Source organism: Oryctolagus cuniculus, chromosome 1 (assembly GCF_964237555.1).
Source record: "Oryctolagus cuniculus chromosome 1, mOryCun1.1, whole genome shotgun sequence".
Taxonomy (NCBI): Eukaryota; Metazoa; Chordata; class Mammalia; order Lagomorpha; family Leporidae; genus Oryctolagus; species Oryctolagus cuniculus.
Window position 1 is genome coordinate 156,998,596 of NC_091432.1, and position 72,089 is coordinate 157,070,684.

Consider the following 72,089-nt stretch of genomic DNA (forward strand, 5'->3'; position numbering starts at 1 on the left):
AAAGAGAGGTGAGGTCTTTTTTCAGGACTTAAGATTAAGTGAAAAGTTTGTAGACATGACAACAAAAGGTCAGTCTATAAAAGGAAAAAAATAAATAGGACCTCATTAATATTTAGAACTTTTGCTCTTCAAAAGACTATTAAGAAGATGAAAAGACAAGATATAGATTTAGAGAAAATATTTTTAAACCACAAAGCTGACAAAAGACTAATAGCTAGACTACACAAAGAATACTTAAAACAGCAATAAACATAGACAATGCTAAAATACCAAACGGTGACAACACCAAATGCTGGCAAGAGGTTGCATCAACTAGAAATAGCCAACATGGTTGTAGGCTGGGTGCCCATGATGATAATGAAATTAGGATGTTGTCACACTCATTCACATCATGTACCTGGTACCATGACTCTTCTGGGATTTCCAGAACAGGGACATGAAAACGGGTAATACTCTAGCCCACACCAAACCCTGTCTCCTTTGAATGCCCAGTTAAGCCCTATCCAGGAAACTCCCTCTATCCTATAAAAGTAGGAGACCCTGAGTCCCTGAAGTTTGTTAATTGTCTCACCCTCCCATGAGGTTTCTGGCACACCCTTCTGAGTGTGCAACTTCTCTTGGGTACTTTCCTTTTGCCTTTAAATAAGTTGTGCTTTCCTGCCCACTATTATCCACATTTCCTCCTTGAATTCTTTCTCACGTGGAGATAAAAAAAACAGATCAAGTCCGCCCAGGACCTCTCCCACAACACTTAGATGAAAGAATAAGAAGTCCATTTTCAAACTATATATAGTAAAATAGTCTATAGATAAATAATTGTTAATTTTTTAAAAGACACACACATATACACATACAGAGAAAAATAGGCAGACAAAACTCTCATCCACTGTTCAGTCCCCAGACGTCCGCAATGGCTAGAGTTGGGCCAGGCCAAAGTTGATAGCTGGGAACACAAACTCAGGTCACTCACATGGGTGGCAGACACTAAATTAATTGAGCCATCACCTGCTACTTCCCAGAGTGTTTATTAGCAGAAAGCTGGAATCAAGATTGGAGCCAGGCCTCAAATGTGTATTCTGATATGGGAACTTAACTGCTGGCCTAATGCTTGCTCCTCTATAATAATTTCTTTCTTTCTTTCTTTCTTTCTTTCTTTTTTTTTTTTTTTTTTGACAGGCAGAGTGGACAGTGAGAGAGAGAGACAGAGAGAAAGGTCTTCCTTTGCCGTTGGGTCACCCTCCAATGGCCGCTGCGGCCGGCGTGCTGCAGCCGGCACACAGCGCTGATCCGATGGCAGGAGCCAGGTACTTCTCCTGGTCTCCCATGGGGTGCAGGGCCCAAGTATTTGGGCCATCCTCCACTGCACTCCCTGGCCACAGCAGAGAGCTGGCCTGGAAGAGGGGCAACCAGGACAGAATCCAGCACCCCAATCGGGATTAGAACCCGGTGTGCCGGCGCCGCAAGGCGGAGGATCAGCCTAGTGAGCCGCGGCGCCGGCCCCTCTATAATAATTTCTTTAATTGAACATGCAAAGTTTATCTCATTAAGTAATTTTATTTTAGGATTTCGATTCCTATCCCTTGAATTCCAATTAAACCACTGGATTACACATGAAACAAAAAGCAATAAATTCTGGTAAGGATGTGGGGGGAAAAGTACCCTAATACACTATTGGTGGGAATGTAAACTAGTACAACCATTATGAAAGACAGTATGGAGATTCCTCAGAAATCTGAAGATCAATCCACCATCATCATATGACCCAGACACCCCACTCCTAGGAATTTACCCAAATGAAATGAAATTAGCATATGAAAGAGTTATCTGTTTATTACACTCAATTCACAACAGTTAAGATATGGAATCCACTCAGAGGTCCATCAATTGATGACTGAGTAAAGAAAATGTGGTATATATACTCTATGGAATACTATTTAGCCATAAAAAAGAATGAAATCCTATCTTTTGCAATAAAATGAATACAACTGGAAACCATTATGCTTAGTGAAATAAGCCAGTCCCAAAAGGACAGATATCATATGTTTTCTCTGATATGTGACAGTAAATATAGAATACAAAAAAAAATTGCACACCAAGTGTTTTATAACATCATTTTATTTTAAGCTACACAACTGTTTTCTCAGGCAATGTTACTAGAACAACTTCTTTATGAGATTTTATCATCAGGGTAAACATATTTTCTAAAAAAAACAAGCTTATCTCTATTACACAGAGTTGTGATAAAAATGATTTATAGGCTATATTTTTCAGAAAGATACCTGCCTATGTTATACAATGAAAAGATATGAATAGAAAGTCTTCTGATCATAATATTTCAGACCCTCAAAGGTATGGTTAGTTTCCTCCACAAAGAGCCACCAGGATCTTTTCATAGTCTCCTTTGGTTTCATCCTGTTGATGCAAAGATGGAGGACAATGAATGTGCAAGCCCAGATTGTAATCAATACAAGATTGCCGTAACTATAAAACAAATATTATATTTGTAGATTTAATTGTAGATAAGATCACATGTTGTAGCATAGCAATGATATGTGATCTTTGATATAAATACTGTTTATTTAATTAAATAATATATGGAGCAGATAACTGAAATATCTGGATTGTTGTACATAAAAGTATAGCTTTTAAGTTTCAGATTATAAATTTCCCTGAATTAAGTATGCTTTATAATAGAGCAAATATTTCACTTCTCAGTCTTTTGGGAAAGATCAAGTGTATATTAGAGCAAATATTTTTAAGGAATGAGAATAATATAAAATAATATAATATTACACAGAATTGAATAATTATAACACAACACAATCTTATATCATATATGAGAAAACTTTTGATCCACTTACCAGAAAGAGAATTTTAAACCTACAATATTTTCATTTTTTCTTATTTTTTTCTTATATTTTTCTTATTTTTTGTTATCTAATACAAGTAGTAAAGTGAATTTAAATACTTATCTACTTATCTATATTTTAATGTTTAAAACCTTTTTTTCTCTTATTTTTCAATATTCTAATGAACTAACCTGAACATATATTTTAAACATTCTTCATGTTACAACATTAAGAAATACCTTAAATAATAACTTGCTAACCCTCTTACCATTGTCCTTTACAAAATAAATTATGATGTCCACTTATACTAGCAAAAGCTCTAAAACTATGTTGGTGGTTAAATTTATTCATGGGAAACTATCCATTTCCATTATTATGGTTGAGCAATGTACCTGGCTTTCCAATAGACAAATCACTAGTAGGGTGTAGTTTGTTTCACTTTTAAAGTATTCCCCTTCATATATTGAATCAATCTTACATATGACATTTACAAATACAGGAATTCAGCTCTTTGAAGATGTCTCAAAACAGAACTTTGATTTGTGACAGTGACATTATGAAAACAACAGCTTACCAGGATGGCTTGGCAAAGAGACACACCATACTTCTTCTGATAGAATGCTTTGATATCATTCATGTCGACTTCAGAACGGGAAACCATGATCCTGATTAATGCCTTATGGCGAGTTCCAGCACCCTGTGCAACACAAATGGTGGCAAGTGTCTCTCACACCAGAAACATTTTCCTTAAAGAACGTGATTTCAGAGTGAAGCTCCTTCATACTTTTCCATATAATTTCTATAAGAAAACTAACTCCACATGAGTACACACACATACACACCCACACAAGCACACACACAGTATACAAGTAGGTAATGAAATGATGAGAAACTGCTACATTACTAGTAGGTACAGAGAGCTTTCACAATCTCCTATTGTTCTCCCATCATCCAGTTTTTCTTGTCTAAAATAACTCATAATTACTTAAAAATGAAGTGAACTTCTGAAATTGTAAAGCTGATCTCAGTTCATCTATTAAAACACTTGGGTAGTCCTCTGTTACTCTTAGGATAAGCACTAATTTTTCATCAAGACTTACAATGTCCTGCCTAATTCTACAATATCGTCCACTGTGCCCCATCACTCTAATTGCAACTTTACCTAGAAAGGGTATGCTACCTTGTACCTTCAGACTTGTGTTTATGTTGTTTTTATGTTATTGTACCAACCTTGCTGTTCATCCCTACTCATATTTTAGGTCTTAGATTAACTGAAGGGAAGATGACATCAATTTTCAAAGACTAGGACACATGTTCCTCTTTGTTCTCCCACAGTATCAGGGATTTATCATTACCCATCTAAATATCACATTAGGCAACAATTGTACTGCTTTGTAACACTATATCTCATTTCATAGGGATTCCTTAGTTTGAGTGCTTAGACCTTTCTCTCTCTCTCTCTCTCTCTCTCTCTCTCTCTCTCTGAAAGTCTCCTTCTGCAAGTGCAAAAGAAAACAAAAACAATTTTATGACTTCATTTGGTCTACATGCTATACTATACCATACAAGTTAGTTAGATGGTTAAGTGAAATAGTTGAATGATATTTCTCAAATATGTCTTATATCTTAATAACATTTTCTACTTCTGTAATTATGGAATGACATTTTAAACAGTCTGTGGGATGAAAGATAGCATCATAAAAAAGGACAAGTGAAACTTAGGAAGTGAACATTATGAAACTCACAACCCAAGTAGAAACAGTTTACTAAAATCACACGCTAATAGAGAAAGTATGTCACCGTGGCTTTTGTGATGAGGGATTTAAGTCATGTCAGCTATAAACTGTTATCAAGCTCACTCGACACTCTCACCTACTAAAAAATGCACCAAATACAAAAGAAATTTATTCTAATAGGTGGCATATTACCTCCTACATCCAATGGGACAAGGATTCCCTTTGATGGGAAGGGATTAAATGTGTGGTTTTCAAACGCAATAAGCATCTCTCTGCATACAGTAATAAGTAGAATGGTACCTTCATGGCCTGATAGAGCTTCTCAGCAAAGAAAGCTGGTTTGCATGTGGCACACTGCACTGTAAGAAAAGCACATTCTAGTTTATGCATTTACCACAAAAGAAGAAATTTGCATATGAAAGAAACATGAAAGACAGCTTTGCCAAGCACTGCTCCTCAACTCCCCCCTCCTAACATGGGACATATGGCTAAGTGGAGAATATTTGTGATGCTGGGTATGGTTTTGAGTATCCTTTCCCCTGACAACTATCATTTACTGCCTATAATGTTAAATCCATCCAAAAAGCAAATTCAATCATTACAGCTGTTTTGAATTTATTCTCCTTTGAAATAGGAGCACTAGTAGGTATGAAAGGCCATACAAACCAATAAATTTTCCTTATGTTTTAATAAGAACACTTTTATTAAACTTTATTTTTATTAAACTTTAATTAAACTTTTATTTATTAAAAGTACTCTGGAGTAGAATAGCTTTAAATATGATAGTACTCAAATAAAATGCCAGCACATTTTTATATCTTGCTACTCAAAGTGGGATATAGGTACCAGCAGCACTAGTATCAGCTGTGTACTTGTTAGAAATGCAGAATCCAAGCTCAGCACAGAGCTATTCAACCAGAATCTGCATTTGGACAGTTCCCCAGGGATTCACACCCATTATAATGATCGAGAAATCCCATGTGACAACATAGGTCCCCCACTTGATGAATAACCTAGGAGATCTTAAAAATATATAGGTTTTCAAAAGTCAGCTCAGACCTATTGAGTCAGACTCTCCTGGACTTGCCCAAGATCATACAACCAAAAAGTGACAGACCAGGTCTTGAATGTACACTTACCTATTCCAAATCCCATACTGTTAATGGTCATTCTGAATTCCCTGTGTTGTGCCTAGCTTGGCGTGTTCTTGGCATAAGCAGGTACAGAGTAAATGCAATCTACTTCGCCATAGTTTTATAAGAGGAATAGCACCGTATGCTGTTATTAAGAACGTCATAGTTAGAAAGCTCTTCCAGGCCCAGCACTACATACCGATGGCTGTGAGGCATTTCTCAATGTCACCTTTCAGCTCCAGGTCCAGAACTTTGTTCATGTCGTGCTGGCTGTACTTGCTGTATTTCTGAAACACTGAATATTACATTTAAACTAACAGATGTACAACACATGGTATTCTTTAGCAAACTTTACAAAAAGCACAGCAACTGATTTAAAGAATTCCCTGTGGATCAAGCTTGCTTGATCCACACTTTTTAAAGATATTTATACAACTCAGCATAATATGAATACTTTATCCTCTCCTAGGAATGTAACTAACCTGGACAGATGAGTGCTTCTGCATATTTCAAGGGAATGTTTGTCAGTTTTGACAGTTATTAAAAGTGGCAGGTAATTGACAACCATAATGGTTATTACTACGGCAATGCTAAGTGCCTCAGCACTTATATAAAGAACTGTGCAGTAAATTTCTTTTAACATTAGAAATCAGTGTGCTAATATAAGATAATGAACTTTAAGTGACCATCATGGCTTTCCCTTTGCCTTGGCTTCCAGGAGGCTCAGAGTTAAATCATGTGTTCAAAGCCCACAATTTGTTTTTGTTTTTTTTCTTGTTTTGCTAGAGCCCTTACATAGATTTTTCTTCATTATAATTCCATGTATTGTGCTGTACATTTGTCTTTTATCACACCTATGCCACACCTACTGTTTTGGGCAAACACAATTTAATCACCCAAAATGTGTTTCCAATAATATCAGATGGTAGATGTACAAAGTTGGACACACACAGACAAACAGCAGTAATAGATCAGGGGCTCCATACTCATTCATTTCAGGAGTGACACTGAGTAACATTTTCCCCCTTCCTTTCTCTTATTAGTCTCCAACATATAAAATTGCACCCTCTGTAAGTAGGTCCCTGAACTGTTTTTCTTTTTTTTTCTCTCGTTACCTCTGCGAAGATGGGGATAGCTTCTGGTGGTGAGAATGGTAGTGAACACATTCACATCCGTCCCCTTCCTCCTTTCTCCTGCTTCGTATAAAGCCTGTCAAGAAACAAAAGTACATACTTGACTATCCGCACAAGGATGTGAGATCTCCTCCAAGTTCCTCTAGGCAGCTGCTTTGGGCACGATATGATCAGAATAGCAACATTAAGACTGCATGCTCCTTAAAGACAGGGTCCTTATTTTGTCAAGTATCTTCCATGGTATCTCTCAAGGCACCTTTTAAATACTAGACACTGAGTATATGTTTGCAGAATAAATATTTGCTGAACTACATTGCTTTAAGATTATTTTCTACATAAGGATACCTCCAAGGGATTTTATACAAAGAGTTTTTTTTTTTCACTCTTTCTTGTTCAGAGTAATTAATGGTAAACAATACTTACAAATCAATAATTCAACCAGTAGCTAGATCTTTTATTTTGACATCAGAATTTCTGGATTCAGATTCTGATTCTACAATTTAAAAGCTGTGCAATCTTGGGAAATAATTTAAACTTACTAAACTACAGATTGTTCTCTTTTATACATGGAAAAGATCATTTCTGGTCTATTGTCATAAGCGTGCTCTTCTAACTTTGAAATGTTAATTATTGTCATCCTCCTGGGTCACACTAATCCATGAAACCTTTATAAATACACATATAAGAGCCCTGATAGTCTTAAAATGGAAAGCAAATTCAGAAATGTCACAAGCAGATAAAAACAGTTTTTTATTATGAGCAATTATGCAAATGTTAACTTTTGTTTTTATTTTCAGTTTAATAATAAAATGATTCAAAATTCTGATGGCTATAAAAGTTATTTTGGACTTTTCAAGAAAACTGATCTGTGCGCATTTATTCAACAACAAGTTAATTAGTGCCTAGTATGTGCAAGATAATATGCTGGTACAGTGCAGGGGATGGGGGGGACAAATGAGAGTGTATCCCTACTGACTCACCGAGATGGACCCGTTTAGAGAACCTCATTCCATGAAGAAAGCATAATACAGATAATGCTTGTGTGTTTCTTCAAAACAGTAAAAATTCTAGGCCTGAAAATAGGATTATTTTTTCTAATATTGCCAATGAACTGATCTCTCTTTTATATAAATATATATCTTTACTTAAATGACATTTAATATTGTATTTGAAGGCTATAAGTATGGTATCATAACTTATTCTACACTATTTAATATCCCTGAAATAATATTTTGACACTATACATCTATAAAGCATTTCAATGAATATGGTTGATAGAACACTATCTGTGTTTACTCCTTCCTTCCACTTCACTTAAGAAATATGACTTTCCCCTTTCTAATACTTGATAAAATGAAAATTGAGGGTTTTCTCAGCAAAACAACTCCTGGGGTGGCAAATCAACTGTTATTGTTGTCTTTCAATCCTCTCTGGCTTTATGAATAATGCAATTTATTGACAGCATAAAGACTGTGTTTTCCTCTCCTGGGCTACAGGAAGCTGTGCCTCATTTAGAAAATGAACACTAGGGTGTGACTGGACTCTGAAAGGATCAGAGATTTGCTTTCATATGGATGGCATCAAATGATGACACCACATAATAGCAAGATCAACTCCAGAAAATATTTTCTGAGCACTCGCTTACCCTGGCATCCGTATCAGCCAAGTCTTCGTTCACACCAAAATCTTCAGAACGGTCACCCTGAAAAATATTCCATCCTATTGTAAGCTCTTTTGTAGCAGGTAATCACACGGTTTCCTTCAATCAGATAAATAATACTAGTTGAGGGAAAGAGAGTCAGAATGAAGTCTTGTCACTGGACGAACTCGAGGGACAATACGGTAAGTGAAATAAGCCAGACAGAGAGTGACAAATACCACACTTCTGTGTGGCATGTAAAAAAATTGAACTCATAGACGTAGAGAGTAAATTGATGGTTACACTTAAAAGGACTAAAAGAATAAAAATCTTAGATTAATCCATGATTTTGCTATTCATTAAAGAAGAGGCATTTCCTGAGGGTTTTGAGTAATACCTTAGCAAGGGAAAGCAGCGCTTTCTGAAAATCTCCAGACGTATCGGAGGCAATGTCTTTGGCCAGATCTCTCTTCAGTTCTGAGAAATAAGAAAGTAGATTTTGCAGTATACTACCAATAGTACAGTATAATAATAACAATAACATCTGACATCTCTATATAGTCACTCACAATTTACAAAGCCACAGTGTTCATTGACTCATGGAACACATTTCAAAATATTATATTTTTGTGAAACTAGAGATATTAGGAATGCACATTCGGTCTAGTGGTTAAGATATTCTCATCCCTTATCAGTGTGCCTGGATTCAATTCCTGACTCTGCTCCTGATTCTAGTTTCCTGCTAATGCACACCCTGAGTGGTAGCAGGTGATGGCTCAAGTAATTAGGTCCCTGCAGCCCACCTGTGATGTCTGGGTTGCGTTCCCCGCTTCTAGTTTTGGCCTAGTCCAGCCTTTACAATTAGGAACATTTGGGGAGTAAACCCCAGCTGATAGGAGCTCTCTTTGTGTTTGTCTCTATTTCTCTCTCTATCTGTGTATCTCTTTCTGCTTCTCAAATTACTTACTTGCTTAATTAATTAATTAAAAATAGAGAAATTAGAGCAGGTGAAATTTTGGATCATCAAATTTATTTCCTATAGGGCAATGAAGACAATTTGTATAAAACTGTGAATGAAAGCCTATAGTCATAAAACCTTTACTAATAAGAACGTGTACATTATCAATTATTTCTAAAATAAAACATAACAGAATTTAAGCAACAGGATGAATAGAACACTTGTTTAAAAGAATGAGACAGTTATTTGCTTGGGCATAAATTACGTATTTACTTTAAAAATTATAAATGTTTTATTGTGTAACATACTTTAATGATACACAGACATGTAAGCAGTGTTTGTATGCATTTATATATAAAACTATCTAAACACCCTTTCTTAACTGTATAAAATAATGCTTTAACTGAAAAAAATTAACCAAAATTATTAATTGACTAGAAACAGGGCAATTTAATGAGCTATCACTGGACTGTATATTGCTATGATATAGAAATATGGATATTCACTTTTATAAACTGTATTTTATCAAACAAACTCATAGTATTGCCCCTATTGATAAGTATCATAGAACTATGATAAACAATGGCAATGAGTCAAAAATGATAGAAAATGAGGTTAAAAGCTTCCTTTTTTTTCTTTATAAGTTGTTCTGACAACAAGATGTGAGAGTATTCTATTCCCTGTGCCTAGCATGAGGATCAAGCAGAAGGATCCTCTATTGTGCCACGAGTTTGGTCGGGGCAGCAAAAGTGCAGAGGCTCAGAGGAACTGTAGAAAAAGAAAACAGTAAGACTTGCAGACACTCTCTTTTCAGTGCTGGGCATGTCATTTAAATAAGATGTTTCATTAAGTAGATAAAATGAGCCATGACACACCCTTCACCCCACAGATCTAACTAGAGGTAAAGAGGAAGTGAATCATTCATGTTCATTATGATAAAAGGGAGTTTTCCAACAGATAATTACAAGCACCTAGCTACTTGTTTTGTTTTGTTTTTAACCTTTTCAAAGACCAGTGTAGGAGATTTTGTTTGGTGGTTCTTGTTGCTGGCATATTTTTTTTAGAATAAAAGCCAACAGAATACCTTTATGAAATAATTTCAGAATAACAGAACACACTTCTAGAAAGTTCTTTAAAGGCAATGTGATGAATTGAAGTATGTGACTATTTGTCCTAGAGGAACATTTCCTATTAAAGAGCAAGCTTGATGTGGGTTGAGACACTGGCTCCCTTGTCAGCACCCTAGCAACTTGAATACTGACTAGTAAAAGTGTATGTATTCTGCAGACATGTGCCAAACACTAATGAAATACTTCAACACGTTGAGTTCTCAGAGTCTGCATTCACAATTGAGCTTAGCAGTCACACTGAGCTTAAAGAAAGGATATCAGATTTTCTTTCTAACTAGAGCAATTGGATGGTTGAACATGACAACGTACCCTCTCTGTAGACTCTGTTAATTTCTCTAATTTCTTTGTTATTTCTTGAGGCCAAAATTTCAATCAGAGTGTCTTCATCAGTTCCAAGGCCCTGAATTGGAAAAGATGAAAGAAAGAATTGTAGAAAAATCTCCATTCAAGATGATCAACAAGTTGTCTCCCAAAATTTGTTGAATCTGTCATTTAGTATATTTCACCCACAACATTCAATAATTTTAATAAGCTACATTTATTATATTGCTCTCAAACAAAATTGTTTTACAGTCAATATTTGGGATAAAGATGTGATATTGCAGGTATTACGGGGTGAATATTTGGCACGGTGAGTAAGCCACCAATTGAGTTACCCACATCCCATATTACAGTGCCTGCTTCAGAGTCCCAGCTCTGCTCTCAGTTCCAGCCTCCTGCTAATGCAGTCCTTTGGGAGAGGCAGATGATGGCCCAATGGGGTGCCCAGATTGCATGGGATACCCAGATTGCATGCCCAGTGCCTGGCTTCAGATAGGCCCAGCCAGCTGTAGTTATTGTGGACTTTTGGCGAGTGAACCAGTAGATGTGAGCTCTCTGTTTCTCTGTCTCATTTGCTCTGTTTCAAGTAATTTTTTTAAAAAAAGTTGTTTAAAAGCAGGCATTTGATTCATAAGTGACATTTCAAAGAGCGTATCGTGCCAATTTTTTCCCATGTATATAATAATTATTTTAATTTTCAATTTATTCATTCAGTGAATTTCCCTTTTTAAAGACACTGGGTTAGAGCTTGAAAATTGCATTAAGGAGCATAAGCAGACTTAACCCAGACATTTTCTTGAGGAAGAGTTTTGCTCAAATTGGGTGATTTACCTTCATGGCAGCACGCAGTTCATCAGCATCAAACTGGGCTGGGGTTTTTAGCAGAGCCAGCACAACTTCCTCAAGGTGACCTGTAAGGGCCTTCTTCAAAACTTCATCTAGAGGCTGTAAAAACGAGCAGATTCAGACCATCTCATGAGTACTGTGCTAGGTTATAAAACAGCGTGGTATGACCTGGTCTTTCGGACCTCTTACTACTGATCCCTAAACTCAACCATCTTTTGGTGCTTCTCCCTTCATGCATGTAAAAGTATATCAGATATTTAGGAATATTATCTTAATCTTCAATCCAGAGGGATTAGAAAGAAATTTATTGAATTCATTGATAAAATACTAAAGGATAGGATCCTCAATCTTATTATATAGGGAAAAAAATCACAAAACACAAAACATGGGAAACTGAGCAGTAACAGAAAAAAATACTAAGAATCCCTTAAAAATAAAGCATCAATAGTTTTTCCAGCTTTTGAGGTCTGACACTATTCAAATAAGTACTATAATCAGACAATGACATGCATACTTTTCTAATTGCATTGCTTTCAAACAAGTCTATATTTGGTATAAAATATATAAAGGTAAATTTTAATGGCTAGCTATATATAAATTTTATAGTTAAGTAATATAGAGCTCATTTTAAATTTGAACAGAAGTTACATTTCAATCAAAACATACTCCTTGTTGCCAGTAGTAATCTTAATGTTTACTGTATTCAAATTAATGGTTTTCACAAATACAGAATATCACTTCTGCAAAGAATTTATACCAAAGAATTTATACCAAGCACACCAATGTATGAAACCAGTAAAATGGCTAGATTTAATGCAGTACAACAAAGTGGATAAATACGCCAACCAACTCATGGATACAATGGAAAAACAGGTTACAACTGAAAGAATTAGGTAGCTGTGTTTCAGAATTCATATTTAAGGATAATTATGAGCAAAATTAATATCTAAATTTACCAAGCTAACATACCTTTCCTTTTTCCTGGAGGTATGCTGCTTTGATCTGCTGGCGCTGTGCGTTATTTCTCTTAGTTAGAATGTCAATGATGGTTGCTTCATCCACACCTGAACACGAAGGACCACCAGAATTTACAATTTCTTCATCATCAACAATTGGCATAAAACGATTCATTGTCAATATCAATAAGTGAAGATCTTAATAAACTAAGTAATATAAATTATATCGGACCAGGAAATAGATGCTAAGCTCTATCAAAGGAAGCATTTGGGATGACTTTGTATTCACTTGGATGAGAAAGGGAGAACCGATTAGTTGTTCTGGACCTCAGTGATTCAGTTTCTGTTCTTAGTTCAAACCATAAGTGTGAACAGAGGTGCTGATATCAATACTGAGTTTCTACTAGAAATGTAGGATGTCCTCTTGCAGCAATAGGGATTCCACTGATTTGACCAAAATTTCTCAAGTACTAAGGAGAAAAAGACAGCTTCATTGGATGAAAAAGTCTTTTTCTCTGCGAAATGAAGCAGACTCCTCCCACTGCGCATGTCTGTTTTCAATAGTCATTCAAATAGCCACCCTGAAACGTCTAGGAGAGGACTGTGTAGAGGAAGCACAACTACCTTTAACCATTATTGCTTGGTGCAAGGCAGCAACATCCGAGGATGGATTGAAGGCAGGATAGGGACTCACTGCTGATCCAGGTCCTCCTTTGTATGTTTTCACGGTGTTCTGTGGATGAGAGAGAAATGAATTAATGTCCATTCACTAATACTCATTTCTAAGTTAATATCATCACTAAATCCTTTTAATGGTCCTCTACTTACAATATAGTCCTGTTCTTCATTGTCAATAAACCAGGCCTGCTTGAGGAATTCTGATACCATTGCCATTTTTAAAGGAGTCTGAAAAGAAAATGGATAGAAGTTTTCACAAAATAAACCCATTAAAAACAAACACGACATACATGAGACATGGCATTGCAGAGTAGTCTAGTGCTTTCTTGACAGAGTTACCTTTAGCAGCCTAATAAATTACGAGGTGTATTTATTTTTTTAAAGAGGGGTTTACCCTTAAAAAGAAACGCATAGCCTCCATTGAGAAAGTGGGCTGTTTCTTGGGATGTTCAGTCCTAACCTTAAGGGATCAGATGCCTTCTACAATGTAAGTAAGTGGATTGGCTGAATAGAGGAGTTGGTGACTCCCTTCACTGTTCTCAATTTACAGACCACCCACTGGAAGCCAAGTACCTGAACCACCACCACAGGCTCCAGGGAACCTAGAGTTGGTGTGTCTGCTCCATGGGAAAACACAAAGGCTAAGCAAATTTTTCAGAGACTGATTGGGCCTCTCTTGAAAGGAGTCAGGATTAACCTGGCAGAAAAATTTAAAGAGAAGCTCATATCTGGGAAGCTGAGAAAACTTTCTTGGAACAAGAAATATTGGCAGAAGCTTGAACAAAGAAGTTAAGCGTATGTGTTGAACAAACATTAGAGGACTATTAGAAAGAAGGTGGTGTGATTCCATGTACCTTCCAGAAAGATCATTCACCCCATAACAAGGAGAATGATTAAGAGATGGGCAAGAGGGAAGATTAGAGGCCAGTTAGTAGGCCATTTGAGATTCTATGTTGGAATAAAAAAAGCCTATACAAAAAGAAAAAAGAGAGTAAAAGCATAATGTTTACGTTTTAAAGTAAAATGACAGGTGAAAAAAAGAATTGAGTAGTCAGACTCAAAACTCAATCCATATGTTTCTTCCCAAATAATTCAGATTTCTTTTCCATTCCTTGGGTTAGACTTCTTTCAGCATTTGGAGTCATTGCTATCCTTGCGTCTATTCCAACTGATCTAGTCCTGCATGTTTTACCACCCAGCACATACATACACACCCATCAAAAAAAAATGAACAGAAGGGGATTATTTTACACAGGTGTTTAGTTCTAACAGGAAGCATTGGGGTAAAGTTACAACATGCATGGCCTTCTGAAAAACTCTAGCTTAAAGGAAATCTCTGACATGGCTGTTACAGTCGGACAATTTTTTTTATTTAATGAAATGTGAATACTTTTAAAAACTGACGTGTATTAAATGTGTTCTTTTTCTCCAACAAAAAAAAGGTATCAATAATCTTGGTCTGAGATTGGGTTTTTAGGAGTCCATGCTCAAGGTCTACACTAACCCATCTTTCTGTCCCCTTCTGTTTCTTCTCTTCAGAGATGACTATCACAAATACGCTGAGGGAGGTTGGAAAGATGATCTTGGCAGTGACATGAAGCTAAATAACTTACAGAGTAAAACCCATAACCTGATTCCATAATAACATGTGCGAAATATTCCAATCTACACTTGCTGAAAAATGACAATAGTAACAGATAATGAGATGAATATTTGAAGAAAAGAATACACAAGGCAAAAGCTACCTTCACATAATTACCATGGAGATTGTTTAAGTTACTACCCTGTCACATGTGAGAACTAACATGCTGTGCTTTCACTTATAGTATACTCATCTCTCCAGTGGTCAATATATTTAAAGTTGCTTCCTGGCCAGCGCAGCAGCTCACTTGGCTAGTCCTCCGCTGCGGCACGGGCACCCCAGGGTTCTAGTCCTGGTTGGGGCGCCGGATTCTGTCCCGGTTGCTCCTCTTCCAGTCCAGCTCTCTGCTGTGGCACAGGAAGGCAGTGGAGGATGGCTCAAGTCCTTGGGCCCTGCACCCGCATGGGAGACCAGGAGGAAGCACCTGGCTTCTGGCTTTAGATCAGCGCAGCGCACCGGCCATAGCGGCCATTTGGGGGGTGAACCAACGGAAGGAAGACCTTTCTCTCTGTCTCTCTCTCTCACTGTCTAACTCTGCCTGTCAAAAAAAAATACAAAATAAAAAAAAAAGTTGCTTCCTAAAGTCTTGTTGAACAATTTTGCACAAGGTTTTCCTTCCTATTACGTCCTTGTGGTGCAATTGCTGTTGCTACACAGAGTTTCAGACCCCAGTTGCTGTATTGGCTCACCCAAAACTTCATAGCAATTCTGGCCAAGTTTCAAATCTTTGAAGTCTCCATTTTCCTCATCTCCTTCAATCCTTTATTACAATAGAATCCTCAAAATATGTGACAGGACTGGTGATTTTAAGTACGGTCCTATCATTTATAAAACATTTTCAGTAATTCCACGCTTTTCAGTTAGAAAAGAAAAACTTCAAAAGGGAGCAAAGCTGACATTAAGAATATCGTCAATGGTACTATTGAAAGTCTGATAACTTTAAAATACATTTTATGAAAAGTTCACTTCACTAAAAATCTAATTTGCATAATGCATCACTTTCTTAAAACAAAAAAAACTAAGAACACCTAGGAAAATCATGGCATGTCATATTAATTACCTAACACAAAAATAACAAAACTAAGGGGTTTGAGTAATTTATTTGACACAAGAGCCTGTTCCCAGGGGTATAGCTTTGTGACTTAAATCTTCTGAGTGCTTATATTTTAGTCTGAAGCTTTCAGATGTCTACAAATGGAAAGTAGCCAGAATAACCTTCTTCAGGAAAGCAATAAGAGGAAAACGGGATCTCAAGTCAGTCCATGACGTTCACTGGCTCTCCACAAAGCAAAGACTCAAGGATCACGGCAGGATGTAAGGAACTGCTCTGAAGAAAGCAACTGGTATCATGTGTTGCTAGGTGAGTGCTCAAAGCCAATTATATGTTACTACAGAACTTCCGAAAAATCGTTAACACAGTCCACAAACATCACAGCAAATCTCAATTTGGCTAAATTTCATTGCTAAGCTATTTGGCCTACTGAATACCCAAGAGCCAGACAACTCTCATGAGTTACAAAATATTTTAATTTTTGTCTATTTTATTATATTTAGATGATGTGCTAGGTTTTCAAGAGCCTATTCTATTGACTCAGTTTAGATAATTATATACTTCAACTGGCTTCCAATGAGCTCAAAATTCGAGTTTATCTCAGGGCTTAGCATTAGTGACTTAGAAGATGAAATTGACCATTTAGACCTTGGCTGACCTATGGAAATTAATAATATTCCATCTTTCTTCTAATTAATGACATTTTGTGACTATGCACTGTGCACCACTCTCAGCTTACCTGTGGTTAAACGTGTAGCTTTCGAAAGATAAGCAATTTTTGTATATTTATGCGTCCTAAGAGAGTCTCTATTTTGCATCTTTCTCAGCCCCATGAGAGGCTCCTAGACTCTGTGACAGAGAAAGCTGAGTGCCGTGATTTATCACACCTTCCTGGTAAGAAGCGAAGCCATTACACTACTGCGGTGATAGGCAGTAACTACTAACACTGGAATGAAACAACAGCCTCATCATCATTATCTCCATTTTCAATGTGACAAAATAGGGTGCAATTTTCAGGCAGTCTTCCAGCTAGTAGGGACATGAATCAAGACATAAGTCCCTGATTTTTAATTCCAAAGTGTTATACTTACTTTTAAATTAGTCACCAAAGATAGATCAATGTTATTTTTAATAACTCATGCTAATAAATCTGATTCATTACCAAACAACCCATGAGGACTACGGAATGTTTCACCCCAGCCTTGGGGTGTTTATTTTTAAATGTGTTGCCTTATGCATAGCTTTTCCTCGAGTAGGTATTTCATAAGTCCCTCCCACGCCAGCCATTGGAGAGAAGGCAATCAGACTACCTAATGGCATGACTCTGAAGGAGCACTTTATGAAAGGTAGACTCAAAGATGTTTTGCCTCCAGACTTTTAAGGAGGGTGTTTCCCTTGCCTGGGATGCTCCTTCCTCCTCCACATCCACTTCCCGTTGCCTCACTAACTGTTACTGCAAAGTGAGGACGCAGTTTAACAGGATTTGGGTGTTTGGCACTGGATTGGAGCCCTTCTCTGCTCTCTCAAAGCATCTCAAAGCATCTTGCTGTACCTTTCTACTAGCTTCACTATTCTGTATTTTCATTTCTTCTATCTATATAGAACATTCTGTGAGGGCAGTACTGCTATACAGATACCCCTTGACTTATGGGGCTATGTCCTGATGGATGCATTGTAAAGGTGAAAATGCTATTAATTCCAAAATGCTACTAACCTGCTACACATCACAGCTTAGCCTAAGCAGAACTCAGAACATGTTAGATAGCATCGATATACGGTAATGTTAACACAAAGTCCATTTTATAATAAAGCATAGCAAAACAGTACACTATTGGGTACTGGATGCTTTCCTTCATGATTGTAAGGCTGACCAGGAGCTGTAGCTGCTGATGCTGGAGCAAATCACCAGGCTGGAAAACATCAAGTTCTGAATCCCAAGTACATTTTCTATGGAAGAAATACAGCTTTTGCATCCTTGTACAGTTGAAAAGTCTTTACAGGGACCATATTATATCAGAGAATTGCTTCACTAATCATTATTTTCTTCAATCCCTGACAAAATCCTTGGTATTTACTATGTTAGTAAGTATTATTGAATGGATAAATGATATAGCATTGTTAATATCTTAGGAAATAAATCTGCATTAACTTAACAAACATCTTCTACCCACCACTCTAGGATAGAAAAGTAAGAACTGAAGGATTCTGGGCCATACTTTGATTCTCTTCAAGTTGTAATCTGACCTCAAGAGAACATTTCACATGTCTAGAGGGTGTAAAATAAGAATACTGGAATAAATGGTGTCTAAGGTCACTTGCATCTCTGAAGCCCCAATATTAAATTTCACCCCAAGTAGAAGGAAGTGAAAAAAATTAGCACAATGAGGAAGAAGCTCTATAAATGGAAACTGTTTTGATCTTTCTTATAAAAATCTATCCAATTTTAAAGGGAAAGAAAATACTTTACTTCAAAGAGCTGCTTACGTTCATGACCGAAAAAAATGAATCCCCTGGGTAAGTTGTTATATTTAAATATAAATCATCAATTAATGGATGTAGAAACAATTAAGAACAACCAGCACAGGTAGCTAACATCGTATCAGAAATCACCCTTTGCAACTTTTTAATTGATCAAATATTTAATAAGAGTGAAATGTTAGCTACTTCTTTATTGTTATTATCGTCAATATCAGGAAAAATTATATATCTTCCAGAAGTGGAGCGCCTGGGACTGGGGTGATCATGTAATTTCTGGGGGAGAGGCCATTTCAGAATTACGAAACCAACAATTTACCACATTGAAATCATTTGTAATATGCCTTCTCTTACAGCTACCAAAATGCATTCCTGTGGACAGAGGGGAACATTGCTTTATCAAAGATCACATATAATTTTAGGCATAAACAAGGCAAGAAAAGCACATTATCTTTAATCAGCTAGCATTAAAATTAGGAATCAGAGCATTTAGCATTTAAAATGAATTACAAGGAAAATCCTTGATGGAACATTCATAAAAAGAATAATTAGAAATATGGTTACGATTCATAACCTCTCCCTTTTGCAAATATATCCATGTATATTCTAGTAAAAGTATATATCCTAGTAAAAAGTCTTTAGATTTGCTTTGTGCTTCTGTCAGGAGTTTCACGGTCATGAGCTCATTCTGCAATCAAGATGTTGATAAGGAGAATAGTTTTTAGAAGGCCTCATTGGCATTCCCATGGAATAACATATGGGACACCACCCAGGAAATGTTTCCTTTCCCCCTAGGCTTTCAAACCAGCACTTGAAAAGCCTGTCTATGACACAGAGATTACAGGAAGAAGAATGTGGCCACACCCTGTTTAAGTGAAATGAGTAATAAGCAGACCATCTTATTTTAATCTGCATGAGTAAACATAACATTAATTTCCAAATGTTAATTAGAAAGTGCATGGTTACTACTCTGAGATCTGAATCTATTTAGTTTTTCTTTAAAAAGAGGAAAATAAATTATGATGGGCCTACTGTTATGAAACCATTTTCTGCAACCCACTGCTACCCCTCTGTTCATCTGCTTCCCACAGTCACCCACTCCCCACTCTAATTTTTGTGTCGAAAGAAGCACAGACGTGGCTCTTGGAAACTCACATTCCTTGGAGGAGGAAAGGAAATACATTCTTTTAAGGCTACCAGAGGCAAAACACATTCTTTCTTTCTTTACCATGGTAACTCAGAACAGTCCTATGAGCCAGTACTAAACAAACTTAACCATGTTTTCAAACTTTACTTCTTAACTAAGTAAGGCAAAACAGAACAAGTTATGATTCCTAAAATATAAGTAACCGGTGTCATTCTACAGATTTATCAAAGTCTATTAGATGCAATTAGCCAGAAATCCCATAGAAGCAGTAACATTTAACATTGTAATGAGAAGTTTTTAAAACAAACCAAAGCTGACTAAAAGAAACACGTAGACGTACCTTTTTCTCTTCCTTCTTCCAGAGAACTGGGGAGAGTCTCCTCTGAAGGTTTCACTGCAGAAGTGGAGTCTTGGACTTCTGAATTTATAGCGTTTGAATGGAGGCCACACCTAGCAACCAGACGTTAGTAATTGGCTGCCTTTTGTTTGAAGTAAGAGGCACAGCTTTGTGCAAAAACAAAGTGAAACAAGTCTTGCAAAACTACTCACTAAACCAACTCAGCTGACAGCACAAAGGGAAAGAAATGGAAGCAGACTTTTCTCCCTTGTTTATTTTGTAGATTTTTCCCCAGAAGAAATAGAATGCAGTAATTTTCAAGTGTACAGTATGATGTACCCCAATCCTAGTGCCAATGACTGACACACTTTCACACTCTTTTTTTAGTTAAGTAGATTGTAGAATGGAAAGTGTATTGATTTTAAAACTAAAACAATCAACCAAACAAAAATCTTTAGGCTTGAATAGCAACTCCATTGCTTATTACTGTGTGACCTTAGGAATGTATTTAATTTCCATGAGCCTGCTACTGCTTTTGTAGTAAGAATAATGTTATCCAGGTTGTCTATCCACTAAAATTCTAGTGACAATTGAGAAATAATATCTACTTGTAAATTTTAGCATTATATAGTGCTGAATAAATTATTTATATTTCACCGATATTTTTCCTATCTTGAATATAGATTTTTGTGCCTATGTATAGTTGTTGATATCAATAAGAAATAGAAATGATATAAATTTCAATATTGTCTCAAACTTTTGAACAAAGTTAATGCTAAAATTTTCATCACTGTGACATTCAACAAAACCATTGATGATAGAGGAAGGTCTATCTATATTAATTCTTTTGAATTGGATCAGTTATACATAAATTTTGACATTGCAAACTAGTTGAAAAAGAAAAAAAGGGGCCAGGGGCCAGGGGCCAGTGCTGTGATATAATAGGTTAAGCCTCCACCTGTGGTGCCAACGGTTTGAGTCCTGGTTATTGCACTTCCCATCCAGCTCTCTGTAGAAGATGGCCCAAGTGCTTGGGCCCCTGTACACACATGGGAGATCTAGAAGAAGTTCCTGACTCCTGGCTTTGGATTAGCCCAGCTCTGGCCATTGCAGCCATTTGGGAAGTGAACCAGCAGATCAAGGCCTTTCTCTCTCTCTCTCTCTCTCTCTCTCTCTCTCTCTGTTTGTAACTCTGCCTCTTAAATAAATAAATCTTTAAAAAAAATAGTAAGGAACTAGAAATGTAAATTAAAAGGATTAATGGAGTAGCAATCACTTCAGAATAGGTACCAAAAGAAAATTTCCACCTGATATAAGGATAGGAAATTTATTTTGGTAATTTCAACTGTGGTTCATTTTTATTCTTCATGAAATCCTAAATAATATTACATTTCCACTAAATACTGTACAATGATGGACTCCCTTACAACATCTGGTTCAGTTTGGTTGCATGTCAGTGAATTGTTCTTTTCCAACTCCTTTCCTCAGAAATATTTCAGGTAATTATATGTCAGGTTTAAAAAAGTCAATGAGACCATATCCTTAACATTAGCGGTATCTATAACACATTATAAATTCTCAATGCCAATTTCAATGAAGTCAATGTCTCCTCAAATAGGATGGTCATATGATCTAAATGTCTGAGAAAATGTCAGCCTAAATTTTTGGCACCTACCATATGTATATGTTGAAAATAAGAACTAATTAATTACCCACTAATTTGATTGATATTATTGCTAACTGATCTTGGCAGATGTAGGCTAGTTTTCTAGTACTATATTTATGTTGTTAGCTGAGAAGGGAAAAGATAATTATGCAAAATAGGGTCTTCTTTTCTTTGCTTCTTCTACTTGCATTTGTATTCCTAACTTTGGGGATGGAAATGTTGGAACATACGTTCATAACAATATTATTATTAAATGAAGAAAAAATCCATATGTTTCTACGAAATACAGCAATCTAAAATAAACTTACAGTCTCATTTTGGTTTATTTATGTTGTTACCCAGTTGCATAAACTGAGTAGAATTGCTTTATGTATTTGGGATTTGTGATACATGGATAAACATATAATAATAACAGTATATGTTATACTTATGGTAGAATTCAGAGGAAAAAAGTTAAAAAATTTTCCCAAAATTAACTCTAGCTGAAACTCTAAGGGCACGTGGAACTCCCCAAGCAACAAAAGAAAGTCACTAAGCACAGAGGAATAGCGCTGTGAGTAATCTTTGGGATCCCTTTCCCCACAGAATAATGTCGAGTGGATTTATGGAAATAAAAGCACACAGGGAACAGGTTCCCATTAGCAGCTGAGGGATAATCACGGGTTAAACGGTTAGGGGGAATGGGACTGCGGAAACTGTAGCCCTAGAGGAATGACTCACCACCCTTGCTGTTTCTAGAAGGTGGTGACTCATCAGCTCCACTTTACACGTAGCAAGAGACTGTAAAGGCAGAGAAAGAAAGAAAAGAAAAAAAAAAAAAGACAGCTAGCAGCAATCACTATATGGTACATTTTCATAGCATGCTTGTTTTTTCTACTGCATTCGTGTAGACTCTGTCAGTGAAGAGGAAAGCACAGGATCAGATAAAAATATGGGGGCCCTCGTTTGTGTCTGGTGCCTTACAGAGCAAGTCAAAAGTATTTGCAAAAGACCCTGGGAAGATGACTGATTTCAGTATGGTGTTCCCAACCGTCTGTGCTAAGCTCTGTCCAAGCATTACTCTTCACATGGAGGAAACAGCATATTTAGAATCATCAAGAACAGCATTTCACTGAAGTCCCCAATCTCCCCACAGCCCCCACAAGCAATGAAAAGCATAGCTTCAGTTTATGCTGAATGTGTTTCTAGGCTAAAAGCACTTTGAAAACTAATGTTCTAAATGGTTTTCCCTTTACCTTGATATGTCATGTCATTATCACTCCCCACACACACATTGACTTATTGGGATTATTATTCTTTAAATGGTTTTTCCTCCAATTTTACCCTCTCAAGCTAATGGCATAGTTACATGGAACCCAAGGCCAAAGGAGTGTACTTTTTGAAACAATTATCTACTAATTTTAAAAACTATTTTTGGGAGTCCAGCACTGTGGCACAGCAGTTTAAAGCCCTGTCCTGCAGCGTGGTCATCCCATATGGGCACCAGTTTGAGTCTCGGCTGCTCTACTTCCCATCCAGCTCCCTGCTATTGTGCCTAGGAAAGCAGTAGAAGATGGCCCAGGTGCTTAGGCCCCTGTACCCAAGTGGGAGACCCAGAAGAAGCTCCTGGATCCTGGCTTTGAATCAACTCAGCTCTAGCTGTTGCAGCTATTTGGGGAGTGAACCGGCAAATATAAGACCTCTCTCTCTCTCACTCTCTCTCTCTCTCTGTCTCTACCTCTCTCTGTAACTCTGTCTTTCAAATAAATAAAATAAATTTTTTTAAAAAATTGTATTTTTTGAGAGGCAGAGATTAAGAGAAAGACAGAGACTGATAGAGCTCCCTTCCACTTGTTCACTCCCCAGATATCCACAGTGGCTACAACAAGGCCAGGCCAAAACTTTGACAAGGACTTAACTCAGATCTCCACATGGATGGCAGGAGCTCAACTACTAGAAATGTCTTCTTTCTCTCAGGTCTGCATTGGCAGGGAGCTTGTAGTCACACTTGTTAGACCTCAGTTGAGGAAAGAAAGACAAGATTATCTGTGTGCAAACAAACTGAAATAAAGAATTTCTTTTTAAAGATTTACTTATTTATTTGAAAGGCAGAGTTACAGAGATCTTCCATCCTCTGGTTCACTCCTCAAATGGCCTCCATGGCGGGGGCTAGACCAGGCTACCAGGAGCCAGGAGATTCTTCCAGGTCTCCCACATGGGTGCAGGGGCCCAAGGACTTGGGCCATCTTCTGTTGCTTTCCCAGGTGCATTAGCAGGGATCTGGATCAGAAGTGGAACAGCTGGAACTCAAATCAGTGCCCAGACAGGACACTGGCACTGCAGACAGTCCCTTAACCCGTTATGCCACAATGCCGGCCCCAAGGGTAAGTATTACATTGTGGAATCCTGTTAACAGAGTTACACATATGCGTGTGAGGGAGAGTATATGCTATCAAGTTATAAGTGTACTCCAACCAAATGCTGCGCTTAACTATGTTTGAAAAAGAGTAACAATGATTATTCAATTGAATATACACAACAGAGGTAGAAAAAAAGGCTTAATCCTTCTAATTACATAACTCAGAGAATGCAGTTACATCATCAGGTGTCAAGCACATATACCAACTTTGAAATAAGGTTTCCGTTGTCAAAACAACTAAAAGCATCTCAGTTATCTTCCGCAGAGGAATAAATTCTAAAAATAAGTGATATTTGAGTAAACTAGATAACACGGATAAATCCTGAAAACATAATGTTGACTAAAAAGAGAAAGTATGAAAGCACTTATGAAAAAGTTTCAAGCATCCAAAAACTAGTGAACCTTTCAGAAATGTTTATATGTGAAATGTTATTACAACAGTGTGATTGGGAAGGATACTTAGCACCTTTGGATAGAGATTGACCCTGAGGAAAAGGAAGTGGGATAAATAAGGTTTTTTCAATTTTTCAATTTTTTCTTTTTTTAAATAAAGCATTCTGAAATATCACATTTGTTAAATTTGAGTTGAATACAAGGTTGTTTACTGTGGCCTCTGTACATTTCTATATATTTAAAAATTCAAAATCGTATGTGCTAGTTGAATCAGACATATGTCTAATATTTTTATTCAATAATATATTTATAAGATTCATCTATGCCATTGTACATATTGTTATATGTTCTTTTATTATTATATTACATCCTTATATTATTATATGTTCCTTTTTCTCATCATTCTAGGTTATTCCATTTTGTAAATATATCATAATTTACTTATCCATTTGTCTCTACTCAAATATTGAAATGTTTCTTATCTCTGGCTATTATAAACTGTGCTGTGATTATTCTGATAAATCTCTTTTGTCAGGTCATAGGTCATGAATACATTCAGCTTTAGTCAATATTGCTACACAGTTGCCCAGGCTGCTGTACTACGTTACTCCCAAACATTTGCAAATGAGAAATCTAATTTTTATTTAACCTTGTCAATATTTGGTGTTGTCTTTCTCACACTAGCAATTCTGATGTTAGCAAGTGGTATGACACTGTCGTTTTAATTTGCCTTTCTCCAATGATCAATAAACTTGAGCACATTTTACATTTACATTGGTCATTGTCTATACCCATTCTTGAACTGCCAGTTCAAGTTTTTGGCTTAATTTTCCAGTGGGTTGTCTACATTTCCTTATCAATTTATATAACAGTTGTTTAAATATTGTTGATTCTATATGCCACATTCACAAACAAAGAAAATTTATTTATTTTGTTAGAAGTAAAGGTGGGGGCGGCACTGTGGCACAGCAGGTTAAAGCCTTGGCCTGAAGCACCGGCAATCCCACATGGGTGCTGGTTCTAGTCCCAGTTGCTCCTCTTCCTATCCAGCTCTCTGCTATGGCCTGGGAAAGCAGTGGAGGATGGCCCAAGTCCCTGGGCCCCTGCACCCACGTGGGAGACCTGGAAGAAGCTCCTAGCTCCTGCCTTCGGATCGGTACAGCTCCAGCTGTTGGGGCCATCTGGGGAGTGAACCAGCAGATGGAAGACCTCTCTGTGTGTCTCTCCCTCTCTCTGTAATTCTTTCAAATAAATAAAATAAATCTCTAAAAAGGTGAGAATTCTTCTTGATGACATTAAGACAATTCTGTGGCTCTCATGTTATTAATGTACATGCTATTTACACCAGCATATTCATGTCATGAAAACTCACTGATCTGTATTTTTACACCCTTCCCATCTTAATTCTGTATTCTATTCTTCAGTTCTATTCATATTTAAAGTGAAATGAGGGATATGCTTCGGATACAGATGCCATTTGGGATACCCACATCACAACTATAAGGAGGGCCTGCATTTAGTCTGGTCTCTGCTTCCGATTCCAGCTCCCTGCTAATGCACAGCTTGGGTGTCAGCAAATGATGGCTTAAATAGTTAGATTTCTGTCACCTGTGTGGAAATCTGCATGGGATTCCCAGCTCCAAGATTTGGTCTTGCCCGGCCCTGGCTGTTTTGAGCGTTTGGGGAGTGATCCAGCAGATAGGAGATTTCTGCTTATTTGTCTCCCTTTATCACTGTCTCTGTTTTTCTATCTCTCTGTCTTTCTAATAAATTAATACTTAAAAAAGAAATATGGGCCTAGTGCTGTGGCATAGGGGTAAAGGTGCTGGTGGCGCCAACATCCCATTTGGGTGCCAGTTCAAATCCCAGCTGCTCCACTTCCATTCCAGCTGCTCCACTTCTAATCCAGTTTCCTGCTAGTGTGCCTGGGAAAGTAACAGAAGATGGCCTACATGCTTGGGCCGCTACACCTACGTGGGAGACCCAGAGGAAGCTCCTGGCTCTTGACTTTGGACCAGCTCAGCTTCAACAGTTGCCTCCATTGAAGAGGGAACCAGCAGATGGGGTTAACTATACTATCACTTAGTATACTGAAAATCTTTGTAAAAACTAAGAGTGGGAGTGTAAGAGGGAAGAGGGGGAAGGGTTGGAGTATGGGCAGGAGGGAGGGTAGGGGGGAAGTGTCACTATGTTCTTAATCTGTATATATGAAATATATGCACTGTGTATAACTTAAATAAAATTTTTAAAAATTTAAAAAAGTAAACAAAATAAAGAGAAATAAAACAGAAAGAGCAAGTATAATCTCAGAGCAGATATCATTGCCTTTTAGGAATTTATTTTTCTTATGTTCTACCTACAGCACCCAATGTTGGTTTTCTATTTATGGTAATGGAATGATCTCCTTTTAAAATTACTTTACTTGTACACACACACACACACACACACACACATGTGTACATATGTGTGCATCTGCACACACCCCACATTTACAATGCAATTGATCTGATCTAAAGGTATGATTGCAATATTGGACCTGGGAGGAAGACAAGTCCCGTGGATTCTCTAGACTACAGTGTACACGAGTCTGTACAAGGTCTTCCATGGTATATGACTTCATGGGGCATGAGAGACATGAGCACCAGTTGCCATACACTTGAGCATCCGTGCAAGTCATCAGTGATCAAGATCACCTTGTGTCAATAATAAAGTCATATTATTTTCTATTTTATTAGATTTTCTGCAATCTTGTATTCTGGGGAGATGTACAAATTAAAGAAAAATTGGGGTTGAGTAACTGACCTATTCATTAAGACTCCTGTGTCTCTTTGATACTTGGCTCTTGGCCTTGATTCCAGCTTTCTACTAATGCACACCCTGGGAAGCAGCATTGCTGGCTTCAGTATTTGTCTCCTGTCACCCACATGAGACCTGAATTGTATTAAGGGTCCTGGCTTCAGGCTGGCACAGAGCTGGCTGTTACTGGCATCTGGGGAGTAAACCAATAGATGACAGCTCCCTCTTTGTGTTTCTATGCTTCTGAAATAAAGTAAAAAAAAATAGGGTAAGATAAAAAATGACAAGAAACTTACTTCTATTCTCAGTGTATGAGTTTTGAAGTGAATTTTAATTTGATATAAAACTGAAAGAAATTTTATATTCCATCCTAGTGTATAATTCAAATAACTCAAACAAAAATAGCTAACAGACTATGATAAGATTTTATCTCCAGGTGAAAAAATTTGAGAGACAATAAAACCTCATATTTGTTCATAGCACACTATCTAATTCAGTATGACTTAGGAAAAAAAGTGAATGATTTGCTGGTTTCATTATACTTCTGTGAGCAGGATCATGCTTAGATCAGTAATTTTGTGTTCCACAAGTCTTTTTATTACTGAATATGGTGCCCCATTTCTCTCCATATTATTCTAAAGAAAGAATAAGTTTTGACAACATTCGCAATATGAATTTTTACTCCAATAAATTTGTAAGATGTTTTGGGGAAGAAAATTAAGGTATGCGTTAAGGTCAAAAATCAAACTGGAGGCCGACCGTATGGCATAGTGGGTAAAGCTGCCGCCTGCAGTGCTGGTATCCCATATGGGCGACAATTCAAGTACTGGCTGTTCCACTTCTGATCTAGCTCTCTTTTACGGCCTGGGAAAGCAGTAGAAGATACCCCAAGTCCGTGGGCCCCTGCACCTGTGTGGAAGACCTGGAAGATGCTCCAGCCTCCTGGCTTTGGATAAGCCTAGCTCCAGCCTTTGCAGTCTTTTGAAGAGTGAACCAGCAGATGGAAAACAACTCTCTCTCTCTCTCTGCCTCTGCCTCTCTGTAACTCTGCCTTTCAAACAAATAAATAAATCTAAACAACAACAACAAAAAAGTCAAACTCTACTTTTGGCTCAAGGATAGCGAAAGAGTTATTTAAATAGACAGTTGTGAATATTCAGGTTTTCTGATGCCAGCTTAAATATCATAAATTTTGTACTCAAATTCTTCTACTAACATTAGCATTATGTGCTTTCAGGAGCAAGGGCCAGGGCTGAGTCAGGCCTAAGCCAGGAGCTAGTAGATTCATCAGGTTCTCTCACATGGTTGACTGGGGCCCAAGCACTCGGGCCATCTGCTGCTGCTTTTCCCAGGCCATTAGCTGGAAGCTGGATTGCAAATGGAGTAGCTGGGACTTGAACTGGCACCCGTATGGGATGCCTGCACTGCAGGCAGCCACTTATACCTGCTATGCCACAATGCCAGACCTGGCAATTCCTCATGAAATTAAATATAATCTTATGCAACACAGCAATTTTGCTTTTAGATATTTACTCAAATGAGTTGGGAAACACATCCACACAAAGCCCACAGAGGAATGCTTAGTTATTCATAATAATCTAAAATTAGAGGTGAATGAGAGGTTGTTTGACTCAGGAGTTAAGACAACACTTGGGACATCTGTATTGCATACTGTAATACCTGGGTTCAAGACCCAGACCTGCAACCAGTTCTAACTCATTGCTAATGCACACACTGGGAAGCAGGAGTAATGGCTCAGCCTTGGATCCCTGCCACCCACATAGGCGACCCAAATTGAATTCTACTTCCTGGCTCTTTATTTCAGCCTAGCACAGTCTCACTGTTACATTTGGGAAATAAACCTGTGGAGGAAAAGCTCTGTCTGTCTCTACCTGCCCCATCAGAAACCATACAGGCTAGGAGAGAATAGAGAGACATGGAATAAATAATAATTTTTTAAAAAGCTGTCAACCCAGAATACTATACCCAACAAAGTTCTTATTTATAAATGAAGATAAAAATAAAGACCTTCTATAACAAACAGAAATTGAAAGAATTCGTTACCATTCATCCAGCCTTACAAATGATACTTAAAGATGTGCTACACATGGAAATGGTAAATTTTCTGCCTTTCAAATGAATGTTAAAAAATATTGTTTTTAAAAAATGTGAGTGAATAAATAAACTGTAATGCACTCCTACAATAGATTATTTTTCAATAATAAAAAAAATTTCAAATCAGGAAAAGACATGGGTGAATCTTAAATTCATATTGCTAAGTGAAGGAAAACATCTTGTAAAGGCTAAATATGGGGGCTAGCCTTGTGGCTTAGCAGGTAAAGCCCCCTCCTGTGAAACCAGTATCACACATGGGCACCAGTTTGGGTGCTGGCTACTCTATTTCTGATCCGGCTTCCTGCTAATGGCCTGGGAAAAGCAGTAGAGGATGGTCCAAATGTTTGTACCCCTGCCACTCACATGGGGGACCTAGATGAAGGTCTTGGTTCTAAGCTGGCTGCTGCAGTTATCTGGGGAGTGAACCAGTGGGTAGAAGGTTTTTCTCCCTCTGTCTCTCCATCTCTATAACTCTGATTTTCAAAATGGATAAATATTCAACAACAAAAAATGATTATATATACATACATAGAATAAATAAGTACAACTATAAGCATTGTGGAAAAAGCAAATTACAATAAAGATCACCAGTGGTTGGGAGCAGAAGAAGGGGATAAAGACATGGAGAACAGGGGTTTTTAGGGAAGTAAAGTTATTTTGTATTACACTGTAATGGTATACACATACATTATGCATTTGAAAAATTGTGTGACATGAAGATTGAGCCCTGTTATGAATGATGGCCATTAGCTAATAATAAATTATCAATGTTGGTTCACAAATATAACAAATACTCCACATTGATATAATATATTAATGATAATTATAAACTAAGAAAGGGGAGAAATAAAGCATATGGGAACACTCTACTTTCTGCTTAGTTTTTCTGAATCCCTAAAACTTTTCTAAAATCCAGAGAGCATTAACAAAAAGAAAGTTCAGATAAGTATAAAATTCCTAGTAGGTATTAGGACTATGTGTTTTCTAATATAATAAATCAAATATAATTATATAATTAAAACAAAAAAAGCCACATGTGTATTATAAAATACAGCCAATCTTTACACAATCATTGCCAACTCTAAGGGCATATGACTTGAACAAGAGATTCATATTCTTGAATTTAAGAAATTTCTCTGTTAATTCAATAGGTTAAAAAGTAATTTAAAATAGTTTTTCAATTAGAGCAGCTAAAAAAAAAGAGAGAGACTTGTCTTCCATCTTATTCCATGTTAAAATCTGGATGTAGGTGGACTTGACTAAACTGGCACTAACCACAAAAAAAAACAAACAAAAACTCTCAAGATATTTTCAGACTCAAATGACAACCTAATATTATAAAAGAAGTGAAAGATGTTTTTAATATTGGCAAATAAAAGTCCTTACCTGGAAAAATAGAAATAAACAAATCTATTAAGGTGGATTCTCAGTAAACCCCAACATAACTTTTCAAGCATAAACAAAGGGTTAATACGAGAACACCCTGGGCTTTGTGGATTTGTGGAAGAAAGAAAGAAACAAATCTACCAACTACAAACGTAAGTCAAACATGAATATTCAGAAATGCAAACCCACGTAGCCAAACAGCAGTGAAAAATGTTCAAATTTATAACAGTGAGGGAAACACTGTTCAAAGGAGTAATAGGCTATGAGTACATGGATCCATCAGACAGCTGGATGATCTGAAACCTTCCATAACAGCTTACTGGCAGGACTGTAAGAAAAGGACACTCTCATATGTTGCTGGTGATTGTTTGAAAGAAGTTTGGCAATAACTCTTAAAATAAGATTCACTCAAAACAGGATATTTCAAAGGTGCAGAAAGCAAGCCAAAACAAAGTAACCTCACAGAGGCAACAGGAAGAAAAGCTGTCAGGAAGGAGATGTGGAAACATTGTGAAAGGACAGAGAACAGTCCTTTCGAAAGAAGCTTACCGTGGGCCACAAATTTGGAAATGAAGAGGGCGAGGCCTTGCGTGTTCTCCAGGAGGAGAGTTTTGGAGCAGAATAGACACAAAGTCGTTTAAAAAGAGTTTAGGAACAGAGGACGGGAGTTATATCTGCAACTCAGTCTGTGAGGGCCCTTTGAATTGAAAAAAAATGACATTAAAAGATAATTTTATCTTGGTGCAAAACATTTTGAAATCAGTACATATTTTTTCATAATACGCACTTTCCTCTAACTTTTTCAAAGCCTCTTGTATGCATGTATTACAAACATTTTTGTTAACAAAATAAATTCCTCTCTAAGTCCGTTTTCTATTAACTTTTTGAAGTACATGCCTGCACACACACTTTCATTAGATGGTGAGAAAACAGAGATCAGTTAGGTAGTACATATGAGATTGGATTGGGAAATCTGGTGTTCTCAGCCGGAAGATCAGGAGGTGTTGAAGAACGTGTGTGACAATACAGGACAAAACGGCACAGCTGATGGAACAAGAAGCGTGCAGATTTCCGAGGAGAAAGAACCTGTGCAGTTACTATCCTAGAGGTGAAGAATGCCCCTACGTGAGGTCTCCTCAAATCTTTCTTTTCTGGTTGAAGATTGTTGGGAGGAAAGAGAATACCTAGTCCTCTAGCAAACGTGGTGCTAAGGTACAGAGACAGAAACAGCACTGGGAAGAGTCTTCGAAGGGAAGACAGTGTGAAGAGACAGAGAGAAGAAGCTATCTACAAGCCAAAGAAGTGCCTAGAACATCTCTTAGAGGAACCAACCCTCAGGACTTCATGAAATCAGACTTCCAGACTCCAGAACTGTGAAAACATAGATTTCTGTAACTAAGTGGCACAATCTGCATGGAGCTGGGGCTACAGGCTCCTAACAGTCTTAGGGTGGGCAGTGGCTCGTCGAGCACACCTTCCCTCTGTAGCTATTGTCCTGGCTAAAATTGTTAACGTGTCTGTCAATGTGTACCTGAAGAATGTGCAGGTCCAGAACTGCTTGCTGTTGACAAAGAAATTTGTCTGACTCATGGAGAAAAAAGAAAAATATTTTTCACTTTCAGATAAGTAGATGGTAGAATTATCCTTAAACTGACCTTTGCCCCTTGATATCTTAAGTATTATTATTATGAAGAGGTTTTGAAAGGCTTTGCCTGGAATAAATGGTTACTTCTGATTTTGACAAGGTCCTCAACGACTTCCTTCACTTTCCCCTTGCGAGACAGATGTACATGCCATTTAAGGGTAACAGATACTGCCTGTGTTTTGCAACAACATACCACGTTGTTTCCTACATATATAATGAACAACAACAGGGGACATAAAGCCAATTTAATGACTGAATAATTCAAAATGCCTTACAATGACATAACTGTACAGAAAAATTAGAAGCAAATTTTGTGCAGGTAACTGTAGCATATAGAAATCATTATCTAAACTTCTCAGGCATTTATACTTCCTTACACATCCATATAAATATGAAAACTTATGAAATGGCCATGAAGTGAGCAGCAAGATATATCTTAAGAAGGAAGAAAAAAATCCTGCACACTTTTTATAACTACGATCATCTTTAAGCTCAAAGCCAAACATGCAAATTCTAACATTTTCACTAAATCTGGTACATAACCAAGAGTCTTTGGGAGAGGATAAAAATAAGCAAAATGTGAAAAAGAAACAATGCTAAATTCCATATATGATAGTCAGGTGCAGAAGAACCCCAAGAAATTTAAATTCATCCAATAGGTTTACAGTAGGCAAGCCAGAGAATTAAAGATCTTTAGGTTTCGTGAGAAGCTCCTCTTCCTATTTGAAACTGTATCCCGTTGCCTGGTTAAGGTTTTGCATTTTTAAGAGGCTGCAGCAGGTGCTTGCAATATGCACATTGCAGTTTAATTTCCATCTGGGTGAACAAGTCAGCTGTTTGGAGCCAAGGCTTATTTGCTGTGAACACAGGTAAATTTGCTTAAAGGACTCTTAAGTGTAAAGAGAATAAAGGATTAGTTGGCTGAAGAGGGAGCACAAAAACCTCCCTGGGATTAGAAATGATGTGCAGGGCAAATATTCTTTATAGCACTTGATATTTGCAATATGGAAATGAAATGCAAATAGGAACTGTCTTGTGGACTTCTTAAAATGCAGTGTTTCCTAAACTTCCTTTAAACTGAAACATCTGAGTTACATTTCTATGCAGCTTGAGTGTACTAAGTTTAATATGAGATATGTCTTCAAACTCTATAGATGGAGTTTTATTGCCAACAAGTGCTGCATTGAAGAGAACTATTACATAGTGATCATCACTCCCATAAAAGAGACTGTCTGAGATTATTCCTGGAGAAAGCATGTGTGCACAAACTTGCTAGGCAAGGAGTTATAAAAGTTCAAGATGTCCAGCTGTGGTTTGGTGAATCAGAACTTTAAAGTATTCCCTAAGGTGGGGCAGCGTGGGAGGGAGGTTGGTGGGGGATGGGATGGCCCTGTCTGGATTAAGTAGAGGAAAATCATACCATTCCATTTCTTGAAACACCTTTCTTAGGTGGGCAGTTCAATTTTAACATGACAGATGTTTAAAATTGAAGCATGAACTCTTTATTTTTAAAAGGAGCATTTTTCAAATTATTCATTTCATGTTAAGGAGAAGCGGTAGAAAAGCCACATTTTTCCCAAAGGACAGGTGCTCAGAATTGCTTAAAATACATGCGTCTTGCAGAAGCTCCAGTGCTCAATAAATCACAGTTGAGTGATTTCACTTATATAGGCGCATTATTCTTTATTTCTGCTGGCCTTACAGAAGCTTAGCAAATACTTTAAAACTGATTTCTGGGGCAAGGCAGTCTCTGAGTTGTAGCTTTCTGTTTGAAATCTTATTCATATTTTAAGATTCAGTCCAAAAGCCAGTACTCTACAGCATAATTCCAAATCTCTGTAGAAAGGAGTGCTGCTTGTCTTCAAAGCAAACAGCATGTTGGTGGGATCTTGAATGAAGAATCATTCCATTTGAATGTATAGTAGCTGTTCCGGTGTATCTGTTGTTTCTCATCCCTGCTATCCTCTTTCTTTAGGATTCATTCTTATTTTTAATAAAACTTATTTTTTATTTATTTTAAAGTGTAGCAGAGAGAGGGAAGGGGGAAAGAGATCTTGCATCCTCTGGTTTAGTCCCCAAATGCCTGCGACAGTCAGCTCTGGGTCTGACCAAAGCTAGGGGTCAGGAACTCCATCCGGGTCTCCCATATGGACCCAACTACTTTGACCACTATCGGCTGCCTTCCCAGTCACATTAGCTGGAAACTGGATCAGAAGCAGAGTAGCTGGGACTTTGATAGAGGATGCTGGTTTCACAAGCAGCAGCTTAACCCATTGTATCAAAACAGGTACCCCTAGGGCTCATACTTCTGTGTAACCAAATTTCCCACTGGGCTTTCACATTGAAGGTATGTGCACAAAATATTCAACATGTGTTCAATTATTGAACAAAGTGATGCAACTCTACCCAGTAACTATATGTAAGCTTTCCAAGAAAATATTAGCAATCACATGTTCTAGGTGCTATTCCAGGAAATGAGTTCTCAGATAAGCAAGGCCTAAAAAATCCAGTACCCTCAAATAGCTTACATTCTTTTTTTTTTTTTTTTTGACAGGCAGAGTGGACAGTGAGAGAGAGAGACAGAGAGAAAGGTCTTCTTTTTGCCATTGGTTCACCTTCCAATGGCCGCCTCAGCCGGCGTGCTGTGGCCGGCACACCGCGCTGATCCGATGGCAGAAGCCAAGTGCTTATCCTGGTCTCCCATGGGGTGCAGGGCCCAAGGACTTGGGCCATCCTCCACTGCACTCCCTGGCCACAGCAGAGAGCTGGCCTGGAAGAGGGGCAACCGGGACAGAATCCGGCACCCCGACCGGGACTAGAACCCTGTGTGCCGGCGCCGCAAGGCGGAGGATTAGCCTAGTGAGCCGCGGCGCCGGCCCAAATAGCTTACATTCTAAAGACACAGTTGTTCAATGCAAAAGATGCGTTTTATATTCTACTTAAAACTATTGGTTGAGCTCTGTAATTAATACACTATTACTCTTAGGTGTTTAATTAATGCTATAACTAGTACTCAAATAGTATTTTACACTTTATGTTTTTGTGTGGGAGCAAAATGTGGTAATCTTTACTTAACATACGCTAAATTGATCTTCTGTATATAAAGATAATTGAAAATTAATTGTGATGTGAAGGGGAAGGGAAGAGGGAGTGGGAGAGGGGAGCGTTGTGGATGGGAGGGAAGACACGGGGTGGGGGGAGGAGGCTATTGTGGCCCATAAGCTGTACTTTGGAAATTTATGCTTATTAAATAAAAAAAAAAAGACACAGTTGTTGCACTATCTCAGCAACCAAGCTTTAAAATATTTTAAATAAAGTAAAATAAACAAAGAAAAGTAAACTTACTCCTTTTATTCCTATAGGATTTCCACAGTGTGCTCATAGGTAGTAAAGACTTTGACAACATACTTTTAGCTCATGAGGGAGTTTATTGCAACTAACCAATTATGAATGGAAGATTGTCTCATGACTTAACTCATTTTAATATAAGGGTATCAATATCGTCCCTTAAAAAACAACAACAACAAAAAAAACAAAACTAAACAAAGCAAAAAACCTAAAAATTAATGGCAAGTATTAGGCACAGCAGTTGCAATACAGCTTGGCCTGCCTAATCCTGTATCAGAGTGTCTGGTTCTCCTGATTCTGGCTTCCTGCTACATGTTTGCATACTCTGGAGGGCAGCAATGATGTCTCAATACTTGGGTCCTTGCCACCCATGTGGGGGTCCTGGGTTAAGTTCTAGAATCCTAGTTTGTGCCTGGCCAAGCTCTGGCTGTTTTGGCATTTGGGAAGTTAACCAGTAGATGAATGTTTCTCTCTCTCTCTCTCTCTCTCTCTCAAATATAAGTAAATAAATAAAATATAATTTCTTTAAAAATAAAAACAAAAACTAACCAGAGTAGGTTTATAACACTAAGGCAGTGATAATTCTAATTCAAATTCAATTCTCTTGAATTTGGTCATGTTGTGAAAACATCACAATCACCCATTCATAGTGTGGGTCAGAAAAGGGCTGTGAAATAGGGAGTTTTGGAAAAGTCATTACCAGTGTTGTGTCCAAGAGTGAAAGTCAAACTGAGGATGAATAACTGATCCCAGAGGGGCCAATAAATACAAGACCACAAAGGGTGATGGAAGACAAATCAACTACATTTGGCTGTTGTAAGCACTCAACAGCTGAGGCAGGAGGCTGGCCTCTTCACGTTCTGAATGAGAGGGCAGCATAGGTTGCATGGTAATAATTTGCTACTAATGTTTATTGAGCTCTCACAGTGGGTGAGACAGTGGAAAGTAGACTTCACTTGGGAGGAAAGCAGAGAACGAGGCTCCAGACAGAACCGGAAGATCTTGGCAAGTTTCTCAGCACTGGGGCCCAGCAGCTCCCCAGGGGAAAATGGCATTAAGCAAAGACAACTTTACAACTAGCTTGTCACAATTTTACTAATTAGCCTCTTCTTAATACAAATCGTATCTGTGGTGTTGTTGGTTGTAGTTTTTAAAACATGAGTCTACAAGCTTAATAACACAGAGTTGACTTAAAAGCTTAGAAAGGGAGAAGTGGACTGGAAAATTATTCAGGCATGTTTAGTAACTGAAGGTTTAGAGCTTAACCTTAGGCTCTTTTGGAGCCAGGAATTTGAAAGTTGTTGTAGGCTTTTTTTTCCCTCTTATCTCTGCATGTATCAGATAAGTTTTTCTCTGCAGGAGAAAAATCTCAGTAGGAGAAAAATTCTCAGAAGTAGAAAAACCACAGAAGCCAACATTCCTGTCCTTAATCTCACAGCTTCCCAATCAGGAAAGCACTAGCTCTTCCCTTGCTTGAGAAAATAAAAACAAAAGTCTCTTGGAAGGGTTTTGATTGGCCTAGCTTTGGCCAGAGGCCTATACATCAAACAATGCATTGTGAACAGAGTTGGTGCACTAGGCCTGGAAACTGCACTAAGCTCATTTGGTTGGTTTCCCTGAAAGAAGAGGCAGTGGTTCCCCACACAGGCTGGAGAGCTTCCTAGACGAAATGATGAAAGTCTACCACATTCTACCACAGATGGAATCCACTGTCTTCCTTGATATCTCTGTTTTGTTGTCTAGAAGGTTTCAAATCCTTAAGTTTTAGTCTAAAATTAATTTTTCTTGGCACAGTTGAAAAAAACCTCTTGTATAATCTATACAGTGATTTGTGGTTAGCATTACTATGAAATTTTAAAAGTAGGTAGCAATTTAGAATATTCTTTTTACTGGATAACAACAGACACAGAATAAACTTTTCCATTGGCACTGACTTAATCTGGATAAACTACTTTCAGAATAAATATCATCTCATGGTCGTTTTAGTATTAAAGTAAATTAACTTAATGCCTTATGCATTTGCTGTGTTTACAAAAGTGGTAAAACATAAACACTTGTCATGAAGCTATAATGACAAAATTTGAAAAGCTGTATAAAAAAGGCATAGTATATTTTCTTGACACAATTGTCATATAATTTCATTTCATTTATTCTTTATTGAATTTTATTCCCATTTTATTCGAAAGGCAGTGAGACAGAGAGAGAAAGACAAAAAGAGAGATTTTCCCTCTGCTGATTTACTCCCCAGATGCCAGCAGCAGCAAAGGCCGGGATACAGGAGCAAATATAGAGCTCTATCCAGAACTTCCTCGTGGGTGGAGGGACACAAATACTTAATCCATCATCTGCTGCCGCCCAGGGTGCACATTAGGAGGAAACCGGGTCAGAAGCAGAGGTGCTATGGCAAGAACCAGGCATTTGAATATGGAAAGTGGGCTTTCCAGGTGGCTTCTTAACCAGTGCACCAAACACCCATACATATTTGTTCTTTATCTTATTGAAATATCATGAATATGAGCAAATATAGTCTATCCCATTCTAATTAATGTGATCTTTTTGTGATCCTTTTGTCTCTGTTACTCTGATCATGATCTTTCTTATTGATATACTATATCACATTTATAAAGTCTTTTTTTTTAATTTTTTTTTATTTTTGACAGGCAGAGTGAACAGTGAGAGAGAGAGACAGAGAGAAAGGTCTTCCTTTGCCGTTGGTTCACCCTCCAATGGCCGCCGCGGCCAGCGCGCTTCAGCCGGCGCACTGCGCTGATCCAATGGCAGGAGCCAGGTACTTATCCTGGTCTCCCATGGGATGCAGGGCCCAAGCACTTGGGCCATCCTCCACTGCACTCCCTGGCCACAGCAGAGAGCTGGCCTGGAAGAGGGGCACCAGGACAGAACCGGCGCCCCGACTGGGACTAGAACCCGGTGTGCCGGCGCCGCAAGGCAGAGGATTAGCCTAGTGAGCCACGGCGCCGGCCATATAAAGTCTTGTTATATGATTTTCTCATTTGATCATGGTTGACTGCGATGTACTTTCTTAGTACTATTCAATCACAGTATAATGTGAAATAGCCTTTGGACTAGATTGATTGACTTTTAATAAGCTGTGTTTTTTTTACCTAAGTAGGGCTAAGCTGAATTTTTGTGATCTTCCACAGAATGTACATTCAACTGCAGAGCCCTCCAAATGTAACAAATTTCCAATAGCAAGAGATTATTAGCAACATAACCTTTGCTGGAATTTCATGATAATTTTGAGGATTCCTCCAATAACTCCCAATTTATTGCTTAGATTGAACACACATTTATTTGTAGTTAGAGGAGGTAAGAAGTCTTTAATTAAGGTTTACGATTTACTAAAATTCTAGAAGACCCATTCTGATCATAGAAAAATAAACTAGAGTAGTTAGGAATGTTCATCATTTTATAATCAGAAAAGAACCACTTCTGATAAAATCTGAGATTTATGTCCAGTTGAGTTCTTAGAATTCACATTTTTTACAAAGGTTTATTTTATTTATTTGAAAGACAGAGTTACAGAGAGAGGTAGAGACAGAGAGAAGTCTTCCGTCTGCTGGTTCACTCCCCAGATGGCCACAACGGCTGAAGCTGTGCTGATCCAAAGCCAGGAGCCAGGAGCTTCTTCCAGGTCTCCCACGTGGGTGCAGGAGCCCAAGGACTTGGGCCATTTTCTACTGCTTTCCCAGGCCACAGCAGAGAGCTGGATTGGAAGTAGAGCAGCCAGGAATAGAACCAGCGCCCACATGGGATGTTGGTGCTTCAGGCCAGGGCTTTCACCTGCTGCACCACAGTGCCAGCCCCAGAATTCACACTTAAATCAATGGTGTATTTGCCAGATTCAACTCATTTGTGGTTCTAACTCTAAACCATATAGGTTTCATTGATAGCTTCAAAAGCAGATTTTATCCAAGTCCTGATCACGAGAAAGCAAATGCCAGAGCCTTAGGAGACTGGTATACGTGCAGTTGTGTGAGTGCAGCCTGTTGAAATCCTTGCTTTGTATATACTAAGTTGATCTTCAGTATATGAAGGTTATTGAAAATGAAACTCGATGAAGGGCAGGATGGGAGAGGGAGTGGGAGAGGGGAGGGCCACGGGAGGGAGGGAGGTTGGGGGGGAAACCACAACAATACGAAAGTTGCACTTTGTAAATTCACATTTATTAAATAAAAAAAACTATATAACAAACAAAAAAAAGAAAAAGAAAAAAAGAACTTAGTACTTTACCCTTTTAGTATTTTTTATGTTCTACTTAAAACTATTAGTTGAACTCTGTAATTAATACACAATTACTCTTAGGTGTTTAATTAATGCTATAACTAGTACTCAAACAGTATTTTACACTTTGTGTTTCTGTGTGGGTGCAAACTGTTGAAATCTTTACTTAATATATGCTAAATTGATCTTCTGTATATAAAGATAATTGAAAATTAATCTTGATGTGAATGGAAGGGGAGAGGGAGTTGGAGAGGGGAGTGTTGTGGGTGGGAGGGAAGTTATGGGGGGGGAAGCTATTGTAATCCATAAGCTGTACTTTGGAAATTTATGTTCATTAAATAAAATAAAATAAAATAAAATAAAGAAAAGAAACTGGTATACAGCATTACATTTAGATTTCCTCTCAGATAAGAAGAAAATCTAAATCAAAAACATGCATTTTATTTTAAGAAATCAGGAAGATATTAAAAATAATATATTCTTCCTATGAGGACTGGCACTTTTTTTCATACAATGCTAAGGCCATTAATCAATATCCCCTATGTTAAAAATCTTTTTCTCCAAATAGTTGAACATCTCTCATTTTTTTGTTGTCTGAAGTAGTGATCCTCTTCAACATCTATTCATTGTACTCAAAAAAAAAAAAAAGGAAATTTGTGGTTTCAGGTAGAACTCTATAGAAGAAAGAAGTGTCTGTGTGTCTGTGTGTCTGTGTGTCTGTGTGTGTGTGTGTAATCCATCAATACTGAGAATGCAATAAAAATATATGAGTGAAACAATAAAATCATTCCTATTTCTAATTGACCAATTTAAGCAACTATCATGTTTGTTCATAGCCTGTGACCTTGGTTCTGTATTTATCTTTAAGTGAAATATTTTTCAGTTGCCAGGAAAATTTCGTTTCCTCAATTTTATATTTGAGGTAGAACACAGAATACAAAGCTTATAAAGTGAGAGTATAAAAGTTTCAAGCCTTGCCTTCCTGTCTAAACAGAACCAAACAGTGGGAACACAGCACATCAGTTAAATGTTTTCTTTATTTTTTTCTCCTTCTTAATCTGAAGCCAAGAGCTTTGATGTTAATGACTTTGCTCTTCCTCTCCCATTCTATGTGTTCAGCCTCATCTGTGTTCTCAATTTCACCTGTGTCTTCAACCTTGTGGGACCAGTTTCTCTTCAATTTTCTAAATACTCTTGATTCCACCTAGGCATGTTTGTTCATTTTACACTCAGTGAAGGCACGCCTCTCTTCTTTCCATTAGTCTTTGTATTTCTTCACACCAGCTGGTACCCACGTTATATTATGCTGAACGTCCTGAGTGCGTCCCATGAATAATCGACCTTATTCCTATTCGTATTAACATTTAATTCTTGGCTGGCGCTGCGGCTCACTGGCTCACTAGGCTAATCCTCCACCTGTGGCGCCGGCACCCGGGTTCTAGTCCCGGTCGGGGCACCGGATTCTGTCCCGGTTGTCCCTCTTCCAGGCCAGCTCTCTGCTATGGCCCAGGAGTGCAGTGGAGGATGGCCCAAGTGCTTGGGCCCTGCACCCACATGGGAGACAAGGAGAAGCACCTGGCTCCTAGTTTGATCAGTGCGGTGCGCCGGCCGCGGCAGCCATTGGAGGGTGAACCAACGGCAAAAGGAAGACCTTTCTCTCTGTCTCTCTCTCTCTCTCACTGTCCACTCTGCCTGTCAAAAATAAAATAAAATAAAATAAAATAAAATAAAATAAAATAAAATAAAATAAAATAAAATAAAATAAACATTTAATTCTTCCATAGGCACATAAACTCCTTTAGAGCACACATTGTTTTAATGCCTCTGCAATATAAATCTCAGAACTATCATATTAAAAAGTATTGTTATTTCTATTTTAATATTGATAAAAATAAGATGAAATTTACAAACTATCAGACTTTGAATTAAATGACAATTTCTGAAACAAAAAATTTAGACTCAAACCAGTTTTTGCCACTATAAATGACTTTCATCTATCACACGGACCTGAATTCCACATATAATAGGTGTTTGAATTAACTGTTATTCATGCATTCCCATTCAAAGTTATGATTTACATTAAAAATTTTTCTGAACTTGATTTTAGTGAATTTGATATGAAAATGAAAGTACTTCAAGAAGTTCATGAAAAATAAAATTAAAATATAAATTTGGAAATCCAATCATAGATTTCTCATTATAAACATTTTCCATTAGTTTTCTGAAGCTCCTTCATATACACGAATTTTGAAATTAAGTTACCTGTGTGGTTTCTGTGAAATTATGTATTTGATATCTATCTCCACTAACAGATTGTAAGTTCCTTCATTTCATATTAGCCAGTTTCATTTCTTAGCACAGTGTATGACCCTAGTATTACTTAATAAATATTTGTTAAATTAATAATGAAAGATGAAGCATCTATGTTAGAATGAGCTCATTTTTCAAAGGAGTCCTTACTAATTAATAATCAGACAGGACCATCTGGTTTACCAGTCACCATGGGGAAGTCAGTATTTCTTACAGAAACCTGAAAGGAAAGCCGCTAAGAATACTATGACAGGATGAACGTAAGCTGATACTGACCTGTTCTATAATTCAACACAAAGTTCCATGATTGAGCAAGAGATATGGAAATTTTATATCTGTAAAATCAGCTCTAATTGTTGTATGCTAGGATTTTTCTTTCTTTCTTCACCTTCAAATGAAATCCTTCTTCACCATTCCTAAGAGGAAAATAATAAAGAATGATTTTTTTTTGTCTGATAACCCATTGTAGATGTTATTAATAAACATTTGAGTGACCAGAATGAGATTGGATTTAGAGTAATCTCATTACCAGAAAGAAAATTATATCAGTTGGGTATAATTTTTAAAATTGACTAGAAGGTGGCAGGGAAGGAAGGAAGAACACATTGAGGGTGAAGCTAAATACCAGGACAAAAATTTCTAAAAGCACTGTTAATATCTGTTTAACTTGGATAAATTCCTGAGCACATGCTTTACATGGAGCCATGTAAAGCTATCTGAAATCAAATGAGAAAAGAAGGAATTTAATCCATCCTGGTAAACTGGAATTAACACTTTGCTTCTTTAATGCTCTGGCTACTGCTAATATAAAGCATATCTACGATCAAAATCTTTCTGAACCCATAACTCTAAAAAATAAAATTTCACAGGGCATTGTGCCCAGAAGGGCAGGTGGCAAGGGAATGGCATGATTATATTCATTTAGGGTTCACAAGCTGATTCTTTGTGGTTTAAGACTGAAACTCAACAGATCCCACCCTCTTGTGTACACTCACACACCTATTGAGATCCCTCAGGCAAGCCTGGACTTCTTTGAAAAATGACAATAGAAACAAGCATGGTGGAGAGGGATGTCAGAGTCCCAAGACTCTCCCTGGCAACTTTCAGGATATGAGCAACGCTCATTCTCTGAGGTTCTTGCCCTGACTGATCTAATCTGCTGTCGCTGAAATGTTTTACTTCCTGTAGCAAAGTTTGATCACTTAATCATAAACCTGAATTGTGTGACTGTGTGTACATTCAACATTCAGTAACGGTCAAGTTTCCTATGTAACAACTCAAATTTTATCAGTGATTTTGATCAAATGATAATTAACAGCACTGAATTCAGAAAATGTTTTATCAACGTTGGAGTAGTGAGCTCTGCTTCTGGGTCTGGGTCGAAGAAGCCGTAATTATCACACTATGTTCATTCTCCTGATTCTTACAGAGAAGTTTCATTGGCGTTTTGCTGAGAAAAATCCAAGACATTTTCTTGGATAAGGAAGCCAACATTGATTCAAACAGGCAACCATAATCATAGTCACTATTCAAGATAGTTTTACTTGGAAAATACATTAAAATTGTATTTACTGGAATTAGAAACATTTATTAATAATTCATTATAAGACATTTCTTAGGGTGCTTTAAGCTACTATTTTGTTGAATAATGTATAAATCATTTATATTATGTATAAATTAATGATGTATATATGATTTATGAATGTGTGCTTATTTCTTAGTATAGATAAAATTGTCATTATGATAAGAATTATGTCCTTTTGCCACTAGACTGTATCATTAATCACCTGGAACTTTCCTTCTGACTGTGCGATCCTTGAGACGCTAAAAAAACCACTCAAGGGGGTCAAATTTAACCTAATCACTTAGATGCTGTTTGAGACATCTATGTACTACATGGGACTCTCCGGATTTCATTCCAAGCTTCAGCTTCCTATTCCAGCGTTCTGCTAATACAGACCCTAGGAGGCGGTAGTGATGGCTTAACTGATTGAGTTCCTGCCGCCCCCTTGGAAGACCTACATTTTTCTCAGCTCCCAGCTTTGGCCCAGCCCAATCATGCTAAGGACAGAGACATTAATTAGTGTCTTGCATTTTCTTTTTTTTTTTTCTTAAGATTTATTTATTTATTTGAAAGGCAGAGTTACACAGAGAGAGAAGGAGACATAGAGAGAAAGAGGTCTTCCACCCACTGGTTCACTCCCCAGATGGCTGCAATGGCCAGAGCTGCGCCGATCTGAAGGCAGGAGCCAGGAGCTTCTTGCAGGTCTCACGTGGGTGCAGGGGCCCAAGGACTTGGGCCATCCTCCACTGTTTTCCCAGGCCACAGCAGAGAGCTGGATCAGAAATGGAGCAGCAGGGTCTCGAATAGACGCCCATATGGGATGCTGACACTGCAGGCGGCAGCTTTTACCCACTACACCACAGTACCAGCCATAGTGACTTGCATTCTCATTTCAAATATATTACCACAGTTCTGAAATTCTATCTACTAAATCACTTAAGAGTGAAAAATTGTCAGTTTATATTTCAATGTTTACAAAATTCTTTCACATGTATTTATTCCATTCTCACAATTTTACTGTGGGATTGCTAGGATAGGTGATATGATTATTGTATATATTTCAGAATGGAATAAAAAAATTGTGATAAATCCCAATTGAGTTGGGATTTATCTTACTCAGTGCTTAGTAAATAGATGAGTCATGACTTGATTCCAGGTCTTCTGCCTTCTTCAAGTGCAGAATTCTCTACATATACAAGACTATGGTGCCCTCTTAAGCTTAGATATTTGAAGGCATCAAATTCTCTCTAAAATTCTACTCAGAAAGCAAAATTATAGTTGACTGAAAAAACAAAGATAATGAGGCCAGAATATGAGAAATGGCATGATTATGAACCTATGTATCTTTTTTTTTTTTTTAAGTTTTATTTATTTATCCAAGAGGCAGAGTTACAGACAGAGAGGGGGAAACAGAGAGAGAGGTCTTCCATCTGCTGGTTCACTCCTCAAATAATTGCAATGGCCAGAGTTGGACTTATTTAAAGCCAGGAGCCATGAGCTTCCTCCACTTCTCACACACAGATGCAGGGGCTCAAGCTGTTGGGCCATCTTTGGCTGTTTTCCCAGGACATCAGCAGGGAGCTGGATCGGAAGTGGAACAGCCAGGACTTGAACTGGCATCCATATGAGATGCTAATGCCGTAGGTGGTGGCTTAACCTAGTATGCCACAGCAACAGCCCCACTAAGTACCTTTTATTACTGAAAAATTTCCAGGTGAACTCCAGTATTGCTAGTCTCACTTTCATGGAACTCTCCTAGAACAACAGGTGTCTAATTTGTTTCCTCTCTGAGTGGGTGTGAGGAGCTCAAAAGAGCCCTTGTGCTTCTAACAACTATGTCACCAGTCAATTTCCTGTATCAGTCTTGAAAAACCAGTTATTCCAGAGTTAGCATTCAGAGTGTTCATACTTTTCAAAAGTTTCTTTCCTTTTAGAAACTTTTGTTCTTCTCAGTAATTTTTCAAACCTGACAGTTGAAACAAAGCAGGAATGAAATAATGAGACAGTTTGATTTATTCATTGTTGTTACAATGAAAAGAATTCAGGGTAAAGGCATCATGCGTACTTATGTTGTGTCCACTCATGATCTTTTGTCTGAGTTGATTGGTGTTGAGCTTTACTTTTTTATATAATTTTCCTTGATTTCATTTCTGAAATTCTTTCATTCCTTGAATTAGCTTTTACCCTTTACTTAGAAGTGAAGGGTAAATTCTTATTTAGAAGTCTTTTTTTTTTTTTTTGCTTCTATTCACTGAAGTTGTCTATAATTAGATTCTTAGTTTTCAATTTCCTTTAGTTCTTCTGAAAAATAAGTAAGCTGACTCTGAACAACTTTCTTAGTAGTTTTTGGTTTCAAGTAAGTTGTAACTCCTAGAAAATTGTCAGATATAAATTTGATCAATTATAGCAAATGTAATACACCATGTCATTATTTCATCTTCCAAAACAAATCAACTAGAAATACTAAAGCACGTATTAATTCAGCTAGATAGATATCATGAGTTATTTTGATCTCACATGTTTTAGAGAGTAATTATGTCCCATGGGCTTTTAAATACTCAGCATTCTGTATCTGAAACACATTTAAATAATTAATGACACTACTGATGGAATTCGTGTTTTGTTCATCTTCCCAGAAATTTGGAAAACTCATGATGCAAAATAATTCGCTTACATCAATGACATGAATGACAAAATTTTTCAAAAGTTGATTCTTTTTTTAAAAATTATTTATTCTAATCTATTTGAAAGAGCTACAGAGAAAAAGATAGAGATCTTCTATCTGCTGATTCTCTCCTCAAATGCCCCCAATAGACAGGCCTCAGAGCCAAGAAATCCATCCAGCACCTCCACATGAATGTCAGGTACCCAAACACTTGAGCTGTCTTCTGTCGCCATTGAGGATGCATTAGCAGGAAGTTGGAGTGGAAGTGGAGGTGCCAGGTTTCGAACCAGCACTTTGATCACAAGCTGCAGCTTAACTAACTGCATCATAAGAACTGCTCCTGAAAAATTGCCAAGAGTTATATCTTAAAGAACTTGCTAACTGTTAAAGACCAAAACAGAAAGACAATTTTCATATTTCTCAAGTTAATGACTTTATCTTTTTAAAACATGATCAAGATGACACCTCCAAAAGTTAAAAAGGAAAAAAAAATACCTAGAATGTCTACATGTTCTGGGCTTTAAAAAATATAGAAATAAGTTTTTATAAACAAGCAAAATGTAAAACATTAGGAAAGTTTTTCTTCTTAAGAAAATAAATTTGGGAAATAGAAAACAACAAATGTGCCAGATATTCATCACTTTTAAATTAAAGGAAATTTGGTCTGATGGGTCATTGGTAGATTATTCTTTCCTCTAAGAGTGGTTGCTAGTGTGTATTTCAGCTTAATTACAAGTAGAAGAGCAATGCAATTAAGAAATATGCTGTGACATTTTTCATGGTAAATGCTGGTGCTAGAATCACATGACTCCTCTCTGAGCAGACAGCAGGACTTACCTGGAAACTCAGCGAGTATCAGCCTGAAAGCACTTTTGGAAGTGTCTGCCTTATGGATGATTACTTCAAGTGTCATAAAAATAAGCCTGCTTTGGTGAGCAAGAGGTGGAACATATTCTGAGCACACAAGCCAGACTTTGCTGCAATTGACTCCGTAGGGTGGGACCATAATAGTCAATGAAGGAAAAAACTGTATCATATACACAAGGCTAATAATAAGCCAGTTGTTGGCCAAGGTTCTGAATATCTCATTAGGGAAGAAATTCCTTCACTCACTGTGGTGTGTATCATATGAATCACACATGCTCATTACTCTTATTGGCATTATGTGAATTTTATATACTGCTGGTAGGCTTTAAAGATACAGGCTACACTATTTTCTCTACTGTTCAAAGGACTGAATTACAAAACTCAACCCTTTAGTAACTAACTTTGCCTGAACTCCAGTGTAATGAAACTTTGAGCTATTACGTTTTATTAAAACTATAATTTAAAATACTAGAGAAACCCTATATATAATAAGAAAAACAAAAAGAAACCTTAACAAAAATAGAGATTGTGGGGCTGGCGTGATGACACAGCAAGGTAAGTCACTTGGGACACTCGTAACCCGTATCAGAGCACCAGTTCCTGTCCTGGCTCCTCGGATCTGATGCAGCTCCCTGCTAATGCATTTGGGAAGCAACAGATGATGGCTCAAGTGCTCGGTCCCTGTCACCCACGTTGGAGACTGTTAGGCAGTCACAAAACACACCAAACACCGGAGTAAGGGAAAGAATGTATTGGGGAAACCCAGCAGGCTGGAGGGAAGGGACGAAGAAGGAAAAGAGAGAGGAGAGTATAAGAGAGGGAGAGACAGAGAGGAGAGGAGCTAGCGAGGAGAGAAGAGAGCTGAGAGAAGAGAGAGGAGAGGAGGGGAGCAGAGCAGAGAGGAGCCAAGAGAGCCACGTGTTCAGGAACAGGCCCTTTTAAAACTTTGCGGGGGGGGGGGGGAGGCAGAGAAGCAGGAGCAGCGAATCCCATTAGGATGGGGGTGGAGCTTGATACTGGCGGTTGGGCCATGTGACCACCTGGCTTCCAGCAATGGCGGCAGGGGCTAGAGCCTAGGATGGTGTCAGGGTGTAGATTGTGCCATAGATAAAACTGTGCATTTTCCTAACAGAGACCCACATGGAATTTCTGCTTCCTAGCTTCCACCTGGAACAGCCCCAGCTATCACAGCCATTGGGAGAGTAAAGCAATGGATGGAAGATCTTTGTCTCTCTGTCCCTCTGTGTGTGTCTTTGTGATTCTCTCTTGTTCTGTCTCAGTCTTTTAAATAAACAAATAAATCTTTTTAAAAATAGAAATTTTGACCCAATTTTATGGAATCAGACATTACAAAGTAAATCTAAAGTTTACAAAAGTGATGACATTAGGTGAAGATTTAAAGTTTGCATTAAACTTCTTCCAGTTGTACCCATCTATTTTGTCATTCTACTTCATGTACATTTAATGTAAACCTCAAAATTTTCCACAAAGAGATTGCTTACTCCATCTAAAATCAGGTTTTATATTTTTTCTGTTTTCTGATTTTGCTCTAGTCCATCTTAAGCAATAAAGGCAAAAGATAATATTTATTGCTCAAAAAATATTGTAGGATTCTGTGCAAAAGTTCACCACATATATTACCAAAGATAATTCTTTTAACAGTTCTATAAATGACACCACTGTTATCTGTACTTTACATGAGGCCTCACATTGGTGAATTCACTTTCTGAAAGTCCCTAAGAGGGAAAACTTGAACTTAAACCTAGAGCCATTATTCCCCATGGACTCTGTTTCAAAACATCATGCCGGAATCAATCTGTGCAGGCTTCTTTCTTATAGAATTCTCTTTATTTCCATTTTAATACAGTTCAGTGTTAACTGAGCTTCAAAATGTGCTAAGCCTATGAGAAAGTGCACTAAGTCAGAGGAGTAAAATTATATGCAACCTCCACACAAACATAAACTTGTATGTATTTTTTGGCTGTTTTTTCCTTATAATTTCTTACAGAAGTTCTTGAGTAATTGATTTTATATCACTTCCTTCATCTATAAAACAGACAGCACATCATTTAATTTATTTCTATCCATGAAAATCATGTGAAAAAACGATGATGTATAGTTTAAGGATGGTATGATGATGTGAAGCAACATAAGAGCTCACAGTTGAGTTTCTGGAATCCACTTACTAAGGAGCAAATATGATTTGCTACTTACTGTCTATGTAAATTTTAACAAGTTTCTTCATCTCTCTGTGCTTCAATTCCCCATCTGTAAAATTTGCATAACAGTCCTCTATATAGTCAGTGGATGAAAAGAGGTAACTTCTATAGAAAGCTTAGCATGATATAACATGCAGTTCATACCCATTTCTCAACAACAATTTGTTCACACAAGTGAGCTAAAGACTATAAAAATTTTAAAACAGAATGTGACTGGTCTAATCAGACCATCGTAAGGAACATATTTTTCCAAAATAAAGGTAATTTTAAAATAATTATTTATTTTTATTTTGTTTGGAAGAGAGAGAGTATTGGCATCAGGAAATTTGGTTTACTCCCCAAATACCTACAATAGCCAGTGCTGGGCCAGGCCAATGGTAGGAGACTGAAACTCCATCTGGGTCTCCCACATGCGTGGCAGGGTCCCAAGAATTTGAGCCATCATCTGCAGCTCCCAGGGTTACGTAATTGCAGGAAGCTGGAGTGCAATCAGGGGAGCCAAGATTCAGACTAGGCACTTTGATCAGTATGATACGCAAGCACCCCAAGCAGAGACTTAACCACTGAGTCTCATGCCCACCCAAAAAGTGACTTTGAAAACAAGACAAGTTTAGGTGTTTTTTAACCACTTTGGTTATTTTATTAGCTTGCGTTTGTTCATGACAAAAAGAAGATATCTTTAGGAAAATAAAACATTCATGTCTTAACTTCTTTGATGTTTCTATATTTCTTTCTGCATTTTTAAAACAGAAGATGTAATTCCCCCTACTATGATTTTGGTCCTGAAGGTAAAGTGAATTATTCTAATTATATTACAAGTTAACAATCAGAACAAGAAAAATGCTTCCTATTTTAGTGTCAGAAGACTACGCTCGTCACTTTGTAGCCCTGAAAGATTGGTTCTAGAATCTCTACAGACACCAAAATGTGCAGATACGAAAATCCACGGTGTCTAAGTCCTTTGTAAACAGTAATACGGTATCTGGGCAGAACCTTCACAAATCCTCCTCCTGACTTTAAATCCTCTCTGCATCACTTTATAAAAGCAATGCAATGGGAATGCTATATAGATAGTCATTATCCTGTATTATTTAACGAATAATCACAAGAAAAATATCTGTACGTGTTCAGTACAGACACATGTTTCAGAAATATTTTCAATTCACAGATGGTTGAATCCCTGGATGCAGAATCCATGGATCTGGAAAACCACCTGCATGTGTTATAATAAAACAGTTAGAAGAGAATTCCTGAAAATTTGCTGTAGGATAAACAGGATGTTAGAAAACTTTGTCGGAGCTGCTGTAAGAACTTGAGAGATACTATTGCTCTAGAAACCAGGAGGAGAGAAAGGCAATAGCAGGGGCTTCTGCAGCTGCCCTGTTCAACAGTGGAAACTCTAGGAGCTACAAAGCCAGAAGCCTGAGTACTGAGCTTGTCACAGCAGATTTTTCCTTTGTGTCTGTGTGCTGTGAGGGTACTTCCTCAACTGGCTGTTACAGAAATAACTTGGAGAATCCAACACAGACAGTGTTAGAGCAGAAACTCTGGTGTCCTTGTATGTTTGCCCTAATAGGCCCCAGAATTTAAAAGGAGAGAAAAAAGTAAAAGGCATCATTATTTAAATTGAAATCTAGTAAGATAAGCTTCAAGTATTCCATTTCAGCACAACAAAACAATTAAGGGAGGCTCTTAGCTCAAGGCCTCAGAGTAATCAGCAAATGCTAAAGCAAACAGGAAGTGAGGTCCCCTATCTGCTGAAGGAATGTCTGATATGAATCTAGAAGCTAAGGGTAAGTATAACTTTGAAGGGGTGATATCATTCAGTAAATAATCTTTCTTTTAAGTATGTAGTGTATGCTACGGTGTCAGGACCTTGAAAATGAAACCGAAACAGAGAAATTCAAAACCTATTTAATATTGTATTCACTTTATGTTCTTTCTTTAAAAATTGTTTTCTCATGAGATTTATTACATAAATGTGTCTGCATTTGTGTATTTGTATGTACATGCATATACATAGAAGTGTGTATATGTATGTATATACATACGTTTGTATGTATAAAGCATGTAAGTGGGGGCCTGCACTGTAGCGCAGCAGGAAAAACCACCGTCTGCAATACCGGCATCCCATATGGGCGCTGGTTCCAGTCCCATCTGCTCTGCTTACAACCCAGCTCCCTGCTAATGCACCTGAGACAGCAGTGGACAATGACCCAAATGCTTGGGCCCCTGCAACCAAGTGGAAGATCCCACAGGAAGCTCCAGGCTCCTGGCTTTAACCTGGTCCAGTGCTGGCCGTTGCAGCCATCTGGGGAGTGAACCAGCAAATGGAAAATATTTCCCTCTCTGTGTGTGTCCCTCTTTCTCTGTAACTCTGACTTCCAAAATAAATAAATCAATCTTTTTTTTTTTAAAAAAGAGAAGCACAATAAGACAAAGACTAACATGTGCATAGTGAACTTGCTGATTGCAATTTTAAATTATAAATAATATGAAAATGTCTAAAATTTTGTGTACCATATATCTTTGTAGCATTGCAGTGTCCAATGGAGAACAAGTGCAGCTTTTTAAAGTGAGTGAAGTGATATCGCACGGACACTGATGACATGAAGCTTCTGTGCAGCTGACTTTGAACCTCTTTGTGCGCATCAATCCATGCTCTTTTTGACTGTTTATCTACTTCCCTTGTGGCAACGCCATCACCCTAGAGCCCTCATGGTTGAGTATTTCCACCTGACCTCTGCAATTCTGGTATCCTATAATTCCCACTGACAAGGAGAGCCCAGTTGTCTACAATCAACTCTGGTCCAGCCATCACTGAACGCTCCAAAATGTCTCCTCCATTACTAGCACATCCCTTATCAGCTTCGTGATGACAGTGCTCTCTGGCCCTTTCAATGAACTAAGTCACTTGGTAGCAGTGTTCCACAATAGAGTCATTCTAGCATGCTCACTTCTGTGAGCCTTTTGATCCCTTCCTCAAAACTCTAAGGCAGTTCTATCATTTCTACTTAATTTAATATGAAACTCCCTATCCCAAGCTTCCAGCAGGCATTCAAGCTGTGTATTTGGCCCATTTCCAGGTGCTTTTTCTAGGGAGGTTTCAGTCATGGAAGGATTCTCCTGTTGACAAATTCTCCTTTATAAAGTTTGTCATTCACCATCCCCAACCTCCTCTGTAGTCAACCCTATCAAGATCTACTTCTTGGCATGTTCTCCCGATTCCCTTTGCTGGAAATTGATACTCTTCTGAAGTTTCTTCAGTGAATTATCCCTTTTTTCTTTCCCAAGTTGGTTTATGCTGAGACTTGACATTAATTACAGAACTAGAGGACAGAAGAGAAAGTGGTGTCAGATATTGACGAGAACAAATATTGTCTTTGAAGGATTTGGTGTGGTCTTCTGTCAAGAGAAGGTAGGCAGAAAAATAAAGGAGGGTACTTCTAAGGTCCAGAGCTTCAGAAGAATCTGGGGTTCCAAGTTCATGAGGACATCTCTCAATAATTCCTCCTTCAATGCCTTAAGGACCCACTCCTCCCGTGTAAGTGTTCTATCTCAGGACACTAACAGCAGAGGTCAAGTGTTGATACTCTCCTGTTAGGGAATCTTACGCAGTTGGCTAATACACTAAGGTGTTAAAAAGGAAAAATACATGGACTGGCAACTCATATAAAATAAGTGTGATTAAGATCAGTTGAGCTGAAGCCTCACATCACAGGTGCCCACGTAATATCACTTCATCCAGATTAAAAATCTAAGACTGACAGAATGTTGCTACAATACCACAAGGACATGCAGTAGAGATTTCTGTGCACATTTTTAAAATATTTTACATATAATTCACTTAGAATTAGACATCACAATCAACAAGTTCACTTTGCATCTTTTAGTCTCTATCTTGTCTAAGGCTTCCCTTCATTAAGACAGGTTGAATTTTGCCTTCCTTATAGTTCTATTTTTTTTATAAGAAATTCCATTATTTAATCATCCGTGCAATCTGCCTTTTAGCTGAAAAAATTGTGGATTTGTAACTCCTTGATAATTGACAAATATGATCCTGTCAGTTTTCTTTTTTATCACAATAATTTATAATTTAGCGACAATCAACTTGACGGTCTTCATAATTTCTGATCTCCCCCGTATCTTTGAGATTCTTGGTGTATCTGGCCAGTTACACAAAATCTTCTCCCATGTGCATTACTCCAGTCTCTGCCTTGGTCTTCACATTTTATTCTTCCTCTGTGTCTCTGTCTAAGTCCAGATTTCCGTCTTCTTATAAGGACACCAGTCATATTGGATACGCAGCCACTCTCATATGGTGAGAACCCATCTTAACCTGACTATATCTACAAAGATACTTTCCCGAAAAAGATCACAATTACAGATTAAGAGTTCAATATCTTTTTAGTGGAGTGCAATTCAACCCATAATACTGTCCATAAAGACACATTCTGTAATTAGAATTTATATGTAGTTATTTTTTAGGCTATATTCCCAATAAAATATGGGAGAATGGGCAAATGGTAATAATAGCAGAAGACAAATCAAGGTTGCATTATCAAGCAGCCTCCAAATGAGGACAGATTTTGTTCAATCTAGCCACGGAGTCACAACACTGAGAGGATCATCAGATACAAAGGAGCTGGATTTTCTTACCTCAGCACCCACCAGTCATGGAGACAGAGCTAGGACTGGTTCAAGCTGAATCACCAGGCACATTTAATTACTACTTTTTTTTTTTTCCCAGCAAAAGTGGTTTGTGGTAACCTGAAGAGACTCTTATGAACTGAATTGTGCTCCCCCACATCTGAAATTTGAAACTTGAGGTGTTACTTCCAGGACAGAAGAATGCGATGGTATTAAGAAACACAGCCTTTAAAGAGAAAGGGCCTTCTCTTCGCCATGCCCGGCAGAAAGAGGCCTCAGGACAAAGAAAAAAAAAAAGGAAGTTTCTGTTGTTTAAACTACCTAATCTGTGGAATTTTGTTAAAGCAGATTAAGTGAAATAAAAGAGTACTGACTCACAAGAGTGATGGCACCTTGGGGGCAGGGGTGAGAGAACATAAGGGGTTGTGGGAAAGGCACTCAGGGTGTCGGCTCTGATCCTAAGTCCTCATTCCCAGTGAATTGTTTGCAGAATGTGTGATTCTTGTCCCCACAACTTTATCCTTTGCTCCATTAGACATACTGGTTTCCCGAAAGGTTATAATAAAAGTTTGACTGGAACCTGAAGCTGACTCATACTGTATCAATGTAGGGTCTGAAAATTTTAACCGGCCAGAATTACATAATACAGGTGAGTCAAGTTTGTCTGGACTTTGGGGGGGTTCATTAGAATGCATCCTTTTTTTTAAAGATTTATTTATTTGAAAGTCAGAGTTACACTGAGAGAGAAGGAGAGGCAGAGAGAGAATAGAGAGAGATAAAGAGAGAGACAGAAAGGTCTTCCATCTGCTGATTCACTTTCCAATTGGCCATAACAGCTGGAGTTGATCTGAAGCCAGGAGCTTCTTCCGGGTCTCCCAGGTGGGTGCAGGGGCCCAAGGACTTGGGCCATCTTCTACTGCTTTCCCACATCATAGCAGAGAGCTGGATCAGAAGTGGAGCAACCAGGACTCAAAATGGCGCCCATATGGCATGCTGGCACTGCAGGCGGCAGCTTTACCCATTATGCCACAGGGCTGGCCACCAGGATGCATCTTGATGTTTCTACATCTGCTGGCAATAATGAATGGGTAAATACAGAAGCTGTAGAAGAATGAAGTCAAGGTACCAAGAGCACAGGCCTTTCAAGGAGAAACAAATAGGTCACTCTACTGAGTGATAATCAATGGAGACTGGTTACAGTGTTAGCCAAGGTGTGAAGGGAACAAAGTAAGCAGTGAAAGAGAAAGAACTCTTGGTTTGTTACTAATGAAGATTCTGCTCAGTTTAATGTATATTTTTATCTGCACATAAACCTCAGAAGGAAAACTCATTAACAGATTGGAAAAATGTTTTCTAAAAGTGGGAAAGTGCACTATACAATCACACAACTGACAGTCTCTTTTCTTACATTAATGAGCAAAAAGACCTATATTATAGTCTACTTTTTAAAATTTGATTATATATGGTTTTATTTTTCTGAATTTAATTAGCATTATGTCTCACTGACATGGCATTCTATTGTACAATAAAATGTTACAGTTTAGCTTACTTCAATGATCTCTTATCATAACTCTCTCGTATGATTTTTATGATTATCTATGGTTATGAATTTGTGTATCTGTAAGCTACACTAAAGATTTACAATGAATCTTTAACCCACAAATTAGCATACCAGATATCTTTCTTATACACTTGAGGAAAAATACCACAATGATAACAATTCAGCTTCAAATTTTTAAGAATAAAATATAGGGATTTCATTACTTTTAAAAAGGAAAAAATTATAAGTATGATGAAAGCAATTTTTAAAATTAAGAATATTTTGTGGGCCCGGTGCTGTGGCATAGCAGGTAAAGCAGCTGCCTGCAGTACCAGCATCCTATATGTGTGCCAGTTCACGTCCTGGCTGCTCCCTGCTAATGCACCTGGGAAAGCAGTAGAAGATGGTTCAGGTCCTTGGGCCCCTGCATCCACTTGGGAGACCCAGAAGAAGTTCCTAGATCCTGGCTTTGGATTGACCCAGCTTATGCTGTTGTTGTCATTTTGGGGTGAACCAGCTGATGGAAGATTTCTCTCTCTGCCTCTGCCTCACTGTAACTCTGCCTTTCAAATAAATAAATATTTTTTAAAAAAGAATATTTTGTGTAAATATATGCAAAATCAGGTAGTTATATTTTGATTCTGTCAAATGTGACAATGAATGTGAAATCACTCAGTACTATTTTTAATAATGGGAATTGAAATTTTTACATGTGATTCTGTAAGTTATATAAAAACTTAATGCAAAAGAGGCTTTAGGTTACCTGCAGAAATGAATCCATCTGGAGCCACTGTTTATAGCCATAGAATTGAGAATATTCCAAGGCTCAGTGTTGTGGTGCAGGAGGTTCAGTTGCCATTTGCAACACTGGCATCTCATATGTGCTCCAGTTAAAATCCTGGCTGCTCCAGTTCTAGTCCATTTCCCTGCTAATGAACTTGGGAAAACAATGGAGATTTTCCTAAATATTTGAGTCCTGACATTTACCTAGGAGATGGGATGGAGTTTGTGGCTCCTTGCTTCAGCCTAGCGCAGTCCCAGCTGTTGTGGCTGGGGAATGAACCATAGGATAGGAGATCTCTTTCTGTGCCATTCTGCCTTCCAAGTAAATAAAATAAGTCTTTAAAAGATTTTTAAAAAGAGCACTCCAAATACCATTCAACCTACAATAGGATAATCTTCATTTTAATTTAGAATTTTTTAAAAATCTAAATATTCTTACGTGGAAAATTGTGTTATACACAGAAATCTTGATGTTAGTATCACAAATGTTTTTACTCATGTCTAGCTTTTAGTAACTTTTTAATATAATAATTAAAATAACAGAATCTCATGTACTATGTTAAGAAGACAATTTTCTTCTCAGAGAGAAAAGCTGAGTTAGTATTCAGAGCCTAGAAATCAAACTAGACAAAAAATACTAAATTTATGAACATGTGCAGGAAATGTGAATTTTAAAAAGTTCTTAAAATGGAATTCCTCTGTGGTTATAGATTAATAGCTCTGATTTTTAAATAATTGGATAAGTTGTGAAACAAAAGTGCAAACATTTTGCACACAATTCAGAAAATGTGTTAATATTATTTCATTTAAAATATTCCTTTTTAAAGATTTATTTATTTATTTTGAAAGTCAGAGTTACAGAGAGAGGTAAAGACACAGCTTCCATTTGCTGGTTCACTCCCCAATTGCCCACAGCCGCCTGTGCTGGGCCAGGCTGAAGCCAGATCCAGGAGCTTCATCTGGGTTTCCCATGTGTATGGCAAGGACCCAACTACCGGGGCCTTCTGCTGCTGCTTGTCCCAGGCCAAGAGCAGGGAGCTGGAACTGAAGTGGAGCAGCTGGGACATGAACCAGCACCCACGTGTTATGCCAGTGTCACAGGTGGCGATTTTACTTGCTATGCCACAATGCTGGCCCCTTTTAAACATAATATTACTTGTGTGTGTACCATTCAGTTTGCAACTTCTCACTCCCATGTACACGCCCTAAGTCCTTGTTGCTCAATATCTCGGAGAGTCACCAGAGAAGCTGCTAAGTACAGTGGCTTTGAATAGTGACTCAGAGGTCATACCACCTGGCTTCATTCATCTATGCCGCTAGTGCTGATTGAGCCAGGTATATTTTAGATACCAGACAATGGCCCTATACTGCCTTTTCCAAGGTGGTATTTTCATTGGTGTGATTGACATAAATAAAAAGATAAATAAGGGATGAGCGTAACAACATGAATTTTCTGTTGACTTTGAAACTTGGAATTAACTACTAAACCTCACAATATTTTTAACCTATAAAATGGTGTGATAATAATATTGCTTATAGATGGCATATATGTATGAACATATATAAAAGGAAATATATCTGGTATATATTTTCCTCCTTGAGAGGAAAGTTAATCTTTATTCAAATAGAATTATAAATCATATTTAGAAGCTAAGAAAGCAAATTAGAACATGGCTTACTCTTTGGCATAAATTGTAGGTTCTTTCTCTGTATTTCTTGATAATCAATTTAAGATCAGATTATTTTATTTAAGTGGCTTACAGTGTTAACTCTAAAACTTAGAATTCATTGTTTTTCAGAAGTATTGAAATAAGTTTTTTTAAAGTTTTTAAATGTATTAAATGAAGCATTTTTATAATTTTTCCCTTTCCTTTACCATTTAACCTGTGAATAAACTCAAAATTATTTTTTTCCTTTATTTGATTTTCTGACCAATCTGAAACTCTTTTTTTAAAAGTATTTATTTGAAAGACAGTGTTATAGAGAGAGAAAGGGAGAAGTGGAGAGATCTTCCATTCTTCCATCCACTGGTTTACTCCCCAGATGGTTGCAATGACCAGGGCTGGGCCAAGCCGAAGCCAAGCGCCTCATTCAGGTTTCCCACATGGGTGCAGGGGCCCAAGCACTTGGAATACCATCCACTGTTTTCTCAGGCACATTAGCAAGGATCAGAAGAGGAGCAGCCAGGACTGGAACTGGTCCCCATATGGGATGCCAGTGTCTCAGGCAGCAGCTTAACCTGTTATAGCACAACATGGGCCTCCAATGTGAATCTCTTACAGTCAAGAGGGCAGTACTCAGAGAAGCAACCCATCTCCTGCAGGTACAATAGCAGCCTGTGTCTGATCCCTAGCTCTAACCATAATGCAAAGCTTTGTTTCTTCCACGTTACCCATACCAGCTTCCTGTCCAGTGAAAATGAAATAATCCATGCAGAACTCTTTGCACAGTTCCTAACATACACTAAAATCTCCAATACAGGTTCATCACTCTTATTGTCTGATGCCTTTCTCTGTCCTCACTAGGCTTCTACTTCTTTGGAATCTTACCACATTTGCCTTGCTATATTTCCAATAGCCTTCCAATAGATCTTCCTTATTTACAACTTACATGACCTTCCCTCTCTCTCTGAAACGTGTTAAACAGCTCAAGGAGTAACTGACCATTCAGGTTCCTGATCACTTCACATCATGATCATTCAAGTCCCACTGCTGCCTCCATCCACTGTCCCTTTCTGGTTTTCATTCCTCTTGTTACTCTTCATGGAAAGTCCTATATTCCAGCTAAAACAACTTGTTTGCTGTTCCTTTGATTGTTTTGACGTTTCCTTTCTACCTCACACATCCCATTCACTACCAACCAGCACTTGTCCACAAGTGTCCTGTTAGTGTTTCCTTCTCATGATCCTCTCAGTGGAGTGGACCTTTTTGTCCTTCCTCTTGGTTTTCTCATTACTTTTCTCACAGATCTTTTCATTTTCTCCTTCTAGCTTCTGGCACTGTTATTAGTATATCTGCTTATCTCTCCAAATAGAAGTAAGAATCTGCATTAGGCTGATGTTTTTATTTATTCCTAAAGAATTCACACCAAATAGCTATTTATTGACTAAATGGATCAATTAACTTTACAAATACATCAAAACATAAACATGAGGATAAACATCAAATATAATAATATTCTACAAGGATGGCTTTCTAGTCAAGAGATGATGACTTAACTTGTGATGTCATTTCTAGAGAAAAAGTATATTACTCCTGCCCCCAAATATCTCACAACCATCAGAGAGTCACTAGAAATGGGATATATCTTAATCTGCCTGGTTCTATGACATAAGTTCCAAGTTGTTTGCCATATCATAGAACACCAAAGACTTAAGAAATGGTAAAATGACATTGAAAATGCATGTGAAATTTTACAGAGGAAACTCTTTGCCATTGAACTTTTGAAATAGTTCTTAGTACTTGACTGCATTCCCCACAATCTAACTTTCCTGTGGAATGTACCTTAACGTAGGCAGACTACAAGCGAGTTCCACGAGCCAGCCAGGGGAAAAACTCAGAGAAGGTGTTTGACTATGAGGATGATTTGAGGGGCACAGGAAGGTAGGCGTGAGTCTATGTGAATCTGACAATAGAAAATTCAGGAAATAGAAGACAGAGTTCAAGCAATTTATAATGCTTCATCTATGCAAACACTGAAGCCACTGCTGAGTCAAACTTGGCATGAGAAGTCGCTAGAACCCTGAAAACACCCAGACAACTGAAGGAAACAATTTTGCTAAATCAGGAAGAGAAAGTCCTTGAAACATACTTCTGAAGGAAACAACCCAAGTTACACCAGGAAAAATCTTGGTAGCTGCCAATTGGCAAGGGAAATGACTAAGGCTCATGCTACCTTCTGATAGACATTGTGTTGCCCCATCCCACTTGTATTCCTTTTATCCACACATATGGCCCTCACCATGCATGCCTTCAGGAGTTCTTATAATGATGGAATATTATTCATGCTTCACAGCTATCTCATACCTGAATAACCCAAGACCTTCGGGAACAAGATGAAGTAGTGTTTCATCTTCATTCCTAAATCATGACAGCAGCAGCCCCACCACTTGACTGGTTGAAGGTAATGCCCATGAAAGTGTGAGGTCACTTGAGGAGTGTCTCACAAACACCCCAAGTCAATTTTTTTAAGATTAATTTTTTTATTTTTTTGAAACGTAGTTAGAGAGAGAGATCTTTCATCCACTGGTTTCTTCCCCAAATGACCACAATGTACAGGTCTTCCACATGGGTAGAAAGGCCCAAGTACAAGGGCCATCTTCCTCTGCTTTCCCAGGTTCATTAGCAGGGAGCCGGAATGGAAGTGGAGCAGCTAGGACTCTAGTCGGTGCCCACCTGTGTCGCAGGTGGTGGCTTAACCCACTGCTCCACAATGCTCGCCCCTCAAGTCAGTTTTTACTTACAGTGGGGATGTGGGTCTGTAACCAGTACTGTTCTTGAGTGACTTCTCACCAGTTTACCAGTCACTTGTGTGCATCTTTTCCCAAATCTGGGATCAGTTATTTTTGGTAACTTGAAATTGGCTATAATAGAAAACTCTAGAAGCCAGGGGTTCTCTACTATTGGAAATCCAGCTGTTAAATGTCCCCTAGAACATCATTAGTTCTTCCTAATTTTCCTTCCAACAGCTCTCCTTTGTAGTTTAACTCTCCATGAGGTCATTTGAAGAAGCTCCACTATTATGAAATATCATTAAGTTGGAATAGTTTTTCCAGTAGCATTTTTTCCAGATGCCTTAAATGCCTCTGCTCTGGAGATTTCCAAAATGTTCTTGGATCCCATGCAGAAACAGAATAACCTATCCCAACTCTTGATTTTAATACCTGGGCTCAAACAACGCTTAGTATCTCTAAGGTTTTTTGTCTATCTTACTGACTTTTCCATGACATCTAAAAAATAATTCATAAAACATGTAGGATATAGATATCATTCCAAACCTTCTCTGATTTCTTGTAGTCCTTAGCATCCTCCTTGCCAGTACCAAAATCTGTTTATTCTACAGGGAAAAGAAAGAAAGAAAGAAAGAAAGAAAGAAAGAAAGAAAGAAAGAAAGAAAGAAAGAAAGAAAGAAGGAAGGAAGGAAGGAAGGAAGGAAGGAAGGAAGGAAGGAAGGAAGGAAGGAAGGAAGGAAGGAAAGAAAGAAAGAAAGAAAGAAAGAAAGAAAGAAAGAAAGAAAGAAAGAAAGAAAGAAAGAAAAAACTATATAAGTAAGTAAATACGAACAGCTTAAGAGGTATGAGACTATAGGAAAACAAGAGGAGAATAAATCTTTGTCCATTTCAGGAACAGCATATGTCCAGCTTAGTCACCCAAAGATCAACTATGCAGTTAAATATATAGTTTCTTTAACTATGTCCAATTGTGCTAGACTTTCTCTTTTGCATCCTTTCTCAGATTAACTCTCTGCATATTTTTACCCTGCTCTGTATCTGAAGAGTTTATATTTACAGGATACCTTGATGATCTCTTTCCCCTCTGGCTTCCTGTTGAGTTTGGCTATAGATTTGAATGTCCTTGATTGGTGTTCTTCTCCATATAGCTGCTCTTGCTAGCTTTTGATAACTGCTCTTTCTCTTCTCTCTAGCCTAGGTGTAGTAATATAGCTCCTTTCTCTTGCTAGTCCTAGGATACAGTGTTATGCCTCATTGCTTTCTTAAAACCCCACCCTACACCTTAAATAAATCCTCTGTATTAAAATCTCATCACTTACTCAGTTTGAGGATGCCATCTCTTATTCTTGTGGGATCATGGTTGACACTCCCACTAGCCTAAATCATAGCCAATGAAGCTTAAACTTTTCAATAAAAGAATTACTATTGTGTGTATTTTTTAATTTATTCTAGTGTGGTTTTAATGACAATAAAAAACTAATAGTCAATCTTCCAAAGACAGATCTTTATTTGACCTTAATCATACATCTAGCTCCCAACTGTAATTTTATAAGATCTTTTCAGAGTTTAGAATAATTTTCTAAATGCATACCTCCTCTTGATATAAGTAGGTAAGTAGGTATTGGAAGAGAAAATCAAGGGTAATGAAGGAAATTTGGAGACACTGAATCTTACAATTTATGTAAAAGTATTAGCTCTGATGCATATTGCTATAAGAGAAAATCAGGAATTCTATCAAAATATTAACTATCGAGTAATGAGTTGGAACAAGTAAGTTCCATCTCCTCAATCCTGTCTCTGAATTCAGTTACATTCAAGCAAAAATCTGGGGAGAGGTACATTTTTGGTTTAATGTAGGGAATGCTAGAAACTCTAGTCTGATATCTGCAGGATCTTGAGGGTCACATGATTAGATTAAGAAGTTTCTGGAAAAATATTTTCCTGACTATTCTCAGAAAAACAATTAGAATAATTTGAATTAGGAATTAATTAGGATACATTGCAGGCTGTCTAATCCTCAGTCACTTAGGCTATTCTGAGTTAATAATCAAACTAAGGGTGGTTGGTGCCGCGGCTCACCTGGCTAACCCTCCACCTGCGGCACCAGCACCCCGGGTTCTAGTCCCGGTCAGGATGCCGGATTCTGTCCTGGTTGCTCCTCTTCTTGTCCAGCTCTCTGCCGTGGCCTGGGAAGGCAGTGGAGGATGGCCCAAGTGCTTGGGAGACCAGGAGGAAGCACCTGGCTCCTGGCTCCTGGCTCCTGGCTCCTGGCTCCTGGCTCCTGGCTTCGGATCGGCGCAGCGCACCAGCCGCAGTGGCCATCTGGGGGATGAACCAATGGAAAAGGAAGACCTTTCTCTCTGTCTAACTCTGCCTGTCAAAAAAAAAAAAAAAAATCAAACTGAGGGTCTGCTCCAATATCAAGGGACTCCTCCAATTTCCATAGTGAAAAAGAAGTGCAGCTCTGTCCTGACCTGCAACCAGAAGCCTAGGAGAAATAGACTCATTGCAAAACTTGGGACGGAAATAGTGCATCACTGTATTGCATCCCAGTGACTATGTGGTTTGTGAAACATATGTGTTCAACTGAAAGAAGGAAAATGTTAACATTTCTTCTTACAATGATGCAATTTCTATTGTCTTTCCTATTGACTCTGAAGAATGTGATCTTGTAATTGTAACTGTATTTAAACATAGCTCACAATTGTGAGTATGTGAAGGGAAGTATCTAAATTATCACCCTGTCCTCCCCAATCCCCAAAGGGCCCAGCATAATGATCTGAACACATCAGAACCTCTATACCTCTTTATTGAAGTGAAAGCAAAATATTCAAAATAAGATTGAAATCATATTGGCCAGTTCTGAGAACAGTTCCAAATGTAAGCATAGCTTTTTCTTTGTACATGATGAAAAAATATTATGCTTACAGAATCTTGGAGTCATCAGGGAGTCCTATGAATCTGCCAAGGAAGTGAAGATTACCTGAGAAGGTTTGTCATCAGAACCAAGACACAGGAAATCATGGCCCCTCGTGCTTTCTAGCCTGGAATTGTTCCAGTTGAAATGCAAGCTCATCCACCCTGTGTGACTAAAGGTATTAAAAGTGATGAAGAATATGGACAGGGTAAGCCATGATTCATTGCTCAGTGAGTTGAAGCTCTAATCCTAACTATGCACAAATCTTAGTATCTAATTATTATTATTTAAAAAGTGTGATCTGTAGATGTTTTAACATACCTTCAGAACGACTGATTCAAATATCTTCCTTTATCTTCCTAAGACTTTTCACTCTTGAGCTCACAACTCAATAACAGTAATAATTCTATATAAATGAAATAATTGAAATTAATCAGGCAATACTTTTTTAATACTGTTATATTTATATATAGTGAACAGTTTTGACGGAATCTAATTATACAATGGCTTCTCTGACAATGAGAGAATATGTTACTATGGATAAATCAAAGCATCAGAGAGCATTGAAATGAGAAACACAAGGATAAAGCTGAGAATCAGTACAGATCCAAGGTTATAGTAAAAGTTTCTAAAACATCTACAGAATTTTGTGAGAGCGCACATTATAGAACGTGTTGCAAATCTGGAAATCTAGATAGATGACTCTCTGCAGAAAACATTTCAGTTTAACTGCTGTTCCAAATGAACTGTGTTGTTCAGAATAGGACAGCCTACATTGTGATAACAAAATAAATACTAACATCTCACTAGCTTGTCATATAAAACTTTATTTCTTATTCCCCTAGTGTCAGCTGTGAATTCATAGCTTTCTGGAGCAGTTCTTTTCACAGTGGTAGCACAGGTATCTAAGCTATTTCTCTCTGGTAACTCCTCCAACAGTAATTTTTGATTTAAGGGTAGCTGTGCTGGGAGAGAGCCAGCTGAGAATTTCTCTGAACTCATTGGTGAGGTTCAGCGCTGGCAAGTGTTTGGCACAGTGGTTGAGACCCTGCTGGGGATGCCTGCATCCAGTCTCCTAGTGCCTTTTGAGCTCTGGTGCCCTGTCCAGCTTCCTGCTAATGTACAATCTGGGAAGCAGAAGATGATGGCTCAAGCACTTGCATCCTGGCCATCCATGCGAAAGAACCTGATTGAATTCCTGGCCCTGGCGTTGGCCTGGCCCATTGGAGGGAGTGAACCATTAGTTTTAATATCTTTCTTTCAAAAAAAAAAGTCAATAAATAAATACATTTAAAATGTAGGCAATAAAATGGCAAACAGAATGAAGAATAGACCTCAGATGTCACAAAATACTCCATGTACTTTCCTACATCTCCTTGTCTCCATGTAGTTAGTTGGGACAACAATGTGACTACTCTGGTTGATGGGCTATGAATAGCAATGCTGTTTCACTTCTGGGAGGAGATATTTAACAGCTAAGGTGAGTTCTTCAAGCTTTCTATCCCTTTGCCATGGAGACTGCTGTTCCAAATGGTAGAACTTGAAGATTAAAAGGAAAAAAAAAGAAAGGACTCAGGTCCCCACATGACTGTTTGGAATGAAATTGTCTTCGAGAGCTACTGGATGGATAAGTGATTTTGTATAGTCAAGAGGGGGGTGAGGTTGAGTTCACTAAGCCTGGAGATCAGCTTTGTTTTCACAGAATGAATTAGCCTATCTTCACTGATACCATCATGGAGGTGAATACTTCAGCATAAAGTTTTTTGTAGAGAAAGACCTGAGAACACAAGTTGTCTAAAATCTTATTGTTGAAAAATTCAAGAATATTATGTAAATAGGAAGAGTTATGTGGCTGTAAATGTGTCTACCCAGTTTGGAAGTAGCAGTACAATTTAAACATAATATTTCATTCTCTCAGGAACAGAATTGATCATTTTCTTCACGCTTTATTCAGGATCTATAAAGACCTTACTAAAGTTGTTTTTACTCTCATAATCAATAGATGTTTTCATAATAGGCTTGAGCGGTCATTTCCTCTCAGTAAATATTTTACTAAAATATATTTATTGTATATGTATATTGTATATGTAAGATACATAAACTGTACAGTGTATGTCACATATATATGCATGCATATATTCTGCCATACAGAAAATAATGTTTTCCAAATTTTTTAATGGAGCATGATATAGATCCCACGGATTGTTGTTCATAATCTCACTCCCTACATAAAAGACATCGTTAATATTGGTTAACATTTGCTTCAGATGTGTTTACAAATATTCAGAAGTAGAAAGAGCTTGACCCTTTCTAAACTTGGCAACAATTCATGTTAGATATTCCTAGAAAAAGCAAACCTATAAAGCAACTTTAAAATACCTGCTGTTTTTAGTTTAAATTTAAGTTATGCGTAGTTTGAAATTACACAAGGGAGATGGAAATTTTGGCCTGTGGGAGTGAGGTACCTCATGATTGGGAGCAATGCAGTTAGAGAAGCCATGAATGTACATTTGTGATTTTGCTTTGAGTCTTGAGTCCTTCAGTCTCAGCCAAGGCGCATGCAGTCAGATTCATGACTCAAAAAGCCACGTTTTCCTTCCCGTATAATGAATCAGAGGGAATGTGCAGTTAGGTAGGGCTAAGCATATATTAGCAGAGAGAGATGATGAGCTCTCAAATGCTCTCCTTCAAAACCATTAACAGGAAACAAAACTTCCAAGTGCTACGATAAACGTATAGGACCATTACACACCCAGGAATGTTCAACAGTGAGAGCAATCTAACTCTTAAGACATGCCTTCACAGAAGAATATGGAAAATCAGAGTCATGCTATAAAGTGTTTGATAATCAGGATACACTCTCCCTTGTTTATATTTCTTTAGAAGTGACTTTTAAATATATTAGATTTTAAAATATATTATCTTTTGTTACGGTACAATAAAAAGTGATAATTGAGTTGAGTAGTAAGAGCTTCTCATACCAAGAGAATTTTTTCTTGTCCCCATTGTTTGGGGCTTGGTTGTTCATCCTGGAGTAATGAGTGATGTAGCAAATGGTAAGAATTTTACAATTAAACCACCTGACTGATTCTCACTGCTCTCAAATAGGAATTATTTGTAGAAAAGAAAGTGTGAAAAGACAAGAACAAGAGAGACAAGTGATGACTGGGCTGCGTTGAAAGAAGTAATTGGGAACCAAGGGAGGTTATAGGATCCAAGATGATTGCTTTTGGGGGAAATGAAGGCCGAATAAAGAGAAATTTTAAAATTGAATTGTGTTAAGAATGGAAGACTTCTGGAAACAATTCATAAAGATTTAATAATCTCCCTCCCTCTCTCTCTCCCATGGATTATTTTTTTCTGAAAGTAATAAAATGCTGAAATGGGTAAAGGACTGCCCAGCTTTCTAAATTATTCTGATTTTTCAGAAAGTATTTTAATTTTAAATAAAAATATAATCAGGCATCATTATGCTGTATCGTGTCAATAGGGAAACCAAATAGATAATGGTGGGTCTACCTGGTCATTCATTCATAAATTTTCTTTTTTTCTTTCTTTTTTTTTTTTATTTTTTGACAGGCAGAGTGGACAGTGAGAGAGAGAGACAGAGAGAAAGGTCTTCCTTTGCTGTTGGTTCACCCTCCAATGGCCGCAGTGGCGGCGTGCTGCTGCCGGCGCAATGCGCTAATCCGAAGCCAGGAGCCAGGTACTTCTCCTGGTCTCCCATGCAGGTGCAGGGCCCAAGAACCTGGGCCATCTTCCACTGTACTCCTGGGCCACAGCAGAGAGCTGGCCTGGAAGAGGGGACAGAAACCTGTACCCCGACCGGGACTAGAACCCGGTGTGCTGGCGCCATAGGCGGAGGATTAGCCTAGTGAGCCACGGCGCTGGCCCATAAATTTTCAAAATAGCAAGATCAGGTCAGTTGAAGAATGCATCCACTTACATATAACATACAATATGTCTGACATGAGTTTAATGATAGAAGGATGCTTTTTTTATGGAACAAGAAACACAAAAGTAGATCTATGTTGGCATTTGTTTAACAGCTCAATAGTCAGTCCCAGCATTATGTTGCTTTTTTCCTTTTCATCGTTGAAAAAGAGTCTTCTATTTTACAATGTCAGGGCCTTGAGATGCAAGAATCAGCTTGAGCTCAGAGCCCAGGGAAGCAGGGTGGCCCTGAGAAGAAGGCTTGGAGAAGACAGCAGAAAGCTGTTGTGTGATTCAATGTCATTTATTCAAGTTTTATGTTTAGGAGTGTCCCATAAGTGGCTATCTTATTGAATTGTTATGATTTTCCTGTCCATATCCTCAATTCTCGGATGTTGGCAATAATCTGGCTACTATCATGTTGAAATCAGAGTTGGGGAATAAGGAGGTACCTGGTTCCTACAGCATAATTTATCCTTTCCAACCACTCTTTTCTGAAAATAAATTCTTTTCACAAACTAGTATTTATATAAGCCATTTGGCATGTCTTATACCACTTACAAATCAGACTCTTTAAATCTTGAAATAGGCTTTTTTTTTTAAAGAAAAAAAGATTCATTTTATTTATTTGAATGGTAGAGTGACAGAGAGAGGAAGCGAGACAGAGGAAGAAATCTTCATCTACTGGTTCACTCCTCAAATGATTATGAGAGCCAGGACTCAGGCTGAAGCCAAGACCTGGGGCTCCATTTGGGCCTCCCATGTGGGTGACAGGGGCCTAAATACTTGGACCATCATCAGCTGCGTTCCCAGGTATGTTAACAGGGAGCTAGATCAGAAGCAGAGCAGTCAGGACTCCAAACATCACTCTGGTTTGGGAAGATGACATCGCAGGCTGCTATAGCTTAGAAACAGAGCAAAGTTTGTATAATGAAGGACTTTATTGGCAATTTGTAGCAGATCGTATACTCACATTTTATAATCTCCAAGTTTCTAAAGGCAGCAAAAAGTGGAAGATCTATTAGTCCAGGTGGAACTTTGTGTCATAACTCAAATCGTTTATTTTCCTACCTAGATAACAGAAATTTGAAAATTTAAGAGGTTTCTCACAGAACAAAGTCAACGTATTCAGGCATGTGTGAAATAGTACAATGGATTCTCGTCTCCAGCTTTCTTAATTTTGAGCAACGTCACTGTTTTTTATTTGGTGTTCTGCCCCTGTTCAACGGGAATGAGCATCTTTCATCTGGGACTTTAACTTTCTGGGACATAGTGAGATAAGAGAATTTTTAATCTTTCTCGCTGTGTGGGATTTATTTCCACATCTTCATTTAGGGTTGTTTTCTGGGTAGCCCTTGATCCCTTCCAGATACATTCCTATGTATGTTCTCACTTGAGTTTACTTGTCTCTTTTGAAGTTGAAGGCTTGGGAGTGCCTCAGATGGATAGATTTGGCATTAACAGAAAGCTGAGTTTTTTCAGCTGGCTCATCAGATGGAAAGAAAAGAACACAACTGTGGAAAAAGGTACATTATTACACAACATGTAAATATTTTTATTAACTTGTAGAACAAGTTTGTTAAAACACACCCCAAACCAAAATAAATGACTTACAAATAGCTTATTCTTCCTACTAACTCTAGCACAATAAAGAATGTGTTTCTGCTTCCTTATCGTAACAGCGCATATTCAAAAAGCAGTTTTTTGTACTACATTGAAAAATTGAGAGGTGGTAAGAATTGTTAACTAAATCCTGTAATAATAGGAATAATCTGATGTAAAGAGGTGTTCTACTGATATATATTTAGCTGGCTAAATAAACTTTTTCTAAAATATGCATATTCTTTTACCTTCATGAATAATAATTATGAGGACGATAACAACAGCTACTTTTGTTTAATGGTTAAGTAAATATCTGGCAACTTAAATAAATTTTAATTTTACATCAGTCCATTAAGTCCCCACACCAACTGTTAGCAAGGGCTATTGCAAATGACGCAAATGTGTCCTGTGAGGGCTAATTGTTTGGCTAAGGTAAAATTGATTGAATGTTGTAGTACTAAGAATGGAACTCAGGTTTTTAATACTTCAAATTGTTTATTTGACCACTATTATTTTATTCTTCTCAACCTTTAGGATGTATTCTATGAAAATAGTGAAAAATATTAAGTGTATACATTTGCTTATTAAAGTATTATTTATAATACAAAAATTGAAAGTCATTACACATGTAAAGAATCTATCAATAAGTGAAAATGCTCACGACAGGATATGGCAGTAAGAAATAACCTATGGGGACAGGCATTAGCCTGGCAGTTAGGACTCCTGTGTCCCACACTGGAGTATATTTGTTCAATTCCTTGCTCCAGTTTCCTTCTTTACTTCCCAGCCAATGCAGACCCTGGGAGGCAGTGGTAATGACCCATACCCCCTACATGGGAGAATGGACTGTGCCCCTGGCCCCTGGCTGCCACTACAGCCCCACAGCTCCTCTTCAGCCACAGTAGCATTTCAGAAGTAAACTAGCAAATGGGAGCTCTCTGCCTATTTCTCAGATAAGTAATTAATTGTACAAGGAAATAGTATAAGCAATAAGCAGTATTTGAATAGGTAATGGGCAATAATTTTCCAAAACTGTCTCATGCATTAGAATAAAAGGGAACACATTCCAGCTCATTTCATGAAGACAATATACCCTTAGTATCAGAACGTGACAAGAAAGATTACATAAAAAGAATACAGAGCAATGACTTTCCTGAACATTTGTCATTTATCAGATACTTATTTGAATGAGAGAAATCCTGAAGAAGAAGAAAAAATGCTAAAATGGGCAATATTAATTTGATTTGTAAATGTTTATAATTTACAGTAATTGAATATTTATTCTCCTTATATTTTTACATGTGATTCTCTGAAACTTAAAAAATATAATGGATTTCACTGTTTTGTGTATTTATTTTTATATGACTTTATATCAACAGTAACCAGTGAAAACAAGTTGAGAGTCACAAATGAAGGTAACCAGAGACCAATCGAACTGAAAATCTTCCCTGCAAGGCAACCCTACATCCCATATGCTGTGGCTGTCTCTTTCATCACCAAGGTAAAGTCATTTTCCATGAAAGAAATAGGCCAAGTAAACATTGTTAAAATTTTAAAAAATTTTAATTTACTTGAATAGAGATATTAAAAGTGAGCGAGCGAGCGAGCGATCTTCCATCTGCTCATTCACTCACTAATAGTCTGCCATAGTTGGAGCTGAACCAGGCCAAAGTTAGGAGCCTGGAACTCAATCTATGTCTCTCCCATATGGGTGACAGGGCCCCGAGTGCTGGAGCCCTCAACCTTTTCCTCCCAGGATGGGCATTAGCAAGAAGCTGGAATCAGAAGCGTAACCAGAACTCAACCCAGGCACTCTGATATGGGATACAGGCATCCCTAGCAGCCTCTTAACCACTGTGCCAAACACCCATATCCATATTTTAATTTGTCTTTGCTGATTTGTGTAGAAGCAAATGCATAGGAATGTATACGTATTTTTTAAGAACACAGGTAATTCTTTAACATTTACCAATCGAGTTAAGTGACATATAAACAGTACTATAAAGTTCATTTCAAAAACCCATGTGGATAATACTAATAAAAACAGGAGTAAGCTCTTACAAATTTTTTTTTAAGATTTCATTTTATTTATTTGAAAGACAGAGTTACAGAGAGAGACATAGACAGAGGTTGGTTTTTCATCTGCTGGTTCACTCCCCAACTGGCCCCAACAGCCAGAGCTGACTCGATCCAAATCCAGGAGCCAGGAGCTTCTTCCACATCTCCCATGTGGGTACAGAGGGCTCAAGGACTTGGGCCATCCTCCACTGCTTTCCCAGGTGTATTAGCAGGGAGCTGGATGGGAAGTAGAGCAGCCAGGACTCAAACCAGCGTCCATATAGGATGCTGGGGCTGCAGGCCACGGGCACCACAGTACTGGCCCCTCTTGCAAATATTTGATAAATATGAAAAAGCAAGCTCGCTAATAAAGGTTCATTCCATTGAAGACTACAGACCAGACTTATGCTACTCTAATTATTCCTAAAATACCAGATGAATGACAATTGGTTGAAAAATTATGAATTTTTCCAACCTAGTAAATCCTTCCTTTATAAGCAAAGAATCTTCA

The 72,089-nt window shown here is 37.8% G+C and overlaps 1 protein-coding gene across 1 annotated transcript; it reads right to left on the reverse strand.

The window, feature by feature from the left end:
* Positions 1-2,102: 2,102 nt before the first annotated feature.
* On the reverse strand, positions 2,103-20,055 carry ANXA1 (annexin A1). The gene is given in 13 exon segments (NM_001171152.1): positions 2,103-2,412; positions 3,424-3,546; positions 4,886-4,944; positions 5,918-6,013; positions 6,834-6,927; positions 8,497-8,553; positions 8,888-8,967; positions 10,888-10,978; positions 11,731-11,844; positions 12,715-12,809; positions 13,326-13,434; positions 13,530-13,607; positions 20,035-20,055. Coding segments are annotated over 12 exon segments (1,041 nt in total). The 5' UTR covers positions 13,596-13,607; positions 20,035-20,055; the 3' UTR covers positions 2,103-2,355.
* Between the last annotated feature and the right edge of the window lie 52,034 nt (positions 20,056-72,089).